This window comes from Quercus lobata, chromosome 6, assembly GCF_001633185.2.
Source record: "Quercus lobata isolate SW786 chromosome 6, ValleyOak3.0 Primary Assembly, whole genome shotgun sequence".
Classification (NCBI taxonomy): domain Eukaryota; kingdom Viridiplantae; phylum Streptophyta; class Magnoliopsida; order Fagales; family Fagaceae; genus Quercus; species Quercus lobata.
The window spans coordinates 12,578,672-12,650,760 of NC_044909.1; the positions used below are offsets into that span (position 1 = coordinate 12,578,672).

The 72,089-nt window shown below is 34.9% G+C and overlaps 4 protein-coding genes and 2 non-coding genes across 7 annotated transcripts; 3 read left to right on the forward strand and 3 right to left on the reverse strand.

Moving 5' to 3' along the window:
* The first annotated feature begins 19,733 nt into the window (after window positions 1-19,733).
* On the forward strand, window positions 19,734-23,612 carry LOC115994843 (probable protein phosphatase 2C 42). 2 transcript variants are annotated; one of them, XM_031119131.1, is made up of 5 exons: window positions 19,778-20,419; window positions 21,223-21,593; window positions 21,930-22,166; window positions 22,447-22,507; window positions 23,034-23,612. In XM_031119131.1, exons 1-4 carry the CDS (start codon window positions 20,104-20,106, stop codon window positions 22,456-22,458), a joined length of 936 nt encoding a protein of 311 aa, XP_030974991.1. In that variant the 5' UTR covers window positions 19,778-20,103; the 3' UTR covers window positions 22,459-22,507; window positions 23,034-23,612. The 2 variants fall into 2 exon arrangements, with proteins under 2 accessions (XP_030974990.1, XP_030974991.1); XM_031119130.1 differs by lacking the exon at window positions 22,447-22,507 and having other exon boundaries at window positions 19,734-20,419.
* Window positions 23,613-27,027: 3,415 nt separating this feature from the next.
* Window positions 27,028-35,550, forward strand: LOC115994921. The gene is made up of 16 exons (XM_031119261.1): window positions 27,028-27,451; window positions 28,414-28,608; window positions 28,701-28,775; window positions 28,882-29,049; window positions 29,126-29,289; window positions 30,088-30,306; window positions 30,497-30,623; window positions 31,128-31,316; window positions 31,444-31,530; window positions 31,689-31,843; window positions 33,144-33,263; window positions 34,160-34,385; window positions 34,570-34,629; window positions 34,747-34,920; window positions 35,004-35,113; window positions 35,258-35,550. The coding sequence occupies exons 1-16, from the start codon at window positions 27,263-27,265 to the stop codon at window positions 35,421-35,423; spliced, it is 2,424 nt and encodes an 807-aa protein (XP_030975121.1). The 5' UTR covers window positions 27,028-27,262; the 3' UTR covers window positions 35,424-35,550.
* Window positions 35,551-37,705: 2,155 nt separating this feature from the next.
* LOC115951067 lies at window positions 37,706-37,792 on the reverse strand. Its single transcript, XR_004083203.1, has one exon. It is a non-coding gene; the product is annotated as a small nucleolar RNA snoR118 (small nucleolar RNA).
* A 107-nt stretch (window positions 37,793-37,899) lies between these two features.
* On the reverse strand, window positions 37,900-37,973 carry LOC115951047. Its single transcript, XR_004083185.1, has one exon. It is a non-coding gene; the product is annotated as a small nucleolar RNA R66 (small nucleolar RNA).
* A 9,070-nt stretch (window positions 37,974-47,043) lies between these two features.
* Window positions 47,044-47,941, forward strand: LOC115994810 (calcium-binding protein CP1). Its single transcript, XM_031119082.1, has one exon. The coding sequence runs from the start codon at window positions 47,161-47,163 to the stop codon at window positions 47,659-47,661; it is 501 nt and encodes a 166-aa protein (XP_030974942.1). The 5' UTR covers window positions 47,044-47,160; the 3' UTR covers window positions 47,662-47,941.
* A 590-nt stretch (window positions 47,942-48,531) lies between these two features.
* Window positions 48,532-53,686, reverse strand: LOC115994809 (DNA replication complex GINS protein SLD5). Its single transcript, XM_031119081.1, has 6 exons — window positions 53,070-53,686; window positions 51,730-51,852; window positions 51,325-51,407; window positions 51,120-51,229; window positions 49,080-49,155; window positions 48,532-48,989 (listed from the first exon to the last, which is right to left on the reverse strand). The coding sequence occupies exons 1-6, from the start codon at window positions 53,244-53,246 to the stop codon at window positions 48,893-48,895; spliced, it is 666 nt and encodes a 221-aa protein (XP_030974941.1). The 5' UTR covers window positions 53,247-53,686; the 3' UTR covers window positions 48,532-48,892.
* Between the last annotated feature and the right edge of the window lie 18,403 nt (window positions 53,687-72,089).

Consider the following 72,089-nt stretch of genomic DNA (forward strand, 5'->3'; position numbering starts at 1 on the left):
GTGGCTAGTTTGCATAGTAGTCCCTAAAATATTGCAGGGGATTTTAACAAAGTTCTAGCAAATAATGATAAATTTGGGGGCAAGGCAGTTAATGCCAAATTGCCAATCGGTCCCTTTTATTTAAGGATTGTTGGATTCCTGCAATATGGTGGATTTGGACTTCTTAGGACATAGGTTCACCTAGTATAATCGCAAGGGAGTTAGAAGCCTCATCCAAGAAAGATTGGACAGATTCTTCGTGAATCCGGATTGGTGAACCTTGTATCCGAATGCTAGAGTGTCTCATTTAAAACCTGTTCACTTAGACCACTGCCCAGTCCTTTTAGACTTTGAACCAGGTGCTAACATCAAACTTAACAGGCCATTTTAGTTCCAAAGTTTCTGGCTCAACGACCTGCCTTTTCCAAGTATAGTAAGGGATGCTTGGGGTCGAACAAATCGGCTTGATGAAGCAATGGAGAAGTTCACTAGGGATGCTACTGAATGGAACAGAAATCACTTCAATAACATCTTTGTAAAAAAAAAAAAAAGACGTGTTATGGCTAGATTAGATGGTGCTCAGAAAGCTCTAACAGAAAGGCTGTCGGAATTCTTGGTGGAGTTAGAAAAAGATCTCCAAAGAGAGCTTAATGAGGTGCTAAATCAAGAGTAGGAGCTGTGGGCCCTTAAATCTAGATTGAATTGGATGGTTCTTAGTGATAGAAACACGTCCTTTTTTCACATATCCACCGTTGTCCGAAGAATGAGAAATCAAATTTCTTGCTTAAAGAATAATGTGGGAGAATGGATTTAAGAGGAGACGTAGATCATGAGTTTTATTTGAGAAGCTTTTGTTAAGTTACACACCACAAGCCATCTTGAAGCAAAGCTCCAACCGGGTCCCATCTCCCCTTGGCAAGCAACCCTTTCTGATTTGGAGAGAGACAGCTTGTTGGAACCTATTACAATGGAAGAAATTAAATCAGCTCTCTAGTCTATGAAGGTTTCAAAGCTCTAAGACCGAACAGCCTTCATGCTGGGTTCTTCTAGCATTTCTGGATGATAGTCAGTAGATCAGTTGTGGGGGAGATAAAGAAATGCTTTGAGACAAAAAAAATTCATGAATTCCTCAATAAAACTAACGTGGCTCTTATCCCCAAAATCCAAGGCTCTAAAACCATTGGCAATTTCCGGCCCATCAGCCTCTACAATACAATGTATAAGATTATTATAGAAATCATAGTTGCAAGAATTAGGTTGATGCTAGACAAGCTAGTATCTCCTGTTCAATCGGCTTTTGTGCTAGGGAGGAAAGGGGTCAACAATGCAATCATAATGCAAGAGATCATCCACACAATTAGTAAAAAGAAAGGAAGAGTGGGGTACATGACAGTTAAAGTGGATCTTGAAAAGGCCTATGACAAGCTCAAATGGAGCTTTATTTGAGAAACGCTTCTCAAAGCAAACCTACCCAAGGACTCAATAGATCTCATAATGAATTGTGTCTTCCACCACCACATACGTGCTTTTCAATGGGAGTAACCTTGAACCATTTCGGCCTTCTCGAGGCATTCGGTAAGGGGACCCATTATCCCCCTATACTTTTATTCTTTGCATGGAAGTCTTGGGCCATTTAATTGAAGAAAAATGCAAAGAGAAAAAATGGACTCCTGTTAAAGTGTCCAAGAGTGGTATTGCCTTTTCCCACCTCTTCTTTGTGGATTACCTTGTGTTATTCGCTAAGGCAAATGGCAGCAACTATTCAGCTATTAGAGATGCGTTGGACGAGTTTTGCATCAGGTCTGGTCAATCAATTAGTAAACCAAATCCAAAGTTTTCTTCTCCCCAAATGTTGATAAAGACACTAAGGAATCCTTGTGTGATATTCTGGGGTTTTCTTCAACACCTAATCTTGGCAAATACTTGGGATTTCCTATTAAGCACCATGGGTCAAGCAACCAGGACTTCAACTTTGTCCATGAGAGAGTTAAGCAAAAACTTGTAGGTTGGAAGGCCAACCTCCTTTCCTTTGCAAGCAAAACAATCCTTATCCAAGCTTCTTCTTCTACCATTCCAGCATATGTTATGCAATGCAATGCCCTCCTGAGTAAGCTCCTAGATAACATTGATAAAGTTAATAGGAATTTCCTGTGGGCTCTTCGGAGTCGGTGAGGAAAATGCATTAGGTGGGTTGGCTAAAAATCACTTGGCTAAAAATCACTTGGCCTAAAAGTGAAGGTGGGCTAGGCCTTCATACAGCAAAGGGCAGAAACCTCTCTCTTCTTGCTAAGCTTAATTGGTGTTTTCATTCCGAAAAGGATGCGCTATGGAGTAAGGTCTTAAGAAGTAAATATTGCACTAGATAAAGACTGAATGCCATAAATCCCACAAAGCTGCCTTGTTCCAAAGTATGGTCTGCAATGAAATAAGGTGAAGATATTTTTCATAAAGGAATAAGATAGGTCGTGGGCAGAGATAGTGACTTGAGCTTCTGGCATGATAATTGGTGTAGTGTTGGGCCTATCGGGAGTTTGGTGCAAGGTCCACTATCTATAGAAGAGGAGAATCTCAGAGTAAAAGAAGTGGTTTTAGCTGATGGGTGCGATTGATCAAAAATCTCCATTCCTATTCCGGACAGTGTCAACAATATGCTAAAAGCCACCCCTGTCTCCCTTGCTGCCAAAGGACAAGACATACTAGCTTGGTGTATGTCCACTCATGGCGGCTTTGAGCTTAAAAGTGCGTATCAAATTGCTATTGGAAGTGAAGAAGGGGCTTCTTCATTCTCAGGCCAATGGGTGTGGAAAGCTAACGTTCTCCCTCGTATACAAACCTTCATGTGGATGTGTTTACACAGTAGTACTGGTGTTAAGGAGTGCCTCACTAAAAGGGGGGTACCGGTGGATCCTACATGCCCGTTATGCCTCTTTGAATCTAAGTCCATAATTCACACGCTAAGGAATTGCAGAATGGTAAGGAACGTTTGGACTCAGCTGGGAGCCGAGGAGATTAACTCTTCTTTCTTTAGTGGTAATTTGCAACACTGGATTACCACTAATGGAAAGACTAATACGAAAAAGCACAGAGATCACCCCACATGGAAAACCTCCTTCCTTTTCGCAATTTGGCACATTTGGAAGCATAGGAATAATGTTGTATTCCACAACAAAACCATCCAACAAAACTTAGGTCATGAGATATTCCAAGAAGCTATGGAGTACGAGAATTGTGTGAAGCTTCCTAGAATAATTCCTAAACAGGCGGTTAAGAGGATTAGGTGGGAAAAGCCAGAAGTGGGTTGGTTTAGACTTAATTCAGACAGATCCTCATCGAGCAACCCACGTCTAGCTGGAAGCGGAGGACTCATTCAAAATGGTGTGGGAGATTGGGTCTGTGGTTATGCTAAGAAGATTGGTATCACAACGAGCTTTGCAGTGGAGCTCTGGGGCCTTAAAGATGGACTTCTTCAATGTTTACATCTCCATTTACCTGCAATTGAGATTGAAATTGACGCTAAATCTATAATTGACCTGCTGAATAATCCCAGGGTTGCTAATAATGTTGTTTCTCCTTTGGTGAATGACTGTAGGTACCTAATCTCTCAACTCCCACAGGTTCGTATTAAGCACTGCTTCAGAAAGGCTAATAGATGTGCAGATGCCTTGGCAAGACTAGGCTCCAACCAAGCAAATGATTTTTGTGTTTTTAGTAGTCCACTTGTGGACATTATTGATTTTCTAAAGACTGATGCTGATGGTTTGTAATTAAACAGACTCTGTTTTGAGCTTATTTTGGTTGTTTAGTTTTAGTAATATATCCCTTGTTTACCCAAAAACAAAAAAGGTAAGGGAGGAAAAAATGTTGGAGAAGTGTAAATGTTAAAAACAATTATAGGAAAACTAGAAAGAAAAAAGATAATGACATAGACGTTGATGTGACTCAATTGTGTGTAGCAATAATAAATGCTGCATTTCAGTTTAAACTTTAGATATTATATATAATATAATATATATATATAAATATATATATATATATATATATATATTTATAGATTACACGAAACTATAAGATTTGAAGCCCAGGCATTACTTTATATAGATTACTCAAAACTATAAACCACCATAAACCACGCCTTGATTTTATTTATATATAGCACTCAGAAACCGACAGTTGCTTTATAAGAGAATTATTATTGGTAGTGCTATACGTAATCTAAGATATATTCGGAAAATTTTACAACTTACTTGCTTTTGATATATTACCTTTCAGGTTAAAATATATACTATATAGGATATAAAAAATAAAAAATAAAAAATAAATTCGGAGAATTCATTTCTACTGAGAAATCTTGCTTGAGCAAGAATGGCCGGTGCCCAGTTGTGCCAATCACTATCATCCTACGTATCAGTTTTGGTCCTCAAGAAATGGGGCCGAGAGTATCACATATGAGCGTATTTTTATAACAATATGATTCTTTGAATAATTCAGTTATGGAATTATACAGCTCAAAATCAGTCCATGCAATTAAAAATGAACGGCTTATTTTTATTACATGATGTTGATTTTTTTTTTTTTTTTTTTTTTGAGTTTCAACCTATGGTGTCTGCTCTTAATGATAACTCTTATCATCAGACCATGACATCAAAAAGCTCCTGATGATAGCTCTTATCATCAAATCAGATTTTTTATTTAACTATTAGAGACTTTACCAGTTGAGTTATCTGAAACCCACATTACATAATATTGATTCATTTATAAAAGAGTAACAAAATTTTAGTTAATCTACTGCAATTCTATTGGGACCAACTTTGAACAAAATATATGACACTAAATACAGACACATGTCATAAAAATTTAAATTAATATATACTAAAATAAAAATAACAAATGTGCTTTTGTGTTATTATTATTATTATTTTTTTCTGTTTTTTTTTTTTTTTTCTTTTGAGAATAAAGACATCAATTTCATTAAATCAGAGATGCCAAATCGGCCTAAACTACATGAATGATACTTGGTGGCACATCATTCATCCAAACAAGTAAATTGGGTGTAGGATTACCCTTCTAGCAAGAGAATGTGCTACAATATTCCCTTGATGGTGAACATGAAAAAAATTCTAATACGCAAGAATTGAGATGTTAGAAGTTTTGCATCTGAAACTAAATGGCCATGCAATGCTAACAATAGTTCAGAGTTTATGAGGTCTTTAATAATAATCTTTGAATCACCCTCAACGATTGCTTTTCTGATACCCACTTCTATAAGGGAACTCAATTGTTCTTCTTGTTGCCATCGCTAGCTTCAACATGTGCTACCATACCTGGAAAATGGATTTGTTGAGTTCGAGAGGCAATTACTAGGCCCTCATAATTGCAAATCACTACCCCTATACCTGCTCTATTCTCCTAGGAAAAAATTGCTCATCGAATTTGACCTTGAAGTAGTTTAGGTCTGGCGGTTTCCAGTGAATGTGTATGTTTATATGTTAATAACGCGAAAAAATTTTAGAACATGATTATCATATTAAGCTCAATTGAAAAGTTAGTGCAAATATAAGGAAAATGGAAAAAATTAACAGACTTTGGAACTCTGTGATCAAAAATGACAATTCACTTATTAAGAATTTTGCATTCACTAATATTAATAGTCTGTTCTTTTTTACAAAAAGAATCTGGGTTCAATTTAATCTATCCATAAACAAAATACAAAAAGTGACCTTCTTAAGAAGAAAAGTTGGTGTGAGTAAGATAGATAAATATATTAAGGTCAAATTAAAGTTTTGTAATTCAACTTTTAATGCCTTATCTTTGATTTTGACACGGAGATATAACTCAATTAAATTTTAGTAAAACAAATTAGATGTAAAAATAGCATTTTTTTTAAAAATTTATATTTAACATTTTACAACAAACAAAAATAATGACATTGATGAAAGATTTTTTGTATTAGCTTTATTTCCAAGTAATTGGTGAACATGACATATGAGCTCATCGTGATAATCTTAATATACAGACACACACCGTAGTGATAATTTTTTTGAAAAACAAGACTAACAATTTCATTAAGAAATAGCATATTTTCTCGTACTCCGGTAAAGTAAAGTGATTATTTTTAAGGGTTTTTGAACAGATTATTTAGTTTATTTTTTAATTGCCTATTTTTTTAAAAAAAATTAATATCGCTTTTACAGAAAATATAAAAAAATTTCAAAAAATTCAATTTTTTTTTTAAAAAAAAATACTGGTTTAGGAGTTGACTTTTTTTCTATTTTTAATTCACTAGTGTAAACTACCATTCTTGTTTTTGAAATGGGCCCAGAACCCCCTGCCGACAAAAGATTCAATGAGAATATTCAGAGCCCAGTTAGAGCTAACCAATAAAGAGTGCGAGACTATCGTGTGGGTCCCAAATCCTCCCAATTGGCTCATATGTTCAAGGTTAGTTAAGTCAGTTTGACGACAAAAAAAACGGTTTTTCTCACGGCGTGGTCGGTTTTAACGGCCGAGTATTTTATGGTACCCTTTAATACAACATTAGGCTCTTTTTCTTTCTTTTTTTTTTCGTTTTTTTTTTTTTAATGTTAATAATTTAAATCAATTATAATTTGAGATTACTATATTTTTCAACCACAAAAAAAATATAGAGGTGTGATGAGCATTATGTTTTTTGGGTGAAATAATTTTTTCATCACACCATTAGTTTTTCTTTTTTTAATTAGAAAATGTAGTAATCTTAAATTATAATTTATGTAAATTATTAACATTTATCAAAAAAATAGAAGAGTTTCTGAGCATGCACTATTTTACTAGTAGCTCAATGAGTTAAAATTTCGTTATCCCCAACTATTAAATAGTATTAATTTTTTTTAATAGGAGAGGCTCTTTGTTGAGGTCCAAAATATCACGAGTAATGTGTCAAGGTTCAAAGTATTACAAATTTAAGAAAAAGAACCCATTTGGGCCTCAAAGAAGGGACAAGGCCCAAATCCATCAATCAAGGCCCACTTAAAATAAGTGAGAGGAGATCCAAACTCATGAATAGGCAAGTTTTGGGCCTTAGAAAATAAAGAAAAAGGGAAAAAATGAAGTTCAACCTAGCCCTTGTGAAGAAAACTTGCTGGGGAGTCCAGAAAGGGACCAGACCAAGATACCTAGGGATTCCCAGAAGCCCGGGATCCTTGAGATGTGTAGAAAGAAGTCAATTGGAATTAAGACAGCTCAAAGGAGCATGCTCATAGACACAAAGAACGAAGGTGGATCTGTCCCATCAGCCACCCATGGTTCAGAAATAGGTTGATGGCTTAGGAATCAGCATTCCAAAAGAAAAGGCCTAGTACCTTGGGGAATGCAAGAAGGTGAACCATGAAAGAAGGTCGTTGAGGATCTTTTAGCCTGACAAAGAAGAATATGTCCATTTAGAGAAAATGACAAAAGGTGAAGTAGTCCAAAAGGTGGATCTAAAAAGTAATATCTAAGAGCTTTGGAAAAAGGGGGATTAAAAGTCAGCCCCTAAGACCTCCCAAAAGGGAAAGGTCAGTTGGGGACTTTTGGGATGGAAGCCTCAAAAGGGGAAATAATGAGAAAAGAAGCAAGGGACCAGCCACCAATGTTGCTAACACAACATTGGTTCTGGTACCCAGAGCAGCAAATGGAGGGAATCAGTGGTACCCCCCAAAACCCTAGGGAAGTACTATAAAAAGGAATGGAGTCAATAGCAAAAATCAGTTAGCAATAGTTAATCAGAGTGAAAAGATCCTTTAAAAATACTCCTTTAGAATTCAAAAAAGGGAAAAATAGGAAAAATTCCGTGAGGGATCCTGAGACAAACACTAGAGGATGCACTTGGATTCAAAGAGATTCAAACCTCACAAGTCTTAGAAGCCAAAAAAAGCAATCTAAATCTGTGACTTTTGAACTTATTTGGAACTTGTAACACATCCCAGTAAAGAGAGTACCCATTGTATTTGAAAACTCAAGAAATAATGAAGAATTATTCATCATTCTGAGGATCCCTAACGTCTTTTAATTACCTTTTACTATTCCTTTACTATTCCTTTACTATTCTTTACTGTACAATACGTATATATTTTGTATGCATGGATGTGTATGTATTATAAAATCCATATTTTGTGCACAACTTGGTTCGTAATCAGTCCAATATAGTTGTGGTGAACCAAGCCCAGTCCACCAAACCATAAGCATAAGGCCCAGGATCCCTATCTCTGTTTGGGCCTGGGTACTGTAAAAAAAAAGAACCCATACTCTCATGTTATGATTTTTTTTTTGGTAATGGAAGTTGTGAAGTTATTTTTAAAATGACGAATTTAACTACAAAATTGGTTATAGTCTTAGGCTATAACCTTATTCAATATCTTTTTATTGAAAGTGAATTTTCACAAATCTACCATTGGATTATATCTTCTTCTTATATCCTCAATACTTGCAAAATTTTAGAAAATTAAAGATCAATAGTTATGCATGGTTTTTAAACTTGGACCAAACCATATGATCCAAGCCGATTAACCATGAACCTCTCATCATTGCAGTTCTTTTAACCTTAAGAACCCCTCTATATGAAAAAAGCACAGAATTGCTCGAACTACGATCGAACCATATGGTTCGGAGAACCATGGTCGGTTTTCACAGTTCGTACGGTTCCTTTTTTTCAACAAAGTTTCGGCCAATATCGGCTGAAATTTCAGTAGTACATTGGGTTTTTTTAGGAACCAAATGAAAGGGGAAAAAAAATAGAGAAGAAGAAGCAAAGGAAGAAGAAGACCAACGAAGAAGAAGAAGAAAGCACAAATGAAGAACTCAACCCTCACAGCAAGCTGCCTTCATCATGTCGTAGGTCACCTAAATGAACCCTTTCTTCTTCTTCTTCGTTTCGTCCTCACCTCCACAGACTAACTTCTCTTTTGGTTTTTTTTTTTTTTTTTTTTTTTGGTACTGATTTTTAGTTTTATGAACCCAAGCATATGTCTAGCATTGAAAATGACAAAGGATAGTGGAAAATTGAAGGTGGGAGTTGAAAGTGTCAAACTATAAATGTCATTTCACTTTTGAATCTCTCCCCACGTGATAAGTGTGTATATTATATTCTCTCTTTTTGTTGTTCTTTTTCTTTTCTTTTCTTTTTCATTATTTTTAGGTTCGTATTATAATTATAATATTCTAAAAAATGTAGTTGTTATTATTATTATTATTGAGTAGAGATTTGGGTTTGATGTTGATATATTAGTTGAAATATTTTTAAAAAATTATATAGATTTTGACTAATAATATATAAATAAATATATGTCTCTATATTTAATTGGATTATTTTAGTTAATTTTTCTATTTTTATTAATTTAATATATTTATTTATATTTTAAATTAATTATGACGTCAATACAGTTCAACTTCAGTTCGACCTCAATCCAACCTCAAAACCTTGAACCCTTCCTTTTTACGGTTCATTGAAAGGTTCGGGTCTGAAAATCATGTAACTATGTCATCAATAAGTTGTTTAAATTGCAAATTTGTTTGGTTTAAAATTATACTTAAAATATAAATTTATAGATCATATAGTAAATAATATTCGATTAACATAAAATTTGACATGTGTATTAAGAGTATAAAGAACATGTAATTCAATAATTAGATTTTCAAAATGTATAGTAATATTTATTTTATTGAGCAAGATTGTAACCTAAGGCTACAACCAATTTTGTAGATAAACTTTTGTCATTTTTAAAATTGTATTAAACTTTTTTAAACACCATGAATACCGTTTGAAAAGTCTACCTATTCTCAAAGTTAATATCAAGTCACATAATTTTTTATTTTTTGTATTTTGGACTTTTTTTTTTTATCCTAGGCCCAAAAAAAAATTTTTTTTAAATCGGCACAATTTTAATACAAAATTTTCAATTGCCTAAAAAAAATTAAAAGTATTAATTTTTAAAACACCAAGAATGCTGTTTGAGAAGGCCACCTATTGTCAAAGTTTAATATCAAGCCACATAAATTTTTTTTTTTTGGGCGCATCTATTTTCTTTGAACCCAAGCCCAAAGTAAGTTTATTAAAAAAAAAATGGCACAATTCTAGTACAAAAGTTTCAAATGCCTAAAAAGAAAAAAAAAAATTAAATCGTATTAATTTTTTTTATATGGGAAAGGCTCACGATTGTGAAGTTTTTTTTTTTTTTTAAATGAGAGTTATCAAGGTTTTTTTAATCCTAAAATGTAGCCACTTAGTACACATCCATAACAAAAGTTTGAAATATCTTAAAAAAATATATATAAAATAAATTATTATTATTATTATTATTATTATTGGGGAAAGTCTCTCACGTTGTCAAGTTTTAGTATACATCCATAATAAAAGTTTCAAATGCACACCAAAAGAAAGTATGGGAAAGGTTCACGATTGTAAATTATTTTTTTTAAAGAGATTTATCAAGTTATTTTTAATCCTAAAAGGTAGCCACTTAGTCCTAAAATGTAGCCATTAAATACACATCCAAAACAAAAGTTTCAAATGCTTAAAAAGCAAAATAAATAAATAAATAGTTTTAATTTTTTTTTATGGAAAAGGCTCGCACATTAGCAATAATATTTTTTAATTTTAAAAATACATTTTCTTGTAAAAAATGAAAAGAAGTTTGTAGTGAAAGGCACAACAATTGTTAGGGATAATTAATTTCATATGGAAGAGATGTGATTGAGAAAAATAAAGTTAAACTGCAGAAGTTTCAATTAATGATGATTACACAAATTAAATCCAATGTAGAATTACACAAATTGATAAATATAGACATAGGTAGGATAAATTTTTTTATACAAAAAAAGGACTTAAACAACCATTTAATAGATGACTACCACTTTATATGAGCCTTGAATCATACAATATTTTTGTAAAGTCTCTCACTCGAACTCATCCAATATGCCCAGTATGTAATCCAACAAAATTGTTTATATGTGACCCTAAAAAAGAGAGACCAAAATAAAAAAAGAGTAAGGATTAAAAATAAGAAAAACAACAAACATTATATAGGAGGCAACATTGGAATTGCACCATTCTTACTTCATAATTAAGTATGATATTCAATCTCATTAATCATTATTTCTCAAAAAAAAAATCTCATTAATCAGTGGGTTTTTGTTTAAGGTTCCAATACCATCTAAGTAACTAACTTCGGCAAACTACCACTCGAAAATTGAGCAAAAATTTTAGTGATTTAAAGTTTGTAAAAGACTATGAGAGTTTTAACTTCAAAGTCCACAAGAATAGGATTATGGTTGTGTTTTCATAAAACTTATGTGATAAGATAATATTTTAATTGTATTAAGTTTAAAGAACTATTAATATATATATATATATATATATATATACATATATATCTTGTCACTGTCTATATGACACATCAAAAATTCCATAAACTAATAGTGTGGTGAATAAGGCTGTGTTTGGTTCCCGTAAAATATTTTCCGGAAATGCTATTTTCCGGAAAGGAAAATTTTTTCAAGTGTTTGGTTGCATTATGAAAATTGTTGTAGAAAATATTTTCATGTGTTTGGTTCTATTTGAAAATGCTATTTTCCTACACGGCAATTCAACCCACGGCATCAAACTCCGGCAATCAAAAGCCACAACCACCAAAACACCACCACCACACCACCACAACAACAACAAAAATCAAAATCACACAGAGAGAGAGATCGGTGGGTCGAAGGCGAGATCGCGCAGAGGCAAGATCGAAGGCGAGATCGAGCGGCGCGATGCTGCGATCGACGAGACCGGTGCGATCTGGTGCTTGCGATCGTCGGACTGGAGCTCGCGAGATTCGAGTGGCGCGGTGCTGCGATCGACGAGACCGTTGCAACTGGTGCGTGCGATCGTCGAACTGGAGCTCAGGGTTTGCCGACGATCGTCGGACTGGACTGGAGCTTGGGGTTCGCCCTCTCTCTCTCTCTCTCTCTCTCTCTCTCTCTCTCTCTCTCCGGAAACCATTTGAAGTGAAAATAGGAACGGAAATGAATTTTCGTGGTCAAAACGTATTTTTTACGGTCAAATGAAATTGATTTCCAGAAAATTCTATTTTCCGGACCAACCAAACACCCGCATTTACGGAAAAGCATTTCCGAAAGTGATTTTAACCCAAAACAAACACAACCTAAGACTCGGGAGTTGGGACCTCTAAACTCATGGCACATCCCTTAATTTATTGAGTCCACCACTCGAATATCTTTGAATGGATAAAATTAAGAAACTGTTAATAACTAATATATATGCCTTTACACTAAGTACCTTTGTAAATTATTCGTTTGTATATAATATTACATACAACTATACAAATAATATTCATAAGCATGATTTTCTTAGGATTCTTCTTCTTCTTTTTTTATTTTTTGTGTGTGCATTGACATTGGCCTTTCTCTTAGTTGACAAGAAACCTCAAAATATCATTACCTAGCTTAGCTAGGATAAACTTGACTAAAGACTATTAGTATCCTTAATTCTTAGGATAATATAAGTTTGGGTCGGTGGCTTTATCTCTCCGTGCAGGGTCACAAAGTCACAACAGAACTCTCCTAAATTAAGTAACCTTACCTGATAAGCGTCTTACCTTCCACCTCAATGAAATAGTCATCACAAATTGTGTGGAGATGTGATTAATTTTTGAGTCTATGGAACTGTTCACATTTGAATAAATTGAAATGAATCGATTTCAAGTTAAGTGTCTTTGGGTGCTCTATATATTAGAACCAAATAATGACTGTATTTTGTGACTGGTAGTTTTTTATGTTGTATTCTAGAGCAATCCATAATCTAATTAACTCAACTTCTCATTTTGACCACCCAGCTACAAATTGGGTTACTTCTATATTATTTATTCGAATTCATCCCTCACATATTAGCATATTTTGATAGCATTAATTACCCTTATTAAAATAATTTTTAATAAGGTTCTCAAAAACAAAATAAATAATAATGAGCTTAATGTTTAGTTGATTATACCTTTCTAATCGATGTGTGATGCAATAGAGTAAATTTTCAGACAATCTATGTGACCAATTCTCCCATTGTGCCTGAAAAACAAGAGGGCAAATTTGTGCATGACCAATATTACTTGTAAGGAGCCCTGCCGCTCCGGTCTAATGAGTGTCAATGTATATTTATTATACATACACGCCCAGCCCATTGAATTCATGCCCAATTTACTGTACTTATTGTGTGCATCTAATACTTGTACACTACTTTCTCATGCCTATTTATCAAGGCCCTCTATTGTATAGACACACAAATATACAGATTATTCCTGTATTCTCAGTTGGAAGCAGCATTAATGTTAAAGATGAAAGTTCGTACACTAACCTTTGTGCAAATAATAGCATTATCTGTTGTAGTTTGTACCATGTACAAGTGCAATTCATGAACATGTCCTGCATAAATAGTTGAACAGAAGTTGGCTGTTGGTACAGCTCGGCCATATGTATGGTGCTATGTGTTTATTAGGGAAGGTGGCTGCCCTACAATGTGTCACACAATGGAACTAATATGCCCAAATGAAAGTAATTATCTCATATTGCACTCACCCCATGAACTGATTTTTCACATCTTGTAAGTCCCACGCACAAGGTAGTATCTAGTGTTTCGGTTGCATGTAACGAAAACATTATATACTTTTTCTTTGACGGACATTTGAGGTGATACCCCTCCTTGGATGGATTTTTTTTTTTTTTTTTGGATGAAAAGATGAGTAACTTTATTCAGAGAAGATCCTACTCAAATGGATATTGTTAACAATAATAGCATCTAGGCTTCCCAATGATATAAAAATCCTAGACCAATTCAAAGAAGAATTATAGCTGCTATCCAATTTCATCAGGCCCTTTCCATTGACCATACCAAGAGATTAACATGGTCTCTATTCAAGCCCAAATTCCCCAAAACAAAGTTTTTTTTTTCTTTTTTGGGTAATAGCTAAGCACACTATCTGTGAATAAGATCAATGGAAATGAAACCTTAATAGTTTTCAGGTTCCTAGATGATTAAAAAACTGATTGACAAGACCACGGGCCCAGTGTCACAATTTTTTTTGTCTATATCAAACATGAAAACTCTATAACATGGCTACCAATTGGAATGAGAACAGCGTCCAAGAAAACCGGCCATGAGAAATAAATCAACCCTGCAAGACATATGGGCTACTCGACCAATGTCCCAAAAGCTTTAGCATCTGATTGACAAATTTGCTACCCAGAATGTGATCAAGGTGGCCCATTGCTTTCAAGGTGGCATTGGCGTTGCATGTGTTGTGGGGGAACCAAGCAGAAAAGTTGATTGTGCCATAACTCCAATCATGCATGGTGGTGATTTATTTCGGTTCCCATGTCCCTTAAAGTGCAACACCTTGACTGCATTGCAAGGAAACTGTTATGGCAATCTCTGTCATTTTGCTCCATCGTCCATGCTATAAGGCTAAGGGTCGGGTTTTTATTTATTTATTATTGTTTTTATGAATGAGGTGTTGAAATTTTTAGGCTATATATTAAGGTTTAGGGCTGAAAGCACGATTAGTGTAGAAACACTATAATTTGTTTAGGCCCCTAATTTTAAATTACGGCTTAAATATTTTTACTCTAATTTATCTAAGGGTCTGTTTGATTGGAGGAGTGGAAAAGTGGGAGGATAGAAAAAATTTTGTCTTCCCTCATGTGTGTTTGATTGAAGGGATGGAAAAATGAGAGGTGGAAAACTTTTTTATTTGATTGGAGAGAAAAAAGTGAGAATGAAAAATGTAGTTTATATAAATTGACTATTATGCATGTCCTTGTTATATAATATATAAGAAATAGATATATTTACACTCATTAAATAATATAAAAATTAACACAAATACATATATATTTATATTACTTTTCTTTATTATTATATATAATTTTAAATTTATGGGCAACAAAAATTGATTATGTAGACTTTATCCACATGACCATACGTAAACTGGGAAGATATTTTCAAAAAAAAACTTTATCTAACCATTGTTATGTGGGAAGATATTTAAAAAAAAAATAAATAAAAAAAAAAAAAAAAGAAGGAGAAGAGAGAGAAGAGAACCTGGAGTAGGTCACGTTGTTGTGTTGTGAAGGTGCTAAGAAATTGATAAGGATGAAGAGGCAAAAGTAATCAGGTCACAGGTGTAATGGGAAAGTGAAAGGGGTAGGTGAGATGAATAAAGTGAGGGTGCTTGTGTAAATTATGTCATTCAGCACTTTTTCCTCCCCATTTTCCTCCCAAATTGGGAAGATAAAAAAATGTGGGTCCAGAGGAATTATTTTCCTCCCTATTTTCTGTCTCTCTTGTTTTCTCTCATGAACCAAACAGTAGAAAATGCTATTTTCCACCCTATTTTCCTCTCCCTATTTTCTATCCTCCATGTTTTCACCCCAACCAAACATACCCTTAATTGCGGAACAAAAGTAAATGAAGCGCAATAAACTAGAACTACTCTAGTGCATGAACATAAGCAATAAACAATGAATGTAAAGCACAAAGAGTAAGGGAAGAGAGATGCAAACACTTTCTACACTCTAAATAGGTGTGGATTGTGTTTGAGTACAAATTTTCTCTCAAACTATAACAATGGGAGAAGGGAAGGAGAAGAGACTTCAAAAGAATTTTCACTTAAGGATGAGTAGCTCTCTCTCTCTAAAAGGTAGGTGTGTTGTCTCTCTAGGGTTTTCTTCTGAATAGCCTCCTTAGCTCCTTACACTTTTGTGGATAATGAGGGTATATATAGTAGGGTGAAGGATATAAAAGTCACACTAAAAATCATTCAAGCAGTGAGTTTCGCGGGTCACTCACAACTTGGCATGAGTCGTGAAGTGACTCACGAAATACAGTCTAACACTTGACTCTTCAGCTTTCAATATGTGCTCCTCATGTGACCTTTCGCGGGTTGCATCACTCACAAGCCGAGTCGCGAGATCAACTTTTTGAGCAATCTTCATCAATTTAGTACTAAACTCAATACAATAAATTCCACAAAATACAAAGAAATAAATTAATGCAATTACAATATTTTTTGTCATGGAATAAAGCCAACACAAATGTTTTCTAGAAAACCATAACTTAACAAGGGCAGTGTGTAAATTGTGTGTAACTTACTATTTCAGTTGTTTTTCATCTATGTGTACGAACATGCCATCTATGTGTACGAACATGCGTGCAATAGGTCTTATGGAAAGGTTTAATATAAAATACTAGGTTATATATATATATATATATATATATTAAAATAAAGCATATATTAATATGAGAGGAAAATCAGAAGTTTCTTCACAATACATATAAAATCCCAACTTATCCCTTTAAAAGAAACCACTCATAGTATCAGTAACACTTTTTTTTTCCTTCAACATTTTTTTTTTTTTTGGGTATTATAATTTATATTCATAAATAAAAGCCACATCAGTATGGGTTCTACGGATGACATATCACAAAATAAATATATGTCAGTATTAAGGGGTAACAAGTGGAATTGTCTTGATGGTAAAATTGGATAGAGATAAATTGTTCAAATGACGCCAAGAACTTGCAAATCATAGAAGTAGATTACAAGAAGAAATGAGAATATATACGCAGATCATTTGAATCAACATCTTAGGTTGTATCTTTAGAAGCAGTCTGCCCTTAGCCTGAAGAGTACTGTAAAAGCTAGTTAACAATTGTAATTGGTTGATCAAGCAAGGATTCTTGTCGAGTATTGTATTATCCAACTTATATTGATGCAAGTAAGTTTTTCACTATGTAAAGTGTGAAAGCGGCAGAAAATATCATAAAATTATGAACCCATTAAAACCAAAACTCATAAAATTTGGTAAACCGGCAGAAAATATCAATTATACTTTAACCATGATGCAAATAGCCATGTACTCCACTTCAGGTTTAGAGGTGGTGCCAGAATCCCAATGGTTCAAGCCATCATATATATAGTTGTTAACTCATTGATAATGTAAAAGACGTTCTAAAATAACCATTTTTAGATATACACCTATGAGTAGAAGTCTCACATAGATGAAAATATTTAAACTAGTAACATGGCATAGTAGGGCATAAATTCATACACTCAATTTTTGAGATAGGTGATGTACTTTTATGTTCTATTAAAGCCTCAATTGAAATATCAATCCCTTAGCTAGGCTTTCTAATTATTTGCTTTGAAATGTAGAGGTCTCTTTTAAGGTGAAAGTTTAATATTGACTAAAATACATTATTAGTCCTTAAAGTTTACACATTGAGTGATTTGAGTCCTTATGTTTCAAATAAGTGATAAGTCACTAAAGTTTTAGAAACGAGCTTCATTGATCCTTTTGTTTAGTTTCATTAACTTTCTTGTGTATGTGGCTAATAGAATAATGTTATGGTTACGACTTATTTTTAATGACGTGCCATCTACTTGACCGGCATCTAATTTTGTCTACCTTTTCTTCTCTCTCTTTGTGTTACTTGGTCAACTTTGATGCCGACAAGATTGTTTCTTTTTTCCCTTTTTTTTATTGTAAATTTGGATATTTTACTTTTTTTACTTCATCCTTATCTATTAGATGTATCATTTTTCAATATTAGAGTTTCTTTAAATTTTTGTTTTACATAGTTTAGAGTTTTTTTTTTTTTTTTTTAAGAAGAGAGTTTTAACCTATGACGTCTATTCCTGATGATAGCTCTTTATCATTAAACCAGACACCAATCACTTTTTGGTGTAGGCGAGAATTGAACTTTAGATATTTTATTTAACAATAAGAGATTTTACCAGTTGAGTTAACTAGAACCCATGATAGTTTGGAGTTTATGCAATGGACTATATTGCAATTTCATAGATGGAGCCATTTTGCATAAGTAATTTTAATTTCAACTCTCTGTTTTAAACCTCTTAAATGCTGTTTGAATTTGTTTAAGACACCATGATGAAAAACCTTTTAGTTATGAATCATCTTGTACTTGTTCTTGATGCTATTTTTTTATTTTTAATTTGATAGTTACAACATTAGAAATGAGAGATTCAAAATGTGGTTCACCTTATAAGGAGAACAAACAATACTATTGAGCTATAAAGGTTCTTGTGTTACTAGTGTCAAAGTTGATCATGGAAGGCAAAGAGAGGGAAGAAAAGACAGAACATTTAAGAAAAGACGGAACATTTAATACCACGTATAATTTTTTTAATAAAAAGGTAGATATCATGTCATTAAAAGTAAACCACATCAATGTTTTGTTAGTCATGTAAACAAAAAAAAGTTTAGACAAAATTACTAATAGAGCATGTTCTTGAAACTTATTATGGATTAAAAACACTCATTTGGAAATTAGGGAACTAAAAGTGTTTAACATGTAAGCTTTAGGAATAAATATTTGATAAATCTAAATATAAATGATGTCACACAATTCAAAAATAATTATCATTCCTGGTATGTTGGAAATAGATTTAAAATAATGTATCACTATGCATGTCTTTGAATTGGTAAAATATTACATTTTCATATCATTATAAAATAAAGCCTCCCCCCATTTCAAAGTAAATGGATGAGATTATTTTCCTTCAAAGGTGGCATGATGATATCATCGTAGAGCATGCTCCTCCCCCTATACGATTACATATAATATAGTTGGAAATTTAAGAATTAGTGATCCACTCGAAACCTTTGAATCACTAAGGTTGACTTTCATCCATATTTTAAGATGAATATTGCAATCAAACCTCCCTCTTTGCCTTTTATACTAATCACCTAATCTCCATTTGGTCTGAAAAAACCTTTAAAACCCATTTGTACTACCTCAGGCAGGCAATAACTTCAAGAGCAATGAACATGCAGCGAAAACGACATTAACCCGAATCAGAAATGTTTCTGGCCTAACTTCCATGAAAGCTAAATCATTCACGTTATAGCTCCAATGAGCTTGCTGCAGCCTTTAGCTAGAGAAAATCAATCCGCCCAATTCCATCTCAAAAATCTTCCATGCCTAACTCCCACCTTTCAGCCTGCCCATCAAAGCTAAATCATGCCTTCTTCTTCTTCCATCAATTTGCCAATTGCCAAGTACTCTACATGGTAATTCAGCAAAGAAGATTACAAATGCAGACAAAGAATAGTGGCATAGTTGCACTAGGAAAATTATCTTATAGAACCGCTTTATACAATGGTCTCTCACAACATGTGGATCTCATGACCCACATCTATGTAAGTGTGGTTACACATCACATATAACCATTACATAAAATAAAAATTCAATGGATAGAGTCTAATCTAATGCCTACCAAATGTGAGAAAATGGTTTACACACCAATTTTATGTGTCTTACATACAATGAGAAAACAAAAGTATATACTTTTTTTTTTAATATAAGAAAATGGTCTCTCGATTTTTGGTCAAAAAATTCTATTAGTTGCCCATTAGATAATTCGAAAAACCCATGTATATATATATATATATATATATAGTGTAATGGATTGAACCTAGAATTTGGGCTTATGTTATGCTCCAAATCAATGAGCTCACCAACTCGAATGAAATTAAGCAAGAGTGTGCATACGCTCAATGAGACCCACCTTGTCCGTAGTTCAAAACAGAAACAACAAAAATAATTCCAAAACAAAGAAACAAAAAAAGAAAAAAAAAAAAAGTGGTTATTAGAAAATGTGAAATCTCAACAAAAGAAAAGAAAAGAAAAATGAAAGAGAGAGAGAGGAAGAGATGGGAAAAAACAAAAAAACAAAAAAAAAACCCAACTTGCATTATTGAAAAAATAACAAGACCCTACACAACAAAAAGGGTTTCTCGCTTTCTTTCTCTTCCCCCACACCATTTTTTCTCTCCCCCACAAAGAGAATGAGCGTTTACCTCCCCTGTTCCTCTACCACCGAACACAAACATCCCCCAATCTCCCTCTGCTAACGTGCGCACCCCCCTCCCACTACTTTATAAAACCTAGGGTTTCCTTTTCCCTCTTCTCTCTCTCTCTCTCTGTGTCAAACTTGGAGGACCACTTCGATTCCGATTCCGATTCTGAATTCAAAGAAAAAGAAGATTGAAGAAGGTTCTGAAGTTCGAGTTGGGGTTAGGGTTTTTGAGAGATGTGGGATGCTTCAGGCATTGATGAATCTGCTCTCTCTGTGCTGGAGGCCATTCGGGCAGCACGACGGTGAGAGACTCGATCAAATCGGTGTGATCGGAGCAACCAATTTCGTCGGAAGAGATGGATTGCTTTGGTACCGCGATATCGGAAAGTACGCCACGGGAGATTTCTCCCTGGCCGTCGTCCAAGCCAACCTCATCCTCGAAGACCATTTCCAGATCGAGTCCGGTCAATTCGGTACCTTCGTCGGCGTCTACGACGGTCACGGTGGCCCCGAGGCCGCTCGCTACGTCTGCGATAACATGTTCAATCATTTCCAAGGTTCGTGATTTCGAAACCCTATATAGAAACTCTCTGTTTTAGGGTTTTGTGGTTTCCAATTCGCCACGTCTTAAACCTATATCCATGTGATTAAGAAAGGGAAAGAGAGAGAGAGAGGAATGTTCAATTTTGTGTGATTTTGTGGTTTTGAACTGTTTGTTATTAGTGAATTCTGTGTGTGTGTGATCAATTTGCTTTTTCGTGAGCTTTTGATAAAGTTGTGTTTTTTTTTTTTTTTTTAATGGGGAACTTTTGAAATTTTAGATTGCGAAATGCGAAGTATCTATCTCATACAGTTGAAAGAGAACTTTTACTGTACAAATGTGTGGTTCTCTTTGATTATTGTGTGTTTAGGAAGTACTTTTCCTTCTTTAAAAGTGAGTGGAAGAATGTTTTAAGAATTTAACCTGTCTAAACTCTACAGCCCCAGAATTTGCTTATTGGGTTTATGCCTTTTTTTAAAAATTAAAAACGAATATTCTGTTTGTTTAGTTTTCGCTTGATATGTTTGGTCATGTTGGGAGTGGTTCATACACAGCTCTAAAAAATGAGCAATTTGATTTAAGTTAAGGAAATGAAAAAAAAAAAAAAATGTAGAGAAGGCCAAAAATAACATTGATAGGAGTAGTAAAATGTTACATGTCAATTAAGGCAGTAATAAAGAGTATGACTTTATTGGGGATCAATAGTCGATCTCAAAAATTTTGGGACAAAGGCTTGGTTGTTGTTTTTGTTTATTCAGTTTTTGATAGAGAGGGAGACTCTTTCTTATGTTGGCTATCTTAGGCTTTGTGTTTATGCAGCAACATTAGCTGAGGCGAGGGGAGTTGTGACAGCTGATACCATCCAGAGAGCTTTCCTCCAAACGGAGGAAGGGTTTACTGCTCGTGTATCGGAGTTATGGAGTACTCAACCCAATATGGCAACTGTTGGGTCATGCTGTCTGGTTGGAGTTATATTTCAGCGGACTCTTTTTGTGGCAAACCTTGGAGATTCCCGTGTTGTGTTGGGCAAGAAAGTTGGCAACACTGGTGGAATTGCTGCCATACAGTTATCAACAGAGCACAATGCAAACTTTGAGGATATCAGGCAGGAGCTTAAGGAGTTACACCCTAATGATCCTCAAATCGTTGTCCTTAAGCATGGAGTTTGGAGAGTAAAAGGCATTATTCAGGTTATGCTGGATTTTATAATATCCATTTAAGAACCTATTGTATTAGAGTGTGCATAAGGGTTGCTTGTAATCTCCGGTGTATCATTTGGTTTATAGAATTTAGTTTTAGTTGTGCAGAAAATCCAGAACAGTTTTTTTACTTATTAAAAAAAAAATCCAGAACGGTTTTATAATTTTTTTTATTCTGCATTAGTATCAATTCTTGGAAACAACTGTGTTTTTTATCGTTATTTTTCGCAAGTTCTAGCAACTATTCTAATTTGTATAATTTGACCATTATCGCTCTTCAAGTTTTAGCAACACTTGTCACTGACTTTACTGTTGTGCTTGATGCAGGTTTCAAGATCTATAGGCGATGTATATATGAAACATGCCCAGTATAACAAGGAACCAATTAATGCAAAATTTAGACTTCCTGAGCCAATGGACATGCCAATCATGTCTGCCACCCCAACTATTATTTCGCATCAACTCCAACCAAATGATTCTTTCCTTATATTTGCATCAGATGGTCTATGGGAACACTTGAGCAATGAAAAAGCTGTGGATATTGTCCACAGTCATCCACGAGCAGTAAGAGTTTGTCCTGTATAATCTAATATTTTTGTTTAATTCTGTATTTGGTGCTAGTTTGATTGTTGACTGATTGGGATATTCTTAATCAAGCTAGATGTCTACTGGAAATAAGTATTGGAATCATCATGATCACATGCTCTCATGATGTATGTGCCAATATTATTTTTGGTTGACAATTTAAATTTTACTTCAGTCTCTCTCTGCTTGATTGCAATTTCATATGCTCATTCATATGTGATCTTGTAGTATTCTGTTAACTATGTTTTCTGATGCCCAGGTTCATAATTAATCTTCCTTTAACTTGATTTCTTGCTACATTCAGCATGCTCTCAACACATGTGAGTGTATGAGCTGTTCTGACCATTATAATATTCTTTTTGGTTTACATGCTTCTTGTGAATCATTTAGTCATTGATGATTGAGCTGACTGATTTCTTCTGTGCATTTTATTAATGCTATGAACCTGCAGTTATTATAAATCCCCCTACTTCTTGAAAGATGAAAATATAGTTGTTGTATTGATAAGCTAGCTTCCAATTTGTATTGCCATTAGAGCCTATTGCGGGGGTTTTGGGTGAATTTTTAGCCATGCTTTAATGCTGTGCTGTTAATATTAACCATGGAAATGCTGCTGCATGAATTTTTTTTTTTTTGCCCCACTTGCAAACGAACGAGTGGGGGATGGAGGATTTGAACTTAGGTTCTCCTTGTGGGAAGATCCAGGCAATTCCACTAAGCTACAATAGAAAAGTTTGATTCAATTTCACTCATTTGCTAATGTTTATTTCCGTATGTCATATGAGATTATTGGGGTAGTTATGCTTGTCTTGAATCCTGTTGTGCTCATTAGCTTCTTGAATGCAGGGAAGTGCTAAAAGGCTTGTCAAGGCTGCCCTACAAGAAGCGGCAAGAAAACGAGAAATGAGATATTCAGATCTTCGCAAAATTGATAAGAAGGTTCGACGCCATTTTCATGACGATATAACTGTTATTGTTTTGTTCCTAAACGATGACCTTATATCCAGAGGGATGGTGCTAGAACCCCCACTCTCGATCCGAAGCGTTCATGATCGCTGATGATTTATGAAAGCAAAACATATTTCTGCTTCCTCTGATTTTGGCTGACATCCATAAAACAGCACTACCATCACAGATATGCTTTGATGCATGGCTTGAGAGCAGCACTGACAAAGCAGTTGCACTTCTGGGATAATTATACTGAGATTACTTATCTGAAGAGGCTTAAAATTTGTATAATGTTGTGAGAAATAACTTTGATTATTACAATTTCATGTAATACACTGATATAGTTTTATTTCATTGCATGTTCCTTGTTTTCAAATTACTAAACCCAATTTTAGGCAGTTTTAGCTTGTCCATTTGTATTATTAACATTTTGTTAACATTATGGTTAATATATCTGCCACTGGACGTGCAGAAACATATGTTGTATTCAAGAAAACGTAGATAGGATTATCATCCATACGCACTGTGACTCGCAGTCCGCTGATTCCAATATAGTGAGCCAGTGAGGTCAGCCCAAGATGGGTTCCAGGACACGATTCAGTGACTTAGGCTGCGTTTGAATCGACTTCAAAGTGATTCCGGAAATGATTTTCCGGAAAATGCATGTGTTTGGCTGTCACGGAAAACGTTATTTTCCGGAAAATGATTTTCGGTTGACCACGAATTTTCCCTTTGACCACGGAAAATGATTTCTGCCTTCATTTTCACTTCAATTGACTTCCGGAAAAAGAGAGAGAGAGAGAGAGAGAGAGAGAGAGAAGAGAGAGCCCAGATCAGAGAGAGAGAGGGACGATCGGGCCGACGAGCGCACCGCGCCGAAGAGAGAGCCCAAATCAGAGAGAGAGAAGGACGATCGCGCCAACGAGCGGCGTGGTGCACGATCACGATCGTCGATCGAGCGGTGCGATCGACGAGCACAGACGAGCGCGCTCGTCTCTCGTCGATCGACGAGCGTGCTCGTCGGACGCTCGTCGGACGAGCGTGCTCGTCGGACGCTCGTCGGACGAGCGTTTTGCCGGATTTGATGTATTTTCTGGTAAAATGATTAAATGAACCAAACACCAAAATTAATTTTCCGTAAAATGAATTTTGTGACAGCCAAACACATGAAAACGTTTTCCTTTCCGGAAATGATTTTACGCGAACCAAACACAGCCTTAAACAAGTTTTGTTGACTTGTGCTATTGTGAGTGCTAGATACTTACTGCTTATATAGTATAGACCCACCATTATTTGTCGAGACAATCATATATCCAAATTCGTAACATTACTTTCTGCCCATGTTGTTGCAAGTTAGAGACACTCGGTTACATGATAGATTTCATAACTGATGCAATTATGAGTGGTGAATGTTTTCTGCTCAATTGGGCCCGCCACTTTTTTTTACCATTCACAATCACATAAGTCAATAAGGTGTGACATTGGCTAATGGTGAAAATATGGTTGTGGATGAGAATTGGAATGACCTAGTTTTGAATTTAATGAACATTCCAAGAATTTGATCGAAGTTGTAACGAGCCCGACATTGGAAATTGGAAACTCGTGTACTACTACAAGTACGAGTTGTAGTATGCTAGACTGCTAGTAGTCCAAGCTCCAACAATTAACATTATCTATTTATCACTATTTGAAGGCAACAAACCTAAGATCAAGACTAAAGAGTTTTGTGGTATTGACTATTGATTGGTCTCTTTATCATAAGTCATAACTTGGGTTTTTCAAGCTACTTCTCCACTAGGAATGGCTGGTTGGAAAAAACTGAGTCTCATTTTATACATGCTGTTCCTAACTGAAGTGATAGCTAATGGAACGAGACAAATATTGCTTGTTCTACACATAATAAATTTATATTTTTTAATAAATATTTAAAATTATATATAATTTAAATTATTTTATACAATTTTTTTAAACCCATATTTCTAATTTAGTTTTATGTATTCTATTATCATTCTAAAATACTCTCTCTTTCTTAGAATTTTTGCAAGAGCTGTATTAGAAAAATAACAATATTACACTTTATTTTTACAAAAAATAATAATATTACCGGTGAGTCTAAGTTTAATATTTTATTATTTTATTTTAACCAATGACACCTAGATGCTGTGAAAATTCTTCTAAAAAAAAATGGTGTGAAAAACGTTCTTAGCGTCTTCTTTTTTACTAACCCTCTTTTCTCTCTCGCTCTATTTGTTTCGCTAGAAAACCTTTTATAAAGATAGTTTTCCACATTTTCCAGTATTTGGTAGCATAAAAAAAACCTGGTCAATGGAAAACTATCTTTGGTCAACAGAAAACTCTAATAAAAATAAGGCTTATTTTCTATAAGCTTCCAAAAAAAATTTTTGGAAAACAATCTCTCTCTCATGCGTTGCATCTCCTATAAATATTATCTTCGTCTATAGCTATGGGAAACATAATTTTTTAGCGCCTTCTCTCTCTCATGGTAAGTTTTCTCACTTTTCTCTCTTCCTTTTGCTTTTTCTCTCCTCATACCCTCACCGTCACTAACTCTGGTCTCTCCTCTTCCCATAGATCTCTCTCTTTAACTGTCTCTCTTCTCTCTTTTCTTCATGTTTCTCTTCCCTTCTGTAACACAATTCTCTGATTAGATTTTTCTTTACTTCACTAATCGATCAATAGCTCCAACTTGCAAAGGAGAACAAATTTGCAGCGGTAATTATTTCATTCCTCTCTACCAAAATCCCAATTCTTTGCTTTGAATTTCAAGCTCAATTTTCTTTTTTCTCTAAAAAATTTTCGGTTTGATGGATTCCAGGTAGAAGTTACTTCTTTTTCGTACATAAAGTGCAAAAAAATTAAATTTAAAAAAAAAAATAGAAGAAGAAGAAGAAGAAAGATTCAAAAAAGCAAAAGATGAAAATTTTAAACATAGTAACTATATTGCTCTAAATTGCTTTTACATGGGACAATCTTTATCGTGGACTAATAATATTGTTATATAATGAATGATAATTGTTTAGAAGAATTGCATTTGTTGGCAAATACATTTTTTGTTAGCAGATACTATGTAGTGATGATATATTATGTAGTACATTATGTAAATACATAATTTAGTAATATTGAAAACTTGTAGTTTACCATAGTAGGCAAATGGTTGATATGTGTATGTGTGTGTGTGTGTGTGTACGTTACTGTCTATATATATGAGCAAGATGAGTGGTAGAGATCATGAAAATTTGACAACTAATTAATTTTGATTGTATCTATTGTCAAAATTTTAGATTAATTAGTATGAAAACCAAATTCATTCTTGGTTTTTTATTTATAATAATTATATTAGTTAGTTTACATAATATACATCTTTTCAATTATACAAGAAATATTTTTAAAAAATTACATACCAAACACCAAAAATATTCTCAAGCGCATTTTCAAGGTCGTTACCAAACACTGAAAAATAAGACAGTTTTCTAAAAAATGCTCTTTGAAAAATGAACAATTTTTCAGAAAACATTAATGCTGAAACAAACATAGCGTTAATATTATCAAAACCATGTCTAGTCAAAAATCACAAAATACTTTTCCCCCAAGTCTATCCTGCAGCAGGAGGTTTTCCCGCCCCAGAACAGGGACATACACCCTTGATTTGATCCATCTCGGCGGTTAGATTTCTATCCCCACTTGTAAGATGAGAAGAGAGACCAAAATTATTATAAAATTTTAAAATTTTAAAAAAAGCCTGACTATATTAGCATCTTAACGGGATCGGCCCAGTGACGAAAAGGGACAGGGTAGCCCAACCCAGCATGTAATAAAATAGTAGAGTAATTGTAATCCTGTAATTATTCAGACAAGCAAGGGTATTTTTGAGAAGAAATTCACATTCACTGACTCTCCAATGGACTGAGAGAGAGAGAGAGGGGCCTGACTCTGACCGTCCCCAATGGGTAACCTAAGCTCAATAACCCCCCCGACTGTGCTCGACTGAACAAGATCAATATCAATCCAACATTTTATTAATTTTCAGCTTTTTTATACATATATGTCAAAGACCAACACTCCAATCGCATAACAAGATTCGAGCTAATTTTCTCTCTTACACAGTCATGGCTCTGAGATGGAGCTCAATTCTAATGGTGGCTCTGAATCTACTTCTAATTATCAATCAATCAGAATCGGCACCGCAAGCTTTTCGGCGAGACCCTGGGCACCCTCAGTGGCACCACGGTGCCTTCCACGACGTCAGAGATACCATCCGATCCCAAGTCCGTCGCCTGCTCCACACTCGCGCTGAGGTATCACTCCGCGCCTTTTATTTTCTCCCTTAGATTTTAGGTTTATACAGAAAATTAAGCCAATTATTCATCATATTGATTTTTCTTTTTCTTTTTCTTTTTCTTTTTCAATCGAATGGTAATGAGAGAAATACAATTATATCTACGGCTTGAAGTTTCGTAAAATTTCTCAGAGATTTAAAATGAGTTATTCAATCACTGTTAATCGGTGTTGTAAACTAAGTGCTTGATCTGACCGAATGAGCTGTCTGGAAATGTAGACGTTTTTATGCTCCATTTTGTTCTTCTCACACACACATATATATGTATGCATGTATGTGTAAATATATGTTTTTGTGTGTGTAAGTTTCTATGGTCCGTTTGGCTCTTCACATACATACATATGTATATGTGTGTATGTATACATGTGTGTGTATAAGAGTATATTGATCCATTTTGCTCTTCCAATAGATACATCATACATGCATACATGTATCCATATAATTATTTATGTGTATATGTGTGTATTTATATATTATTGGATGTTAATTTTGAAAATTTAACCGTTGAATTTCATGCTCTTTATGTTCTTAGCACACATGTCAAATTTTGTTTAAATTGGATGTTATTTACTATTCAATCAATAAACTTACTTTTTATGCATAAATTTATATCACAAAAACTTGAAATTTAAACATTTGTTTGATGATATAGCTATTGAACTTTGATTTTCTTGAAATTTTGCAAGCATAAAGGATATAACAAGAACATACAATCCAACAGCTAGATTTTCAAAATTCACATCAAATAAAAAAGATATCGGCTAGTTTGGAGAGAAACCTTTTCCATATGAATAGTCTTGGTCTATTTATTTGAAATAGCTTTGAGATCATCGTTGTTTTAACTGATGTGCTTGATTTAGAAGTCGAATTGCTTGTGTTTGTGCTTTGAATGTTTTGCTCATGTAAATGAGTGTGGTGCAGGTCCCATTCCATGTTCCGCTCGAAGTAAACGTAGTCCTCATTGGTTTCCACGGCGATGGAGGCTATAGGTACACAGTAGATTCGCAAAAATTGGAAGAGTTTCTCAGGGTCAGCTTCCCAACCCACAGGCCATTGTGCCAGGAGACAGGCGAGCATCTCGATATTGAGCATAACATTGTTTATAACACATTTCATGTAAGCTTCACAAAATTTATCATCTCAAAAGAGTCATATTTTGCACGACTTCTATTGTTCAATTTCATTATCTTTTTTCTTCCTCACCACAGGCTGGACAGGCAGAATTTATAGTGCTTGAGAAATCACTGAAAGAGGCCATGGTTCTAGCTGGAACTGCACGAGAGGTGACCACTGTAGTGTTTATTAATCACCGGTGCTCATAATTGTTGTGGAAAAGATAATATAATTATTTTTCTTTGATTATGTTCTAAAATATATTTAAACTGTTAGGCTGATTATGGAAGGGAGCTTCCATTGTTCGAGGTAGAAGCAACAGTTGTCGAACCCATATTTCATACCCTGTATTCCTTCCTTTTTGACGTGGACAATGTTCGATATTCTGCTGGGGATATGGATAGACCTATGCCTACTGTGATATTTATTGTCAACTTTGATAAGGTATACTGTGCAGTCCTTATTCTTTAGTTGTGTTCCTCGTGGCTGTGTGATTGATGCGAGCTGATATTCTTTGCAGGTAAGAATGGATCCTAGGAATAAGGAAATTGATCATGACAGTTTGATGTATGGAAAAATTACCCAGCTAACAGAGGAGGATATGAAAAAACAAGAGAGTGAATACATATATCGTTATCGATATAATGGAGGAGGAGCATCTCAAGTTTGGCTTGGCTTTGGCAGGTATGATTGACAGAATATAATGAGTGGAAAAACACAGTCTTGAAATTGATCCAGTTAGGCTTCTGTATCTTTTTTCTGCACTATTTTGATTTATTTTCTGAATTCATTCAATGCTGTCAAATACATTTCAGTTAGCACAGACCATAGAGCAATTCCATCATATCTCACAAAGCTTTTGTGAAGCTCAGGCCTAACCCAATGAAGATGAATACCACTTTGTTAATGATGACTTTACATGTTGGGTTTTGAAATGAATACCTATGTCATGAACTGGGTTTTGAAATGAATACCTATGTCATGAACTGTGTTTTGAAATTCATTTAATCTGACATAGATTGAACCCAGGACATAAGATGTATTGTAAGATGGACTTATAATATTTATGTTGTTTGAAATTTTGGTAACAGTGGTGGAGTGCTGCTGCTACAATCACTGACAATTCTGTTGTAATGATAGAGTGAATACTTCATTTAATTAAAAAATTATCTCCTGCATTATTCATCTCCAATACTGTCAAGTCATTCAATAGTGGTTACATTGATAGTTGCTCATCATTGTTGTCACCAACCTTTCTTTCTCCGGGAGTAATATCTTCATTCACAGAACCAGAGGAGTATAGGAAATGATATTTGAAACTGTCCTAGAATTTCATAAAATATTCTATTGAATTAGATAATTTATGTGTTGAATTCTGTGTTTTCACTGTATTTGAGGGCAATACGAACTTGCTCCTTCCCATTTCTCTCACTCTGTATGTGTGTGTGTATCTGGGTCTAACTGTCTGCCTACACTATCCAGATTTGCTGTGATCGACCTTTCAGCAGGCCCATGTACATATGGGAAGATTGAGACTGAGGAGGGGAGTGTCAGTTCTAGAACACTGCCACGGTTACAGCATATGATATTTCCAGGTGGTTATGGTCCAGTTACTGGTCATTCTACCTCTGATATTTTCATTGGACAGCTAGCCTCTTTGATATCAACCACAATTGAGCATGTTATAGCTCCAGATGTTAGGTACTTCATCCATATCTTGATGTTTCCAAGTGCACATATCACTTTTTTTGCTGAATTTTTACTTTCTTTTACTCATGAACTATATTCACACATGTACTGTTGGGTCATTGTTTGAATATCTGAAATGCAGTTGTCTAAGAATCTCAATTCTGGTCTAATCCAATCATATGTTTTTCATTTGTGGACTCAGGTTTGAAATTGTTGATCAGACAACACGGTTGCTTGTACCTATAATCGTCCTGCAAAATCATAATCGATATAATATTTTGGAGAAAGGTCACAATTACAGTATTAATATTGAAGCAATTGAGGCAGAGGTGAGTTTTACCTTATGCTTGCTCATGACTTATGTGTTGAAAATGTTGTTGTTCTTTGGGTAATTATTAGACAATTAACTTTGGTTAGAGCTATAGAAACATGGAGGAAGTATCTCTACATTCCTGTAGCTAGCCTGAAGTGCTTGGATATAGGCTGGTGGTTGAGTTGAGTGATCTAGGGATTCCAAAAATTGTTTCATTTGCACAATGTCTCTGGTCAATGGTCATGCTTCAACAGGCAACAGAAAATTCAGTGTATTTTTTTAGTGACTAAATACAGAATAAAATCCAATTTCTTCCAAAGTGGAGGTTTATGCAGTCTTTTACTACATAGATGTTGTTCTTGAAAAGTGATACAGATTTTATGACTCGTCTGATTTTTGAGGTTGAATGACTCTGACAAAAATTTTCCTGAATAATTTCGCCATTACTCATTTTTCTTTTTGATTAAGTAAACCAATAAACACATTGTAAGTTTGTGTTGTCTGGTATTCTCTGTCTCAGCTTAAGAAGATGGTTCATGATGGACATGAAGTAGTTATGGTTGGGGGCTCACATTCATTACACCGACATGAGAAGTTGTCTATTGCTGTTTCAAAGGCAATGCGAGGCCATTCCCTGCAAGAAACAAAGAATGATGGGCGTTTCCATGTTCATACCAGGACATTTCTGGATGGCGCCATTCTTAAAGAAGTGGGTATTTTCTTTTAGTAGCCATTATCTTTTTGACATCATGACAATGCTTGCAGTTCCTTTGCTTAATGAAAACTATTATTTATACATTCTTCCTCACATTTTTACTTGAAAATACTTATTGCAGGAGATGGAAAGATCTGCTGATGTGCTTGCTGCTGGTTTGCTTGAGGTGGCTGATCCATCTCTCTCAAGTAAATATTTCCTCCGCCAGGTTAGTGGGAAGTTTCTAGATTTTGGTTAATGTGTGGAATGTCAGGAGTGATTTACATTTGGCCTTTCTTATGGACTTTCTTTGCATAAAGACCATATTATATTCCGTGCCTTTGTTCCCTCCTCTTATTGACCTGAAATGTGTTCTGTTTCCCACAGCACTGGATGGATGACTCCGAGGGTTCAAGTGACTCCATACTAAAGCATAAACCCCTCTGGGCTAGTTATGATTCAAAACGAGGCAAGAAGAAAAAGAAAATAGAAAAGAAACAGGGGGATCTGACCCGTACTTACGGAACAAGAGTAATTCCTGTGTAAGCATGCCTCCTTGTCTTGCACTGTGTTATACCATTTTTTGCATTGGTGCTTTACACATGCACCCAATGGGTCATGAACCAAAGACCTCACACTCCGTCTAGGACTTATAAGGAGAGGAAGTGCCAGTTGAGCTAAAGCTCATTGGCACAATTTTTATACCATTTTCACACTAAGTATATCTTCATTATAGTTATATCATCTTAATTCTATTGAGTATGCCTTGCTCATTTTTCTTGCTGCATTTTGAGATGACTGTACAAAATTAGCATAACAGTAATCCATTTATTTGTGATATACTATTCCATCTTATGTAATTACTTTAGAAAGACATTATTTTGGGATCCATAGCCAACCCCAAAATTTTGGGACGAAGGCTTTATTTGTTGTTTGTTTGTTAGTAGAAAGCAATGATACCTAATAGCTGTCAGGGAACTGATTTCCTTGTGGTTCCTATGGTTTTCACTGTAGACTAGATTCATCATAATTAATTTGCATATTTGAAATGACATTTTCAGGCTCTTTGTAACTGCCACACCCAACAATAGTGTTTGCCTTTATCTTGTAGTTGACACTATGGTGGTGGTTAATGATGTAGAATTGTTTCTGTTCCCCTTAATCATTCTTTTTTTTGATAGGTAATATAAGAATTATTATTGATGAAAATGGAAAAAGAAACATTCAATGTGTTCATGAGAATGAACACAGCAGAGCACAAAACAGAACACCACAGAAAAACAATCAAGAGACTAAACTAAGAGAAGAAAAAAACTGAACAATAGAAGAACATTCTGTAAAACCCCAACACCGAGACCAATCAAAAAGACTTCTCTGGCATAGGCCTATTAACTCAACCAAAGACTTCTCAGAATCTTCAAAGGACCGACGATTATGCTCCATCCATACAGTCCACATCAAACATCCTAGAATTAAATTCCAATATTTGAATCATGTTTCCCAAGCCAATAATTCCAACAAAATAATAATTCCCCTTAATCATTCTTTGACTTTCTATAAAGTCTAAGGTTTAAAAGCTCTAGAATTGGTTAGCCATGTTGCTGCAGAACTTCGTAAGGCTCAACTCATAATGTGTTATGAAATTTAGCTTCAATAAATTGTAGGTCAAATTTGTAGGCAAGGGCTTGGTATTAATCACATCAGACTAATTAGACTTTTATTTGCACTGATGACCATATTTTTGTATAACTCTGTATTGATGATTGTAGATGCTCTAAATTTTTTATTTCATGTAAGAGCAATTGCTCATATTTTTAAATGTGATGAGCTCGTTTCCGGCAGCTTTGTGTTATCATTGGCTGATGTGGATGCTCAGCTTATGATGGAAGATGGAAGTCTTGTATGGACGAGCAATGATGTTGTCATTGTACTTGAGCATCAAAGTGAAAAGATACCTCTTAGGTGAGTGGCTACTGCTTGTTTCTGGCTATCAGCTTCACAGCTTTGTTGAATATATCCTGTACAGTCCTTTTTTTTATAGATATATTCTGCATAAACATTTATCAAAAATATTTTTTTAAATTCCATAAACTCATCCCACCTCGGGCCACGTGGATAGTTAAATAGTTATAGTCTTTTTATGGTGAGCTACTCTGTATGTTACCCTTATTCTGTTTGGGGATGTGTATAATCCATTGATTTATAACGAGGTGAATGCTTTTTCGGTAACTCAACAGAGCCCTTTTTTTCTCTTTCTTTGTAGGACCTATAACTTTTATGCAGTTCCAGTCCCTACGAAATCCCAACCCCCTAATTACCTGAAGCTGCTTGTGCAAAACCTTTTCAGTCTAGAATTTTTTCTTGCTAGTAACTCATTCAAAGATCCACAGTTGAGCTACACTCTTAATGGATGTATTGCACATTTGCCACTGGAACTTTGGACTAGAAAACACGCTTGACCTTCTAGCCTGTAAATATACTTTTTCCATCAGTTCGATAGATATACATTGATCAAGCTGTATCATATAATTTAAGCTCTATTGCTATTCATCTTTCCTTAGTTCTTTGAGTTTTAACTTTTAACTTTTCTGCATCACTATCACTGTGGGTCAACTAAGATTTTAATAATGGCCACATTCAGGTATTTATTTGTCATCCATGTGGCTATTCTGCTAATGACGTTGTAGGTCTATCTTGTGCACATCCTTGAGAATGTAAACGTGCAGCCTTTCATTCATTGCACAATGCAAAAATGTTACTTTGTCAGCATTGCATTATGATCTCAGATTGATTAAGCTAATATGTATGGCTTTACTTAGAGTGGGTTTTTCTAAATATTTGATTGTCTTGTTTGACAGTTATGTTTCAGAAACAGAAAGAAGGCATGTTGTTCCATCACAGGCACAGCGCCACATATTGGCAGGGCTTGCTTCTGTTGTGGGTGGATTGAGTGCACCATATGAGAAGGCTTCTCATGTACATGAGAGGCCAGTTGTGAATTGGCTTTGGGCTACTGGTTGTCATCCATTTGGACCATTTTCCAATACTTCTCAAATCAGTCAAATACTTCAAGATGTGGCATTGGTAAGGCCAACTTATCACACCGAAGTATTCATAAATATCACCTGACTTAGTTTATTGATGCTTTATTATTATAGTGAATAGAAAGTTTTGGTCTTTTTCTTTTGACGTTACTGGAAAGGAAAATAGATATCTTTTGTAGGACTATGGCGCTATGGGTACCTGAACTTTATATTCTTGTTTGCAGAGGAACACAATATATGCACGTGTAGATTCTGCGCTTCACAGAATTCGTGAAACATCAGAGGTGAGTTAATCTCAATTCAATCATATTTAACTTGTATACTTACTTATTTAGATATTCAGCAACGACAAAAAAAAGTTTATTTAGATGCTTAAATAGAGTCCTGTCCATTCTGTACAGGCTGTCGAAGCTTTTGCTGCAGAACATCTCAAAACCCCACTTGGTGAACCAGTAAAGGGCAAGAAAAACAAAACAACCACTGAGCTCTGGTTGGAGAAGTTCTACAAAAAAACAACCAACCTGCCTGAACCTTTTCCCCATGAATTAGTTGAACGTTTAGAGAAATACTTGGATGTAAGTCGGTTATAAGCCAAACTCAAGTTCTGTTTAAACTGTTTCACTTTTAATATGTTTCTTTTTTGTGACTAAATACACAGAGCCTTGAGGAGCAGCTTGTAGACTTGTCTTCCTTGTTATATGATCACCGGTTACGAGATGCAAATTATAACAGTTCAGCAATTCTACAGAGCTCCATATTTACCCAGCAGTAAGTTATCCTGCAATATAGTTTCTGTAATCAATCTGATTCCATGTTTTCATCTGTTTCTTCTGTATGAATTTTCTAGAGTAACCACTTGAGTTTGATCTTTCTGAATTTTAATGATATTACTCTGGGAATTTTGTTCTGCAGGTATGTAGATCATGTCTTGTCTAATGAGAGGGAAAAGATGAGATGCTGCGAAATTGTTTACAAATATCCTGTGCAATCTTCCCAAACTTACATCTATGGAGGCATTCTTCTTGCTGGATTCTTTGTATACTTTCTTGTCATATTTTTTTCAAATCCCGTGCACTGACCTTAAACAGTAATCCCTGGACTAATACATCAATTTTCCAAAGCTTTTAGATGCTCTTAATGTAGAAGAAATGCATATTTCAACTCATACCAAATCCAAAAAGATAAAAAGATTTTGATTATACCATCGTTATATGGTTCCTTTATAGTACAGACAGTTAGTAGCAAATGGGGCAGTCAACCTATCAAAAACTATTGTCTGGGAACTGTTATCAGTAGATTAGATTGACTGTGACCTTCCTTAATGAATGTCAGCTAGTCCATGACTGTGGCTACACCTGCACTTACACTACAGTGTGCTCTCTTCAGGTGTATCCTTTTATGCTTTATAAGCAGTTGTCATTGTTTCATGGATGGAAGTGAAATTAAGGTTGTAATTTCTAGTTTCTACCAATCTAACATGGCAACAAAATTGAAATCTTCTAAGGAAGCTTTTTTACCCTAATAGTATACATGGTAACTTAAGGCAAAACAGATAATATTATTCTAATACTATTTGTTATTTAAATTAGCATGGTTTTAAAGTTATTTGGAACTATAGTCTTTTTTTTTTTACGTGTTTCCAAAATATGATTTCAACATTCTATTTGAAATGTTAAAGTCGTGTCTTCACTTATAAAATCAAGGCATTTTAAGTTAAATCACTAAATAACTTTAAAACATTGTCAATTCAAATAGTAATTATTAAAATAATAGTATTTTTCAAAATAAACCACTTCTTTCAATAACTCAATATTAGATATTTCAAGATTAGATTTGTAATATCTAACCTTGAAATCAGCATTTCCAATCTCTTTAAAAAAACCAGTATGTATAAATGAAACTTTCATTACTATAGGATTTATCAAATAGAACAATTTTCTGGTGGCATTTTTATTTATTTAAATAAGGTATGTAATTATCCATGAAATATCCATCGCTATAAGATTTACAATTAATCAAGTTATTGAAGGGCCTATGCTGTAGAACAGTATCACGAAATGATGCCAAGGATAGAGACTATTTGGTATGAGTTTCCACCATCTTCTTCTATGACGTAACTCAAGAAGCTGTGGCTTGAGGTACATACTGATTGTAAACCCAAAATTCTTAACACCTACAATCTAAAAAACATCGTCAATAGACAATAGCTAAGAACTTTGTATCATAGAATGTTCTTATTTATGAGGAGAATCCTCCCTTACCAACAAAAAGGACAAAGGCAACAAGCTAATTTGCCATAAAAACCGGTGGGGCCAACTGGTAATTAGCAAATACATTGTTAATTTCTGCGACTAGTTTAAGATAATTAACTTTCTCAATCACTTTACTTTTCATAAACTAAAATAAATCTGGTCACAAATCAGCAATGTTGGTCTTTAATATCTACTTCTGGATGCTGATAGCCTGATTCCTCCAGCATTTTCGCAAGAGATGTACATTAACCCTCCCCATATGAAAATTTAGTGCCCTAATTATTGCATTTTATGCTACTTAACTAACTGGTTTAGGGTGATTTTTCTCCAAATACCTCTTCCCATAATCGATGTCTACACAAGAATGCTGTCAATATACCATTCCGTATCAAATAAAATTACGGCGTGTAATAACTTAAATCAGGAGGTTTTTGAGTGTTTGGACCGATTAAATATTTAGGACGGGAATAAATCGAAAATCAAAAGATTCCCACTTAATTTAGAACGCATTAATCCTCAATCTTTTTTATGTTAGGTTAATGTGTTCTAAATTATTGATGCAATAGCTAATTAAGGATTCCCACTTCAAAAAGATTATGCAGCTGCCACACACACCCCTGATTGGCATGCTACTCCACACAAGCATCCATTACAACAATTTCAACATTTCATTTATTCAATTTCAACAAATTGAACTAATCCTATTTTCATGTAGGACTAAGAAAACAAAACTTATAGCCTTGGTCCAAATGGTAGATAAAAATAACCATTTTTAACTGAAGCCAGCACATCTTATTCTTTTTTAGCAAAGCCATCTGAAATGCAGATTTCTAGAGTCAACAGTTAAATTTCCAACTTCTTTCAGATTCCAAAACTCTGTTAATCGCCATTGACATGCAAGCTTCCGACCCCAACACAAACTTTTAAATCATATTGCTTTATATCTAGAAATTTTTAAGTTTTTTCGAATTAGGACTATCTCATTGACACTTTAAAAGTTTGAATTAAGATTTAAGATTTAAGATTTTAAGTTCATACATAAAAACACCATTAAAGAGCAATCACAGAGCAGAACTTCCATCTACAAAATATGATTAAACAAAGGAAAAGATCAGATATAGCTTTCTAGGCTGCATTGTCCATCAAAAACAGCTGATATCAACTGCTCAGAGCCCAGTGCATATTCATCATCTCTAAACATAAAAATAAAGTTATCATTTCAAAACCAAAACCCACCTCAAAAACTTAAAAAACAACAACAAAAACAACTTTAAAAGAAGTAATAGTCATTCACACGAAGGCATCCTCAGAAAGATTGCTTATAGTTGTCATCAAATTAGACAATCAGGTCTCAAAGATATCATGCCATCATTGGAGGCCACCCCATATTCTAAATTTTCAATACATCAAATTGTAGACCCAAAAAAATTAAAATAAAATACAGCTACAAACAAATCGTATTGTAATACATAATTGGAAAACAGAGAAAAGAGGTATGGACTTGTAAAAATATTAGAAATTTGGCAAGGCGTTATTCACTGCACCTGGTAAAATTACTAAGGCGAAGTGACTCAACTTCCTCGCACAAAAACTATGCCTCCTATTCCACAATAAGATTTATTGGAAACACCCTTTAATCCATATTGATTTTTTAGATCAAAGGAAGCTTATAAGAGGTATTTTTTAAAATCAGAATTAACAAAATTTAAAAACAGGTAAACAAACAAATAGAGAGAGACCCATCAGCCAAAAAAATTTAATTCAAAATAAAATTGAGATTTGAGAGAGAGATGTGAAGCTTTGCTATGACCAAAGGGAATGGTGTGGTTTCGTTTATATATATGCTGGGAATATTAGAATTAGGGTTTTGAGTAATGGGTTTGATGAATTGTTAAAAAGCCCTTCATTATCTGTAAAATTACGAAACTACTACCACTACGGCGAAAAGCCCAATAAGGTTTCTGGGCCTGAGAAAAATGAATATTTAGCTCAATTGGTTTGGGCTCAAAGACTCGCCAGTGACCCAATTTGGCGAGCTTCACAATGCCGATTAATTGATCATAAAACAACAAACCGTTTTCGTATTTAAAGTCAACGACAGACGGTGTGGCAATCGTTCTCAAAAAAATGAAATGAAATGCTTTTCTGTGTCCGTGTGATGAAGGTGTATGCATCTATCTTTATCAGCACTATTTTCTAGTTCTTAATTTCAAAGAACAATCCTGTTAATGGTTATGATTCCAAGAATATTACATATAGATTATTAATTGCAATGAATTTTTTATTTTTTAGAAAAGAGAAAGTACAAAAAAAATCTTATTATTGTTTTATCATTAGAAATTTAGAGCTCTTTAAACCCCAAACTTTTAAATGAAATACCTTAAAGCATTTGCAGCAGTATAGTTATATTGCTATAATACTAAATTTTAGCTCCACAAACATTAAAATGAAGTTCCAGTAGTGGAGCTAAATCTTTTTTTTTTTTAGCTCCACTGCTACAGTGTACATCTATAAATAGATGTGCACTGTTCATGAGAGCTAAAAATATATATATATATATATATTATTTTATTCGGCCGGTAATTAAAATAATAAAAAGCCTCTCTCTCTCTCAGTCACTCTCGCCTCTCTCTCAGTCACTCTCTCTCCCAGTCACTCCGTCACCGGCCCAATGTCATCGGCCCAAGCCCCAAGCCTCCGACCCACGCCTCTGCCGACCTCAACGTCACCGACCCAAGCCTCCACTGACACACAATCCAAGTCTCCAATCCACCGACCCACGCCTTCTAAGCCTCCGATCCACCGCTACCGCCCATCTCTCTACCCTCTTTGTTGTGGTTGAGTTTTTTTTTTTTATTATTTATGTATTTTCATATGGGTTTGGTGGTTGTGATGGTGGTGGTTGATTTTGGCTATGGTAGTGGTGGTGGATGATTTTGACAATGGGTTTGTGGATTTTGATTGTGGTGGTGGTGGTGGATGATTTTGGCTTTGGCAGTAGGTTTTGTGGATTTTGGCTATGAGTTTTGTGGTTTATGATTGTAGTTGTGGTTGTGGTTGTGGCAGTGGCAGTGGGTTGTGATTGTGGTTGTCATGGTTGGTGGTTGTGGTGACTGGTGGTGATGGGATTGTGATTGTGGTTTTTTTTTTTTTTTTTTTTTTTTTTTTTTTTTTTTCTATGTTGTGTTGTGGTTGCCAAAATAGAGTGGTGGTGGTGGTTGGGTTGTGGGTGTGGCTGATGGTAGAGGTTGGTGCGGTTGGTGCTATGGGTGTTTTTTGGATAGTGGGATATATTATTTTATTGTAAAGGATATATTATTATATTGTGATGTTTATATTATTTTATTGTATTGAAAGTTAAAATAGATTCACTGCTACAGCATGTGTATAGGTAAAATAGATAAATTAACTTTTGGTGAAGCTAAAAAACTAAATTTTTAGCTCCACTGCTGTGGATGCTCTTAAACCTCATACTTTCGTGAATCTATATTTTATATGCAAGGGTGTGGTTTGGGGTTTTTAGAATACATTTATAAAAGTCTACAGTGTAAGGTATCTCATTTAAAAATTAAAATATAACGTATAATGTGTCACAATGTTATAGTCATAAAATTATGGAGGGTTGGGGGTTCATAATTCCCCACCCCCCCCCCCCCAAAAAAAAAGTTGATGATCCATTGGAGAGCTTGCTCTCAAATTTGTGTATATTTGGAATTTAAAAATGCATTAATCTTAATTTATGCTCTCAAGGAAATTCATTGTCAAAATCCTTTTAAAAATATTCTCTAGAGTGCTCTCGAAAATAACTTGTGCATAACTTGGTTTAACTCTAACAATCGAGATTCGAGAATAGGATGCCCTTGTTCAGCGTTTGTAACTTTGTTATTACATGATTGAGAATAGGATGCCTTTGGCATCTGTAGTTGCATTCCATTGGAGCATAGTGGCGAATTTGATACAGCTCAAAATAGGGTCGTTTTGCTCTTGTGTCAGTGTCTCTACCTAGTTCTGTTGTGAAAATTGATTTTGTCTAGTCAATTGAATAAGAGAAGCAAATTACTACATGATTGGCTTGAATCCTACATCACATGTTGTTACGTCTCATAGAAAAAAATATTAAATTAAAAAAAAATTGTACATAAATCAATCATTTTAGATAGAAGTAAATGTGCATTTGGATATAGTTTTTATTGAAAAATTATTTGTTTATTTGCTGAAATTTGGTTAAAGTATAGTTGTTCTAAAAAAAATTATATATACATAAATAAGTTTAAAAATTTTAAAAAAAATACGAAAATGCGAACTACACTCCTAAAGTTTGAGGTGATTAAATTTTACCTTTTGAAGTTCAAGAATTTAAATTTTATCCACTGAAATTATTTTATGTTTGCATCAACACCACTCATCCATATTTTCTATTAAGTATCATATATGTTTGATGTGTGTTTAGTTCGATCAATAAAATAATGTCACATCATTTTTAATTATTTAAATTTGTTTAGGCTACAAAAATGACCTGATATCGATCATTTTGTTAGACAATGACGGACTCAGGTGGGGGTCCCTGGCCCAAAATTTTGTTTTTTTATTACTTATTATATATTTCATTTTTATAGTTGAGCCCCCTTCTAAAACTTTAGGCCCCTTTCCGCCGTAATCAGTCTAACTAGCCTAACCCAACTATAAACTATCAAAATAAAAAATTTAACAAAAACAATAAAAACATTCACAATAGTGATTGTATTTTAGCAAAAAACTATTTTACCACCAAAGAACCAAAAAACCATGTGTTATTGGAGAGGTTAAAACTAAATTTTTTGCAACTACAGTAAACTAGTATAAATATTGGTTAACAGTAACAAGTTGTTAAAAATGAAATACTATATTTTATTAAGACTATGTTTCTTCTTTTAATTAAAAAATTCAAATCTTCTCCAGTCGTTTATTATTTTAATAAGTTGTTTATATTATTTCAAATGAAGTGATAAAAAAAAAAATAGAACATTTGATATTGGGTTTATTGTAAAGTGGGGTAGTAAAATAGATAAATTAACTTTAAGGTGCTAAAAACTAAATTTTTTAGCACCATTATTGTGAATGCTCTAACTTCAACCCAAAAAAAAAAAAAAAATCCTAGTTGGCCTAGTATTAAAAAAAAACATTATTTTATTTTTGTCTTTGTCTTTGCTGGTAGATGATTGCATCTTAAGGAACAATAATTTTATATATTTATAATTTGTTAATACTATATGAATAACTATTTAGAGTTTTTTTTTTTCCTTACACTCTGTCCTCTCTAGCTTAAAGTCTTGAGTTCATCCTTGTTATTAGATTAACTAAACACATATAACAAATTTATGTGATACTTAATGAAAAATATGGATAAAAGAGATGTTAATACAAACATGATACAACAATTTTATATATTTATAATTTGTTAATACTATTGAATGACTATTTAGAGTTTTTTTTTTTTTTTTTTTCCTTATACTCTGCCCTTTCTAGCTTAAAATCTTGAATTTGTCCTTGTTATTAGATTAACTAAACACATATAACAAATTTATGTGATACTTAATAAAAAATATGGATAAAAGAGATGTTAATACAAACATGATATAATTTTATGAGATAAAATTTAAATTCCCAAACTTTATGTTCTAAAATTCAAACACCTCATTATTTAGAGGGGTAGTTTACACTTTAACCAAAGAAATAAGTATGGTGAAAAAGTTGACAGTTGACAGTGTGATTAAGACAGGATCTTGCATGAGTCAATATTACAAAGCTTTTCCTTTTTAACAGACGATATTTACAATGATTCAATCATTCAAGGAAGAATATTCATAAGAGACGGCCATATTTAGAGTTTGGAACCCCATATTTTTCAATACTTAGATATTAGAAAAGAAAATTATTATAATGTTTGACCTAATAAAGTAATAATATGCTATAATCACTGCGAAAATGATGCGAAATGAGAATGGAATGTCTGGTCCATGAGGCTTCATAGAAAATTTTATACTGATTGTAAGGTGTACAGTGTACCTTCAATTGAACTCAAGGACCATATAATTCTTCTTCTTTTTTTCTTTTTTTTTTTTTAATTTGATATAGCAACAAAATCGAAGGTTTAAATTCCGAATGTTTTGGAAAGATCAAAAAATGCCAATTAATTGAATTACAAGACTCTTAATTAAATTTTTTTTTTTTTTACCAATATAACACAATCATATTTTTTATTAACCAATATAATAAATTGATATATGTCACTTATTGACCAATATATGTATATTTTTTAATAATGACAGATTTTCAAAAAGGTATGGTTTGATTAAGAATCTAAATTATAGTAATGAAGGAATTAAATCTAAGTTTAAGGTATAATTACAATTTACAAGCTTCAAGAACATATGATTGATTAGGATTCAACTAATAGTACAACAATAATGATATCTATTCAAATGGCCCATATTTTTTATGTTTCAGTAATTATAATAACTAGTTGATATCTCGCATGATGCACGGTGCAATTTGATAAATTTTGTAAGAAATTATTTTTGATCCATTGATTTCATGAATACCATTATTGTTAGTCATACTTAATCTATGAGGTTTTCTACTAAAACTAAATTCAAACTAAATATATTGGGGGGGGGGGGGGGGGGGAATTCTTTTAATTCAAGCAACCAAGAAATGTCACTAGATCATAGTGAAATTGTCACCTGCAAACCTGTTGGTTCCTAGGTGTCTTTCTTATATTATTTATGTTTTATATATCAATTGGCTATAAAAACTTCTAGAATTTCATGATACAACAATAGAAAATATTAATGCCATAGTGATGCAATAATATCACAATTTAACCTCCAAATTTTAATTGAACTAAAAGTAGCCAAAAATAGATCCTTACCAAGTATACGCATCATATAGAAAACCAAAAATATAAATTGGCACATAATATGAAAAAATAAGCCTAAATAAATTACAATGCTACATAAGTAAAACCATATACATAAAATCTAAACAATATATTTAAGACGAACGTAATATTTTGAAAATTAACATACCACTCATAAAGAAAAAAAAAATATTGTGAGGAAATTATGGAAGTTTAGTTTTTAAATCCAATGGAAATGGGGATTTATATTGGACAAATGTGGAGACAAATAATATTTTCTCAATTCATTGAATTTGTCTTTTGTAATTCTGCATTGAAGTTAGTCTTATGTAGAAAATTGAAAAGTTTTTTTGATTCCTACATTTTATATAACTTTTTAGATCCATCTGTATCAATTCAAAGCATGTTAAGTTATAAATGTATACAAATTCTTTGAATTTTATTCCTACATTTTCCATGAATTTTTAAATCCATCCGTATCAATTCAAAGTATGTAAAATTATAAATTTATACAAATTCTTTGAATTTTATTAATACATTGAAATAAATGTATTTGTCATTATTTAATAGTTTGACATAAATGCCAAATTTAGATGAGGTGGAAGTCTAAATGAGAAGGATATCATATAATGTGCCACTTGGCAGAACCTCATACTTTCCCACATGAGGTCTCTCATCAATATATATATATATATATATACACCAATAATATTTTTCCAATTCATTGAATTCGACTCTTGCAATTATGCATTGGAGTTAGTCTTATTTAGAAAATTGAAAATTATTTTTGATTCCTACCTTTCTCATGACTTTTTAGATCCATCCATATCAATTCAAAACATGTAAAATTTTAAATGTATACAAATTCTTTGAATTCTATTCCTACATTTCCCATAACTTTTTAAATCCATCCGTATCAATTCAAAGCATGTAAGGTCATAAATGTATACAAATTCTTTGAATTTTATTAATACATTGAAATAAATGCATTTGCCATTACATAATAGTTTGACATAAATACTAAATTTAGATGAGATGGAAGCCTAAATGAGAAGAATGTCATACAATGTGCCACTTGACAAAACCTCATGCTTTCCCACATGAGGTTTCTACTTATATATATATATATATATATATATATTGATTGATGTGGAACAAATAATATTTGTCCAATTCATTGAATTCGACTCCTGCAATTATGCATTGAAGTTAGTCTTATGTAGAAAATTGAAAAGTGTTTTTTGATTTCTACCTTTCCCATGACTTTTTAGATCCATCCGTATCAATTCAAAGCATGTAAAGTTATAAATGTATACAAATTCTTTGAATTTTATTCCTACATTTCCCATGACTTTTTAAATCTATCTGTATCAATTCAAAGCATGTGAAGTTATAAATTTATACAAATGTTTTGAATTTTATTAATACATTGAAATAAATGCATTTGCCATTACTTAATAGTTTGACATAAATGCTAAATTTAGATGATGTGAAAGCCTAAATGAGAAGGATGTCATACAATGTGTCACTTTGCAGAATCTCATACTTTCCTACCTAAGGTCTCTACCTTATATATATAAATATATATATATATATATATATATATATATATATATTGATGTGGAACAAATAATATTTGTCCAATTCATTAAATTCGACTCTTGCAATTCTACGTTGAAGTTAGTCTTATGCAGAAAATTGAAAAGTTTTTTTGATTCCTACCTTTCCCATGACTTTTTAGATCCATCCGTTTCAATTCAAAGCATGTAAAGTTATAAATGTACACAAATTCTTTGAATTTTATTCCTACATTTCTCATGACTTTTTGAATCCATCCTTATCAATTCAAAGTATGTAAAGTTAAAAATATATACAGATTCTTTGAATTTCATTAATACATTTGAATAAATGCATTTTTCATTACATAATAGTTTGACATAAATGCTAAATTTAGATAAGGTGGAAGCCTAAATGAGAAGGACGTCATACAATATGCTACTTGGCAGAACCTCATGTTTTCCCACATGAGGTCTCTACTTATATATATATATATATATATATTAATATTGATTGATGTGGAACAAATAATATTTGTCAAATTCATTAAATTTGACTCTTGCAATTCTGCATTGAAGTTAATTAGTCTTATGCAGAAAATTGAAAAGTTTTTTTGATTCCTACCTTTTCCATAACTTTTTAGATCCATCCATTTTAATTCAAAGCATGTAAAGTTATAAATTTATATATATTGACGGGATAGAGAGGGATTTAAATATTGAATATCTATGTTAAAAACATATGTAGAAGCTAGTTGAGCTACAAATAACTTAATGTAATGGCCCATATATTTTGTGTGATGACCCATGTTAGTTGTTCACTTCAAATCCCACATCCTCCTCTCTTTTTTTTTTTTTTCTTTTTTTTTTTTTCCTCTTTAGAGAACAATCATCCTCATCTCCTAATACTACACATTAGAAGTAATTATGCATAAGTATTACTGTCCTACATTTCTATTCTACTTATCTTAATTTTGTTTCTTAGCAGGGTAATTATAGATTTATCTTGTGCTGACTCCGAAACAAACAAAAAGGTTAGGAGAAGGGGAAAATAAAAACACCAGACAAAGTTACTCTCTCGCTCAATCACAAATTATAAAAAGCATCTCTATAGGGATAGGAATATCCAACGTGATCACAATAAGAAAGAAAACAAACCTACCATTCCACAACCACCACACACAATTGACACTTGTGTTTTTTAACCTGACAGCCCACACGCCACAAACGCTCAAAAAATCTTCACAACACAAACAAACGAAGACCAACCGCTAGCCTTATTTTTTATTTTATTTTTCTAAATTAAAAAAAAAAAAAAAAAAAGTTTCTGATGTAGAGTCATTGGAACCTCGATGGGGTTATCCTTATTCACACAATACGAGTCTAGATAAGGTATTGCAAAACGGTGTTGTTGTTTTAAGTTTAAAATCAGTGTTTGCAAAAAATATAATGAAAATTTGCTACTACGAAACGGAATTTTGGGTTTTAGCCTAATCAAATGGACCCAATATCACATATATAGAAGGTATTTATTAAAAAAAAAATTATTTTATATCAAATGATACCACGTCATTCAAATTAAAAACTAATAAATTAAAAATATGTATATAAAAATAATTATTCACCCATACACATATTTCATTTGTTAACGAAATAATTATTTTTTATTAACATGTCTCATATTTATTATTATTATTATTTTTTATAAGAACACTTTTTGAATTTAAATACCACTAATATCATTTCATACCAAATTCCTTTTAATATCACTGACATAATAAGTTGGTGTATCGTTGATGCCATTTGAACCACTCAACGAGGACTCCAAGTCGCCTTGGTAACCGCCAGTCTTATTAAAGACTCACGGAGTCAAAAGTCATAAGTCGTCACCACCTACGTATCAACAGCCCCATTTCTTAGAACTTGTCCCCCAAGCCTAACACGTGGGCACATAACCTTGGAGCCCAACTATATATACACATGCATATAACACAACTCATAACAACCCTTCATTTCTAAACCTCTATATTACTTTCGTAGCATAAACCACTAGTTACGTTTCTAGCTTTTCTTTCACAAAAACAAACAAACAAACAGACAGCAATAATAATGTGTCCTTCTGGTACGACTTTACGAGCTGCAACCACCGCCGTGGGTTCAGATTTGAGGCCAGCGTTTAACGTGCTTGATGTTGATCACGATGGCAAGATTAGCCGTGAAGATCTCCGCAAGTTTTATTCTGGCTTTTCAAGCGGTGGTGCTGACGAAGAGGCTATAAAGACGATGATGTCTGTGGCGGATTTGAACAAAGATGGGTTCGTTGAGTACTACGAGTTTGAACGTGTTTTGGGGTCTCAGAAAAGGTCTTCTTCAAGAAACGGTGGGGTTATGGAAGACGTGTTTAGGGTTATGGACAAGGATGGAGATGGGAAATTGAGCCACGAAGATTTGAAGAGTTACATGGAATGGGCTGGGTTCTCTGCTAACGATGAAGATATTAGAGCTATGATTAGATTGGGCGCTGGTGATGAAAAAGATGGTGTGTCCTATGATGGTTTGCTTAAGATTTTGGCTATTGATTTTGTCGGCGAATCTTCTCGATCGTGTTAAATTTTTGAGTTTTTTTTTTTCTTTTTTTTGGGGGGGGGGGGGGGGGGGGGTGTTCATTTCCATTATATTAGTGAATGGATCAAAAGGCTACTTTTCAAACCTTTTTTTGGGCAAAAGTGACCATTTTTGAGAATGTGAGCTTGACTAGAATGTTATGAACCATGCCAGGTTAGGCCAGGTCGATTTGGGCTTTGACTGTCCGCTGTGTGTACCTTAATCCTTAATAATTTGCACTCTATTCGGTATCTTATTTTGTTAAGAATATTTGTTTCCTTTTTTATTTCTTTTATTTTCCAGATTCTTCGGAGATTGTTGTGTGGGTTATAGAGTTTTACTTTTTTTTTAGTGTACCGTTAGTTTTGAAGGTGTGAAACATTGTTTTGGGTTTAAAATAACATTCATTAAAAAGCTACAAGGAATTACATTTGCAAAATGAAATTTTGAGCTTTAAAAACGCCATTTTAGTTAGACTTTCAGATCGCCTAACCAAACGGACTGTACATCTACTTAATCTAATTAAAGATGGCAATAAGATAGGATTAAATCACGGGTGCTTTGTATTATTTTGAGTCACCGTGTGGAACGAAAGCAAGATAGGTTATGAATGGGGTGGGCTTAAAATATTATGTCATCCCAGCAATTGAGATACTTGTGACTCGAGTCTTGAGATCGTCAAGAGATAGAAGTGTTATTACAGCTAGTTGTTAGTTGTTACTATTAAAATTTCAGATACTCCTCCCTCATATACTACGTAGAATTTATCGGGCAATCTTGTAAAATCTAAACCGAGTTGTACAACCATACAACAACAGCAAATATTTGACAATCTGTACGAGTCTGGCTATAGTGATTAACAATTTCTTAAGGAAATCAACATAGAAGATGAATGATTTGATTAATGAATTTATTTAAAGTGCAGCCATAGAATACATACAGAGAGGATGGCAAGCCAAGCACACATTAAACTTGCCAGAGTTTTTGCAATTTTGTTTTGGAGTGCTTAACCACGAAAATCCAGAATTAGGCCTCTACATTCTCCAGCTTTTGGAACTAAGTTAACCTCATAATGAATGTCATAAAGCTAAATGATGTTTGCCCACACCATCAAACCGCCATGACATTCATATGGTTGAATGATGAACAAGTTCAGATTACAATTGCATTAATGTTACTTTTCTTCCTTAGCAGCTTATTATTCTGAACTTAAAACAAACAAGTGAGTAGCTGATTCTCAGACCAAATCAATATCCCCTTCTTGTACACGCTCCCTGATTGACTTGTAATGTATTATACATAGTTCATCAGGCTTCATCTCCAGGAGTTCATCACTGCCAAAAGGGGAGAACTAGTTTGGTTAGCAAACAGATGAAACATTTCTAGCAGCACAAACTAGTAAAATGCAAGAAATAGTAGATTGCCTGCCATCAAGCTGAAAAGGTCCCAGAAATCTTCTGCTTTTACAGACAACGAATGAGTCCAATTGCGGCTCTGGGACTGAAAATGGCAGAGGTATAACATAATCGTCAATTTTCAAGGTGCATATTCTTGGTGCCTGTCTCTCAAGAATTTAGAACACAAGCAAGCCAAATCTAGATGCAAGTCAACCTGAGTCAAATGCTCAAAAACTTGGCTCAAGCATATTACAAAGCATAAGTAGTGTCTCCAGATTTATTTAATTTTAATCATAAAATATCTCATCAGTACAACCTGAAAATTAGATGTGGATCACTTCTAATCATATACATAGTTTCCAAGAGTCATGACAAATTCTGTCAATTTTGTAGAAGAATATACAGTAATGATTGAAACAAAAAAGTGAATTGGAAAATTGCGCATTGCGCCAAGTGACTAGGGAAGCAATAAACTTTAGCCAAGGGAGAAAAGCGATGCATGGAGTCATCTTTGCATAGAAATATAGCATTAGCCAAATTGCCATGACTGTGACTAATGACAATAATAAAAAGCTTATAACACAAACCAAAGACCACAGTGCAGATTAACAGAACAAATAGCTAACACCCAGCACACATGAGATAACATGCAGCAAGTAAATATCAAGTACAAAATGAGACATGGAACTTTTGGAGATGGGATGAGGAGGGATGCGTGCATTCCTAGTCATCCCTAATACTAGCAATATGCCTTATAATGGATAAGGCTATACATGCCCACACCTGCACACTGCTTAAATGAATGACCAAACAAAGGACATAGAGACTGGTGGTGGTTGATCTGGCCCATCATAGTATCACACAGAGCAGGGAGAAGACACTAGTAGATTTATAAGTAAGCATTTCAACCACTATCTGCAAAATCAGCATCTTTAGTCATTGACTAAAACCATGAGAATCCTGCAGGGCACCCAATGAAAAGGTGCAAAATTCTTGGTCCTTCCTGTCACCAAAAATTCTCACACCAACCAGGTAAAAGAAAAAAGCAGAAAGAGTAGCCAATGTCATTAAAAGTGGGGAGGAAAAAAAAAAGGCTGTAAGAAATGAGTTTGTTGGGCATAGTTATTACGACCATGAAGAGATAGTGGCAAGAGTATAAGCTAAACTTTACTTCCTGGCTTGTCAGGAAATGATTTAGTAAAATTGATGAATGCGTTGAGCAGCCAAAACCAGTGAAACCCAAATAATGTTCAGATTGTCATGCCTTTTCAAAAACTTAAAATTAAGGCTCAGTCCAACAACTTTTTACAGCTCATAATGTTAACAAACATCAGTGAAGTGCATAAAAATATAATTGTTCTACACTGCAATATATATCTTCTCATAAACAATCAATAATTCAGACCACAAAGAAGACTCAATCAACAGTTTGAGCATCCAAGATAATACTTTACAAGATGCCCAATTTAGAAGTTCATAATATAAGTGCCAAAGGCCTTGTAGCTGAATTAACACCTCCCCATGCACAAATATAATTGTTCTACACTGCAATATATATCTTCTCATAAACAATCAATAATTCAGACCACAAAGAAGACTCAATCAACAGTTTGAGCATCCAAGATAATACTTTACAAGATGCCCAATTTAGAAGTTCATAATATAGGTGTCAAAGGCCTTGTAGCTGAATTGATACCCCCCCATGCACAAAGTGCTTGGAGATTTAGGGGGAAAAGGGTTCGAGCTGTGAGGTTAACAGCACATTGTAATTATCTCTCAAAAAAAAAAAAAAAAATTCATAATATAGGCATACAAAATTGATTCTAAAACTACAAAAGCTGGTGTATAAGTTATTCCAAGCATATTTCACAGTATCACAGAAGGTCAATGTTCCAATTTCATACTACAGCAACACTTAAGTCATCAGAATAAGGGATTTGAGGCATCCAGAGATTTCCATGGGCACACACGAAAGTTGAGGAGGGAGGGGGGTGAGGGGGGGGTGGGTGGTGGTTTGTTGAAAGGAAAATAAAAGAAAACCAAGTGACTTGTAAGAATGATGCATACTCATGTCGCTCTCTTCACTTATTATAGACTGCTTTACTATGTCCTGATAATTATCAGGCAATTTCGACAATACACTCTCTTCAAGATGTCTCTCCATATCATCAGCACACCTGCAACCAATATGTCAACTTCAACAACAGTGCAAAGAAAAACTTCAATCTTCCATGACAGAAATGAGACCAACATGAAAACTTAATGCCTTTACCTTCTGGCAAACCCTTTCTCTTGTTCAGAAAGCCGGCTCTGAACTTCAGGGTTCTTTGAGATATGGAACATGTATTTTTCAATCTGCAATAGAAACTTACTTAGGAGATAACAATGTAATATAATCCTGATACCATGACACCCGAGGCATGAGAATTTAATTCAAAACACATTATTCTTTTATCTTTTATTTTTTTTTATTTTTTTGGGGGGGGTGGGGGGGCATATCAACAGCTTTTAGAATGACTTATCTTTTCTTCACCAATTAGTAAGGGTCCTTATTCTATTACTGCTACACTTTATATATCAATCCTTTCGAATGATATAAAATACAAAGATTGACTTAATTGCACTAAACATACATGGATACACTAACAAAGGTTTAACAAAAGAGCCAGATAGCCACCTTTTGGAGGCGAATCCGAAGATACGATCTAAATAAATACTGAGTCCTATCCAAGTCCATCTGGTAGAGTGATACTGTGAGCGGATCGATGCCACTACCAGCAAATTCCTCAATGTTTTCTTCCTGTAAACATGCATCAAACCACCTTTGGTGTCAACAAGAAGATGTACACAAATGACATAGCACCGGATCAACCTAAAATAAACATTTTAAAGTATTCAAAATGACAGCACCATGAAATATTGCCACAATGACACTAGAATATAGGTCCACAAGGATCCCATTCTCTATTCAGAGATATTAGTGAGGGATCTGTTTTTTTGTGGAATATGAGTCACAAAAGCAAGGACATTTCTAGTGGTTCTATATCAACTCCACTACTCGTAAATTCCTCAATAGTTTCTTCCTGTAAACATGCACCAAAATTCTGGCATCAACAAGAATATGCGCACAAATGACGTAGCACCAGGTCCACCTAGTACAAACATTTTGAATTATTTGAAACGATACCAAAAAACAAGCTCATAATGCCGGATTTACTTTTTTTGTGGTAGATGACTCAATAATATAAACAATTCCAATTCAATTATTTAATGTCCAATCTTTCATGAATCTCATATGTAAGTAGGGTAAAATACTATTTTGGTACCTAAACTTTACCAAAAGCTTATTTTTTGTCCCTAGACTTTATAAAGTTCTTTTTTTCATCCTTAAACTTTATAAAGAGTTTTTTAATAGTTTGGAGACAAAAATAGAAATGAAAAAAGAACTTTTTTCAATAGTTTAGGAACAAACATATGCACAAACATCATCTTTACATAAAAAGGCCTGGAGTTTATAACTTATTTCAAATTAGGTCCCAAAATTTTAAGATTGTCAATTAAAGTTCCAAATCTATGCAATCCTTTCAATTTTAAGCCTTTGTTCATCTCTGTTATTAATTTATTTTCACAGTCACCTACGTGAAACATAAAGTTTTATCAACAATTTTCCATTTTTTTTCTGCTCCATTATTGCCTAGAATAACGGAAATAAATAACAGAGATAGGTAAGGACTTCAAAAATTGAAACGATTTCATAAGTTTGGGATTTTAATTGACAAAATCAAAGACCAATGACTACGTGTATATGCCAGCGTAGAAGTTAAAGTTGCTCCTCATTAGCTAAACGTAAAACTCTACCCAAAAATAAGAAACTATGACGAGACAGTGATATAAAAATTGAAACTTGATTAGCTTCTGAGAAATGTGTAACACTAAATAATTAAAAAAATTAGTTTTAGTTGAATTAAATTTTCTCGGGAAGCAAACAAGGTGCATAGGGTTGCGAAAAGGAAATACCATTAACTGGATCTGGCCTCTGATTCTTTGAATCAAAGAGGTCTCGAATCGAAGAATCTCCGGTGCGGCTTTCTCGTTACGCCAAGCCTTCTTGAGAAGCTCCACGTCGGTCGTTGAGATCAGCGTCTCGTAATCGTCCATCCCAGCCGTTGATCCCTCTCCTGCCTCCGAAGCCATCCGATCTGATTACTAAACAAGAAACACAAAAATTTATATATTACTTTCTATATATATATATATATATTTTTTTTTCCCTTATCCCAAACAATATGAAACGTTCTTGTCTTGTATTTGAATAGGAGGGGGAAAAAGGAAAAATTAGTGAAATAAAAATTGGAATTGGCGCCAAAAGCAAAATCAGCGTTTTTTTTTTTTTTTTTTTTTTTTTTTTTTTTTTTTTAATATGTTTAATAGAAAATGAAGTGAGGTGTTGCAGAGGAGACAAATCAAGAGTTTGTGCGTGAATCTAACACCATCGGATGGTATGGTATGGGATTGATTAGAAATGAACGGCTGTGATGGGGTCTGATTCACGCACAAACTTGAGATAGGTCCCATCTCTCTTATGAATAAATAAAAACATAAAAGAGGAGAAAGAGAGAGAGTACGGGGGAGAAAAAGAAAAGGCAAGGAATTGATGGGCTTGGGCGTTGCCTTTTATAGAGGATAGAGGATGGTTGAGTAAATCCGCGACTGACGTTACAACTTACAATTCTCATCTGTCTTCGTCAAATTGCCTTACGGGATGAGTGTTTTTTAAGCTAGATCATTGTGTTGTAATTAAATAATAGTAATTTTTGTTTTTGGAGATTGTGAAGGCGGAGCTCTCAGATTTTTTTTTTTTTTTTTTTTAAATTCCTATTAACAGTATTAATAAATTCCTAAATTATCTGTCATTGACAATAAAATTATACTTACCGATCTCCTGAGATTTCGAGAAAGTAAAATATATTTTTGGTTTAGTTAATTCTCTCTTAAAAAAATAATACAGAATAATATTTAACAAATTCTCAAATCATCACTGCACACCTTTAACGCGATAGTTACTCAAGTATAAATATTTGTAAGGTGTGGGGGGCAAAGGTTGTAATTCAAGTCATTAAAAATAAACTTCACACGTATATACATTTAGATTAAATTAGAGTATAATTTTTATCTTGTATAAAAAATAAAACAAAAAACAAAAAAATCTCAAATCAACAATATCCTAAAAAGGAAAAAAGTAATTGTCAATCAAGAATCATCTTCCAATTAGAAGTACTCCTCCAATCCTCCTAATGAAAAGAATAAAAACGCTAACTATATTCAAGTTGCTTCCAGCCTCCACAACTCCACTAGACAACTGGAGCTGGCTCCATCCAGGTCGATCAGCACTAGTCTTTCTCTTTGACTCTCTTTCTTTCTTGCTCTATATATGATGATGTACAAAATCGTTAGCGAGTTGATCGTCCACATGCGCCAATGAAGGTACCTGAAAAATAAGAGAACGAAAAACCAACCAAGAGCACCGATGGGGTGCCGGCCAAAGACTCTCCGAAAGTTAAGTCAATGATAGTAAAATCTCCAAGAATTCAATATTGTGAGAGTTAAGAATTTTCACATACCTTAAGGAAGAGGAGGTTTGGTGCTTATATAGTGGTATAGAGCTGACCAAAATCTCTTGAATGCAAGAGCTTTCCTTGTAAAGGAGATTTGGAGTTAAGGCTCCGATATCTTAGGGTTTCTCTTCCCATATGGGGAAGAGACGAACGTGTAGTAGGGTCTTTGGGTGTTTTGTGCAAGTTATTTCCATGTAGGGACACATGTGGAGAATACATAAAGGCTTGTAGGACCCAATGTACTCAACCGTTAGTATGATCATCCATTTGTCGGTATGATTATCCATCTGTTAGTATGCAAATAACAAGGTGTGAATCATTCGTCAAACATACATGCAAGATACCTGATGAGTCTTCAAGGAGAGTGGAATGATGATCCATCGGGACTTTAAGGGATCGAATGAGGCATTTATCCCAATAGGCCCTTGGTTGGTAGGTCCTGTTGGAGGAGGCATTTATCCTAACGAGCCAAAGACAATGTATTTCGCCCTGATGGGTCACAGTGCCAAAAAGACTTTCTTAGACAAAAATATCCCTACCGATGTATATATATCTCTCTCTCTCTCTTTTACTCTCTTTCTTTGTTGTTATCTGGATTGGATATTTTGTTGATGGATAATATTAAATTTTCTAATTGTTTATATTTGAAAAGCTTTTTGTTTTTTTCCACCCTTTTCTTCTTTTTGCTGGCCTTGTAGAGTGTTTAACATGTTTTGCAACCGTTTGTGATTTACAACTAAATTTAAATATTTTGTTAATTTATTTTAGGACAAAGTTTAATTACAAAATTAGTTGTAGCATTAGACTACAACCTTACTCAATAAAATAAATATTACTACATATTTTGAAAAGCTAATAATTGAATTGCATGTTCTTTACGCTCTTAATACACATATCAAATTTTGTGTCAATCGGATATTATTTACTATGTGATCTATAAGTTTATATTCTATGCATAATTTTAAACTATAAAAATTAGCAATTTAAACAGTTTATTGATGACAAAGCTATTGATTTTCAATTTTCTAGAAATTTCGCAAGTATGAAGAATATAAGAAGAATATGTCATCCAATAATGAATTTGTCAAAATTCACCTTCAATAAAAAAATATTGAATAAAGTTGTAACTTTAGGTTACAACAAATTTTGTAGCTAAACTTTGTCCTTTATTTTATATTTAGTTTTTTAAGTGAATTTTATACCTAATTTTGATAATAGTTGTTTGACATTTAATCATAATGGTTTGAGTAATTAAATCAAGTTAATGTTATATGTCTGTTTATCAATTAAATTTATATTTGATATTGTAGTATGGGTAATTGTTATTATATTATATTGAGATGTTGAGATAAAGATAAATTCACTTTCATTGTTTGGTTGCAGACTAGTGTATAACATTTGATATTCATATTTCAAAATATGAGTAATTTAAGGGGAAAATTAAACTAGTCACAATTGATGTATAATGTAAGATAAAAAGTGTTCAAAAGTCACAGTTTACTACTCAATATATCCAATGTTAAAATTTTAGATGTTGAACATCCTAAAAAGGTTCAAAGATGAGAATTTGAAGAAATAAATAATACTTCTTTATTATGTTATTATAGATTAAGACCATTGATATGAGAATATTTTATCAATTAAGAATTATGTCATTAATATTTTTTTTAACTTAAGAATTTTATTATATTTAGTCCCAAAAAAGTTTTTGGCTCTACCACTAGTTAAAGGTATCAAGCCCAATCTTTAATGTGCAAGTCAATAATATAATTTGCATTACAAGTTACTTAACCATGTCTTATTGAATGGTTAGTTTAGGGTTTAGTCTCCTCTAAATGCTCCATATTCGGTTCATCATAACACATGAACTAGGATTATAGTAAAGATATAGTTGTTAAGGGTGGTTTCTTCCATAAATGTAGGTTGTTAGGCCAAACTAGGTAATCCATCCATTGAAAACATCATGAGGTAACTTGTTAAGAGCATTAGCATTAGAAGATGCCAATGCCAAATCTAAGAGCATTTTAGCATAAATGCACCAAATAACCACTGCATCAGAAAATGTCAAAAGGTAGTATTGCAAAAATATTTAGAATTGTGCTACAGTACAATTCTAAAACTTATAATATTTGTTTATTCCCCATTTTCTGACTCTCTCTCTCACTTTGTTTCTCTTCTCATTCCTCTCTCCACAACGGTGTCTCTCTCTCATCACATCTCTCTCTCACGGTGGGCTTTTCTGGCGTGGGTCATAGGTCCGACGTGGAGGTGAGACTGGGAAGTCAGATCGGCGTGGTATGGTGGCGATTTTTGGGTATTTTTGGGTACGTTTTCTGGGTTCATGGGTATGCAACAGCGTGGTATGGTGGTTTGCAGTGGCATGTTCATGGGTTTTCGGTGTGGTTTGCAGCGGCGAGATCGGTTTGTAGCTGGGTTTGTGTAAATTTTGACTTGATTTTTTTTTTTGGGGTCATCTTTTGGATTTGGAATTTGCTATTGGTTTCATTTGATTTTGGGATGGTTTTTTTTTGTGGGTTCATGGTGGTGGAGTTAGGGGTTGCCGTGGTGGTGGTGGAAGGGGGTGGGTTTTTATTATGGGTCATATGTGGGTTCATGGTGGTGAAGGTAGGGGGTTGCCGTGTTGATGGTGGTGGCCATGGGTTTTGGGGCTGAGGTTTCTGGGGTTGCTGTGGGGTGGTGGTGGTGGAAGGGGGTGGGGTTTTTATTATGGGTCATGTGGGTTCATGGTGGTGAAGGTGGGAGGTTGCCATGGTGATGGTGGTGGCCATGGGTTTCGGGGCTAAGGATTCTGGGGTTGCCGTGAAGTTTCTGGGGTTTATTTGGGTTTTGGATATATTATTTTATTACATAAAAAATATTATTTTAATGTGTTGTATTGTAAAATAAAATTTTGAGATGTAGGAGGTATTGTAAAATGGTATGGTATAAGTAATAAAGTGATTTTTTGAGATGGTAAAATAGAATAGGATATAATTCTCTGATGATGATGCTCTAATGGACATGGACCAGCAACTGGGATTATCTGGCATTGTTGGTAACTTGTTATGGTCAATTTAATTCCAGCTATGCTTCTTCTTCTTTTTTGACCTTTTTTAGAATCAATTCCAGCTACGACATGGGGACACAATTTATGACTCTACAGTGCTGATTGGTTCCACTAATCACGAACAATATTATATAGTAAATGTGTTGTGACTTGTGACTTGTTACCTCCAAGGCAGCCGAGTTTAGCTTCCTCCCTCCATAAAAACCACAGATGGGCCAGCCCCATCTCTTCCAAATAGTGGGATGGAAGAGATGGGGATAAGCCCATATATTTTACAAGAAAAGGCCCAACTGGCCACATTGTGTGCAAAGGCAGTTTGCAAGTCTAGAAACAAGAGTGAAGTCCTAAGTCACAACATTAGATTAAAGAGATTTGAATATTTAATATATATATTTTTTAATTATTATTTGTAATTCAATAGTTGAGGGAGAGGCGGTTTAAATTCTAAAATGTTTTAATTAGAAACATCAAAAAGTGTCAACTAAACTACAAAGTTCTTGAAAAATTTTTACATCAATAATTAAACTAGATAATTTCCTAAGAAAATAAATCGAATATAATCCTCAGAAACTTTTAAAACATTCAAGGAATTTCCTTCACCACAATTGAAAAATCTCCATACAAAATCATGAATTGGAATGTTGAAGATAGTGCCACTGAGATAGAAAAAAATCACTAGCTAGTTTTGTCTTTGAATTGATGTATGTATATATGATCTCTTATATTATTTCCTTTACATCACATTTATGTTCACAAATTGTTAGTCTACATCGCCATCTTACCAATAATTTAATTAAAATTAGAATTTATCCTAAATAATATATAAATAAAGTAAGTTTTATTAGAAAATGACAATTACATTTCAAATTTGTGACACTCTCTTTACTCACTTGCCAATTAGTCAAGTACTAAACCAACATTTTTTTTGTTAAGTAAAAAAATAGTAAGTAATTAATTAAGAAACATTTTATTTAGTTTAGATAAAAATAATTTTGGTCTGTGATGGAACACATAAGAATGGTATCTTATTTTTGTTACAATGGATGCACTCAATAAATTGAAATCAGCGAGTTATATGAATAGATTTTTTAAAGAAAGAGAAGTGGTATTCATAAAAGCCCAGTAAATATAATAAATCCAAAGGTATATTGTCTTTTCTAAAAAAAAAAACCCGGAGGTATTGTCAATGTTGCAAAGATGACAATGTAACACTTGCAATTTCACCTAAAAATTTATTAAAATGCATCGATGGTTGTTATCAGTGCTTAATTATGTTGGTAAATAGATCCATGTTCTATATATATAGATAGGTTTGAAAACAAAACCTGCCGTATTACTAGTACTCTAGGGGAGATATTTTATGCACCGAATGCCTACGCACTACTTTCACCAAATGTCAAGCATAAAGTTGGCCTGGATTTGAATTTGATTCCTTTACTAAATAAATTAATATAAACAATTTTTTTAAAAAATGTTAAAGAATTAATACCTTAATGACATTGGTTTAAAAATTATTTTTAGAAATATTTTTATAGAAAAATGATAAAACAATTAATTTTGTTGACATTTTTTTTATATTTCTCGTAAAAATGATATTAAAATTTTTATAATATGATTTATTAATAATTATCCTAAGAGTACCTATTACCATTACTATTTTTTTTTTCCCTTTATGTCAAGGCCATATTGTTCATAAATAGTTCAAGTGACTTACTGCTCTAACGAAACCTTAATTTGCACTTGATTTGCAATACAATATTTATTTACTGTCCTTTACATTGTAGTCAAACATTTGCAAGTCATGGAATTGAGCACATTAAGGGATGATTTGTTGCTTGATTTTGGGTGGTCGATTATTTTAAGTAAAGGCATTTCTTAGGGCACAGGGTACCATTGGTTATGATTAGTTAAGATCATAGTCCTATTCACTTGTCTTTAAAGTGAAAGATATACTGAATAGTGAGGATTTAAATTCTCTGTATCTAAAATTATAAATGCCTAAACGGTGTCATGTCAATTAAGATCTCACTAGCTTGTAACCTCAGATATATGCATGAATATACTTAAAATATACATATTAAGATGCATAATGTAATAATCTTATATATATAAAATTTAAATATTATTTGTGGGCTCGAGAGGTCTGCAACCCAGCCCAAACTCTACCTGGGCCCAGAACCCGTGCTGAGGGGGTATCTTGCCGAAGACAAATGGTCAGTGGCCGACATGGCGAAGGGAACGGCCAAGGACTTACCCTGTCCTCGGCATTCCGAAGCTGTAATAGAAAGGCCCACACTGCGGTGTAGGCAATCCCCAAACAGCCCCCTCCAGGGGATGTGAACGAAATGGGGCCCATAGGGAAGCAGGGTGTGAAAGTCGGGCTAAAGAAAACGCGTCCTTTCTTCAGTAAATGCACCTGCCAATACCCAGAGACGGTTGAAAAGAACAGACGTTTGGACAGTGTGAACCTTGATCCATGCAACTAATAGAAAGTTAGATGGGACGGCTGACGGGACGGGTACAGGGATAAGCTCCCGCCTGGCCTACAAGTGGAGGGTCAGGATCAACCGGGCCGGACTATATAATAAAAAGGAAGGTGCGCCAAAAAGGGCTGGGGGAAAAATGGCCAAGAAACGAGAGCCTCCCAGCCCACCTCCATGAGAAGTACTCTAGGGGTGACGATCATTTAACCTTGTATGAACCCCCTGAAAAACCCACCGCCTATCGATCAAGGCCTAGCCTTTCAAACCCACGCTCTACAAATGATATTGTTAGGGCCGTTTTACGTGCGAACCCGACACTGTTACGGTCCGCCACGAATCGTGACCCTACAATTGGCGCCGTCTGTGGGAAAGGCTTGCGTGTTGGCGCAGGCGGTAGGTTGAAACACTTCCTCTGTTATTTCTAACCGTTGGTTATAGAGTTCAAGTATAAAATCTCACTAGGGGCTACGTTTCTTGACGAGGGGCTTAGCTGAAGAGTTGACTCCCCTAAAAGCTAAAGCTCCTCGTACAGAACAAGCTAGGCGCTTGGTAACGTTAACCGTATAGATAAACTCAAGGGGCTTGGCTGAAGAGCTAGCTCCCCTAGAGCTAAAGGCGAGCCAGGGCCCCATACAAAGAGAAAACTAGGTTTTGGACAGAACCAAGGCATTGCATGGTCCTCGGACTCAAGCCTCTGGGGAAACCAACTACCTGGATGTAATGAAAACTAGGTTTTGGACAGAACCAAGGCATTGCATGGTCCTCGGACTCAAGCCTCTAGGGAAACCAACTACCTGGATGTAATGAAAACTAGGTTTTGGACAGAACCAAGGCATTGCATGGTCCTCGGACCCAAGCCTCTGGGAAACTACTGGATGGAAACTAGTTTTGGACAGAACCAAGGCATTGCATGGTCCTCGGACCCAAGCTCTGGGGAAACCAACTACCTGGATGTAATGAAACTAGGTTTTGGACAGAACCAAGGCATTGCATGGTCCTCGGACCCAAGCCTCTGGGGAAACCAACTACCTGGATGTAATGAAAACTAGGTTTTGGACAGAACCAAGGCATTGCATGTCCTCGGCCAAGCCTCTGGGGACTGGATGTAATGAACTAGGTTTTGGACAGAACCAAGGCATTGCATGGTCCTCGGACTCAGCCTCTGGGAAACCAACTACCTGGATGTAATGAAAACTAGGTTTTGGACAGAACCAAGGCATTGCATGGTCCTCGGACTCAAGCCTCTGGGGAACCAACTACCTGGAGTAATGGAAACTAGGTTTTGGACAGAATAAGGGCATTGCATGGTCCTCGGACCCAAGCCTCTGGGGAAACCAACTACCTGGAGTAATGAAAACTAGGTTTTGGACAGAACCAAGGCATTGCATGGTCCTCGGACTCAAGCCTCTGGGGAAACCAACTACCTGGATGTAATGAAAACTAGGTTTTGGACAGAACCAAGGCATTGCATGGTCCTCGGACTCAAGCCTATGGGGAAACCAACTACCTGGATGTGGGAAACTGAGTTTTGGATTAGGAAAACTAAACACTAAACGAGATTTAGCTACTCTGCGTGATGGCGAAAATGGTGCTTATATCTTCGCAAAAACAAAGGTTAGAAATGAATCTAAGGCCTCTGTGGGCACAAGTAAATGAGAATTTGGGGAACATAGTGTTAAATGTCTTGCATGCATAGTTATTTGTACATATTAAAATGAGTCAGCGCAGAGTTTATAAGCAAATAATGCGCATTAACAAGGGCATATAACAAATATATACATGTTCAAATACTTGAAAACTATTGATAAATTAGGAAGTTTGCGAAAGGAAAAGAGACAAATTAATTGTTCGAATAGAAACAAATACAAAAGCCCAACCAAGGCTTCTACTTTTCTGCTTGTTTGTCGGTTGCATTTTTGGAGGTGGGATTAGGGTCAGCTTCAATGCCTGGAATGACGGTTTCTTCTAAGGAAGACTGAATAGGGCCAACACTGGTACCCTGAGTGACCACAGCAAGGGGAATGGCCTGTGGCAACTGTGCAGGAGCGGCTAGTTCTTCTGTACTCGACACCTGAACGCCCACCTTGGGTTCAGTCATTTCTGTAGGTATCTCAGGATCCGCATGCTGCGATATTACCACCACATCTTGAAGTATTCCCTCTTTGGGCGCCTTGCTAGTAGAACCACTGGCTTGTAAGTTTCCCGATGGGGTGACCTCTTCCTCGGGTTGAGCATCCGTGGTCACAGAGCTAGTGGAAGTGGTGTCACGGATGGCCGCCGGGTAGAAAACGCTCTCTGCCTTCCACAAATCTGATGAAGCGTCCACTCCAGCTCGCTTCAATGCCTCTTCCCAGACTTGGGAGCAATAAAACCTGCATACTCCAGGAATCTGCGCCTTGAGGGTGGCTTGGGTTTCGGCTACTCCCATGTTATAACCATCATCCTCGGCCGTATTCTTGGCGGCCTCTGCCTCATTCCTGGCAAATTCGGCCTCCTGCTTTGCCCGCACGGCTTCATCCCGGGCATAGTCTGCCACTCCTTTTTCATGCAAGGCCACGGTCAGCTGCTTATTCAAATCCTCGATTAGGTCTCTGGCTATTCGCAGCTGGTCCTCGGCTTCAATTGCGCGCTTGGTTTGGTCCTTGGCCTGTTTCTGGGCACTATCAAGGCCCGCCGAGACGTTATCCCTCTCGCGAGTAGTCATTATTAAATCATCCTTGACTTTAGCGAGTTCCTTTTCAGAAGCTTCGAGTGTTTTAGAGGTTGTTATGCGTTTCTTACGTTCGTTCTCGGCTGCCTTACTCCTGTCATGCACCTCTTCCTCCATCCTATAGGTTGCCTGGAGAGCCTGTCAAGGAAGATGAACACATAGTGAGCGGTAAGCCGGTAACAAGGGATGATAAGGTGTTAGGTGGCCAGAAATCTTACCATGCACAAGTATCTCTTGGTGCTGAGAAAAACCTCCTGCATCCTCATTCTCTTCAGCTCGTCCATATCATTAGGGAGCAATATGGTTCTCCCTAATGCGTCCGCCACGTATTCACCCTCGCCGTCTCCGAGGGCCCTCAGGGAGGCCGTTTCCAGTAATGGACCCCCGTGAAGCATTGGGGCAGGGAGCCAGGCGCTCGGTAGGGATTGGGAATCAATTCCTTTCCCCTTGCCTTGAGGGGTTTGAACTGCGGGTCCTTTGCCCTTGCTTTGGGGCCCGAGCTTCAGTTGTTTTGTGCGCGGAGCCTCATCCTTCTCCTTTGAAGGTTGGGATTTTCCCTTATCCGCGGTATCCTTGCCCTTGGGGCTCCTCTTTCTCTTAGAATCAGCACCTTCAGGTCTGGGGGACTGAGCTGGTTGGGAGGGGGTGGGAGGTTCGGGGCGATTGGTTGGGCGGGTGGAGGAAGAGCATCGGGTTGTGGTGACTCCTGGGTATCCTTCCCTGGTTGGGCCTCGAGGAGTTGGAGAAGGGGGGTTAAAGGTATTCTCTTGACTCCCATCTCGGCTTGCGAAGAGGTGCCTATTAACGACAATTCAGCCTCGGACAAGGCTGGGTCACCTAGGTCACCAGGAGGGTCCTCTGATTGATAGACTAAATCAAAAACCCCGAACCCCTCCTCCGTCAGATCGGGTTCACCTTCGTCCTCGGCTGCTTGATGAGATGAAGATGGACCCACCAGGGGGATGTTCTTGGGGACAGCTGGCTCCTGAGAGATTAAAAATCCGTTCTCTACTACGGTAATTTTTGGGAGCCAAGGACGGCGGGCACTGATCACGTGCTTTGCGTCCCCAAACGACTTCTGAACTGGAGGGTACCCTAGTATTTTGTGAGCTGCACGGACTTGGCCATCACTGCCATTCACAAAAACTGCCGATTGTAAAACGGTCTCCAAATCCGCCCGATTGACTAAATGAAAATGCCGTGTATAGGCACGTACATCTACAAAAACAACAAACATATGTATGCATGGTTAGTTATCGAAAGACATTAGATTAGAATGGATTAAAGGGGTATCCCTCTTCCATTCCTGAAACCCCACCTGGTTCTCCTTCTACTACGGGGCATGGGTCGCCATCATGCCACTCCTCAGAGACAATAAGGAAATCCTTGTTCAGTCCCTTGTTGGAATCAGGAAGGCACTGGATCAACCGAACCCTATCGTCCCTTGACCTCATGTAATAGGTTTTTCCTTTCAATTTCTGGAGGTTATAGCACCAATTTACATCATGGTGGGTCAGTCTTAAACCCATCTTCTCATTTAAAGCGTCCACGCAACCCAAAATCCTAAGAACGTTGTCGGCACACTGGGTAGGGGCTAAACGGAAATGCCTGAGGTAACCCCTTGTCACTGGCCCCATAGGGATTCTCATACCTCCCTCTACAAAGGCGAGGACGGGAATTACAACCGCGCCCGTTCCCCTCTTAATGTGCCATTCCCCCATCTTACAGTGCTCCAGACTTACATTGGGGGGAATCTTATAATCGACGATGAACTTACTCATCGCCTCATCAGTGTCGACCAACTTCCTCAACCTCAATTTAGTCGCCTTTGTCATCTACTAGCACAAACCTAACCCGCGACAGAAAAGAAAGGGAGCCAGAGAGAAATAAACCCAGAAAAAGAAAAAATGCGAGTTAATGAAGACAGGAAACTTACATAAAGGGAGAGTTACGCTTCGGATGGGCTATATGTGCTTGAGATAAACTTGAATTTGGGCGGAAGTTCAGAAGAACCCTGGATACACGCGCTAAAACTCTTAGGTGTACAACTGGAGAGACGATTCCATCTCCAGAATATCTTTTATACTTTCTAGGGTAAACTGCACGCCCATTTTCCCGCCTAAAGAGGCCAGGAAATCATCACCGTTCGATTTTCATCACACCGTTGAACGTGGGAAGCACCAAGCCGCCCGCATTTAATGAGGCCACGTTTCGCCTTCCAAACGGCTCTGGGGACGTGTCTAGGGCAGGTGAAAAACCTCGGGAATCGATAGATGACGAGGATTGATAGACATTAGCAGATCCCTGGTGTCATCAAAACCCACCTATCCGTCCGAGGGAACGGATAGCAGGATTTTGAGGGGCTATTGTGGGCCCGAGAGGTCTGCAACCCAGCCCAAACTCTACCTGGGCCCAGAACCCGTGCTGAGGGGGTATCTTGCCGAAGACGAATGGTCAGTGGCCGACATGGCGAAGGGAACGGCCAAGGACTTACCCTGTCCTCGGCATTCCGGAGCTGTAATAGAAAGGCCCACACTGCGGTGTAGGCAATCCCCAAACAGCCCCCTCCAGGGGATGTGAACGAAATGGGGCCCATAGGGAAGCAGGGTGTGAAAGTCGGGCTAAAGAAAACGCGTCCTTTCTTCAGTAAATGCACCTGCCAATACCCAGAGACGGTTGAAAAGAACAGACGTTTGGACAGTGTGAACCTTGATCCATGCAACTAATAGAAAGTTAGATGGGACGGCTGACGGGACGGGTACAGGGATAAGCTCCCGCCTGGCCTACAAGTGGAGGGTCAGGATCAACCGGGCCGGACTATATAATAAAAAGGAAGGTGCGCCAAAAAGGGCTGGGGGAAAAATGGCCAAGAAACGAGAGCCTCCCAGCCCACCTCCATGAGAAGTACTCTAGGGGTGACGATCATTTAACCTTGTATGAACCCCCTGAAAAACCCACCGCCTATCGATCAAGGCCTAGCCTTTCAAACCCACGCTCTACAAATGATATTGTTAGGGCCGTTTTACGTGCGAACCCGACACTGTTACGGTCCGCCACGAATCGTGACCCTACATTATTGATAGTCATTCTTTTATATATATATATATATATATATATATATATATTTAACTCTTTAAAAAGTATTATAAGAATGTTATTAGGTAGAAAATGTAAATTGTTCATTTTAAAAATATTTTTATGTTCATTAATTATAGACTCTTTGATTTTTGTATGCAATAACTCACTTGAATGAATATTTACGATATTGTTCCATATTTGATTCCAAAATTAAGAAATAAAACTTATTCTAAAAATAAATAATTTAGGACATATGACGCAAAATTGGACTTCAATTGTAGAATTTAATTGAATTTTCTCTATGTTTTACCTATTAATATATATATAATTTTTGTGTCAAATGAATTGTTTTTAGTTATAAAAAAAAGGCTCATAAATATAAAATCATTCAAACTCTCTCTTCCTCTAATTTTATATATAGTGTTAGATATATGATTATGTTTGTTATGATTTATTTATATTGGACTCCTCGTTTTTTACTCTAAATTAACTCATTTGGCACAAAAATTGAAAATTTTCGATTAGATGGAATACGTGTCATACAATTAAACTCTAATTGAAATTCAATTTTTACACTGAATTAACTAACTTGGTTCAAAATTTTAAAATTTTTGATTAGTTGTGACACGTGACACAAAATTAGACTTTAATTGAATTCTAATTTAAAACCAAATTAATTTGTAACCCTGTGCATATGCACAAGTACATTTAAAAATAATCACAATTGCATATATATATATTTAATTCAACAAAATTGAACTACAATTAAATTCAATTTAGAATTTAATTGAATTTAGACGCTTTGATTTTTGCACCTAATAATTCACTTGAGACACAAATTTAAAAATTAAATGAGACACATGGCGCAAAATTAAACTCTAATTTAGAATTTAATTAGATTTTTTCTTAGTTTTGGCTATTAATATATTCTAGTGTATAACCCATACATATGCACGGTACAATGAAAAAAATTACAATTACATACATATATGGATTCAAATTATACTCTCTCTTTCTCTCTTTATTTTTATTTTAATTTCTTTTGGATATACACATGAGTTTACTCTTTTTTTTATTGAGTTTTTGATGATTTATTTATATTAAAAATTTCATCTTTTGTACCTCATTAACTCACCTAGAAAAAAAAATTAAAAACTTTAATAGGACACATGGTGCAAAATTAGATAACAATTGAAATCTAATTTAAAACTTAATTGGATTTTCTCTCAGTTTAACCTATTAATATATATATATATATGACTTATAAAATTGAATTGTTTTTAGTTCTACAAAAAAAAAAAAAAACTCATAAATATTAAATCATTCAAAAATTATGTTTTTTATAGTTTACTATATTGGACTCCTCATTTTTTTACACTAAATTAACTCATTTGGTATAGAAATTAAAAAATTTATATTAGATGGGACACGTGGCGCAAAATTAGACTCTAATTGAATTTTAATTTGATATCTAATTAGATTTTCTCTCAACTTTACCTATTATTATTATTATAATATATATATATATATATATATATATAAATACTACAAGTAATTCGTGCTAACTGATTTTAGATTGTGAAATACTGTTCTTTTTTTTTTTTTCCCTTTTTTTTAAAGAAAAATAATACCGTTCATTTTCAGTTCTGTAAAATACTAATTTTTTATCATGAATTGAACCCTCTTCATTTAAGAACAAACAGAGATGATTCTTTTCCGATTAATCACCTCATCATTTGCTTTTTGAAGTTGGAATTTACTTTCTCTTAAGTCTAAACTAAAAGCTGCAAAGGAAAAACGTGGCACCTTAACAGGTGTCAATATAATTTTTTGCAGTCTCTCTCTTCCTCCCCTCCCGGGGGGAAAAAAAAATGTACGTAACTTTTCATGGTTTGCATGATGGAAATTATCAATTGATGAGTTTTATTTGCTCAATATAGTATGGTACCTTAATCAATGTAATTGGACATTGTGGTGGGCCTTTTTGTGGTTAAAGTGGGCTGAGCTGCCTCCTGCGGTATTGGGCCCGAGTATTCTGAGTAAGGGAGTTGAGACTGATCCAACTGCAACTCAATTTGGTCCGGCTTGTGCGCAAATTATGTCTCGTCTATCAGAAGTACATTTACGGCGAGCAGAACGTGGTGCTTATCCTCTATTTTTGCTGCAGAAGTAACTTTTCTCCAGTTTTTGTTGCAAAAGGAACTTTTCTCTAGTTTCTGTTGCAAGATTGACTTTTCTGTTATGCAGCAAAACTTTCTGTTGTGCAATAAAACTTCCTGCTATGCAATAAAACTTCCTACTGTGCAGTAAAGCTTTTTGCTATGCATTGAAGTTGTTTGCTATGCAGTAAAAGCTTTCTGTTGTGCATTGAAGTTGTCTACTGTGCATTAAAGCTTTCTGCCGTAAAGCTTTCTGCTGTGCAATAAAGCTGTATGCTGTGCTTTAAAGCCTTCTGCCATGCTTTAAAGCAATCTGCCGTGCAGTAAAGCCTTTTGTAATGTGAATGGCTACTCTTCGTTTTTATCGCAGAAATACTTGTATACTTCATGCACATAAACAAATCTAAAACCCCAAGAAAATACTCATCAAACAAATATTAGTTTAAATGGGTTAGCATATTCTCAAGTATATACATACATATATGAGTGAATATACTTATACGTATTCACATATACATATATAAAATATATTTTGCAGAACATGAGAAATAAGATATATGTATATATATACTAATGGCAGGATCATGATTAGTTTGTGTTAACAGTGAAACACGTAATAACAAATAAAGAAGAAAGTTTCCGTGGAAAAGGTTTAGCTAGTATAATAGCTAACACGGTACAAATAATGAAAAGGTGCTATAGCAAAATAACTAGTACAAAAAAGTAAAGATACCACAGCAGGACAATTGATGCAACAGACGTAATAAAAACGTGCTACGACAGGATGACTAAATACAGCAGATATAATTTATAATGAGAGAAATCAAATATATTTGCAATCAAAATCAAGTATTGAATATTCCCATAGGATAAGTAAATCAAGAAAGAACCCAAACCCCAACTTGAACAACCTTGTTATAGGCTTTTACCATTAAAATTGCGCATTTTGGAGAATAGGCCTAAATGGATACTAGTTATTACTTTTGGGGACATCAAAGAGTAGGTTTGCTAAGAGGGAGGGAAAAGATGGTTTATTGATGCATGCCCCTATTCCTACCGTATTTTCTCTCTCTGTTTTACCACTTTCTTTCTTTCTCTACGTTCTTTCTTTACTCTTAGTTTCTTACTACTCTCCTGCCGTGTGTTGTTCCCCATTTTTTGTCTTTCCTTTTCCTGGGTATCTCTCTCTGGGTGCTTACTATCCTCTTACCATGGGTTTTCCTCCCTTAAGTGCTTCCTTCCATTAGGTCTCTCTCTTTCGGTGTTTTTCTCTCTTTCCCTGTTTTTTCCTTTTCTTCATCTGTTTTTCCTCCTCCATTCCCCTGTTTTTCCTCTTCCATTCGATCCCTTTTTTCTGCTTGGTTACCTTCCTTTTATAGCCAACCGATTCAATGAGATTTCTCCCTTTTACCCCTAAGGCTTCACCAACTGTTTTTGGTTTGTTGTGGGCATCCTTTCAAGATTACCCACTCACCCATTGGTTGCCCAGACCACTGCCACTGTTCAGTTCATGTTTACTGCACCACTACCCATCTCACGACAAAATTCCCTTTTGTTTGTTCGTGCTGTATACCTCTACCTCACTACTTAGTTCTATGACATGCATCAGATGATCCCAACCATTTATTACTTCTTTTGGGTAAGATACCATCCCAGCAAGATATATTCCCCAAAAGAAGTCATGACAGGAAACCAAATATAGATCCCCTTTTCCCCCCACCACCAAACCACGCCCTCTGAATCCCCTTGACCGTGGACCCACCTCCCTTGTATTGGCTGGGTACAGGTTGGTGGTGCCCCGACCCTTCTGTGCTTGCTCCACTGTCTTCTGTGTTTGTCTCCCACGCTGTTTCTACCGTAGCAAATTAGCTTTGTTTTGGTCTGCTGAGTGTTTTGTCTTATTTCTTCACGCGTTTCCTGCTACGTTTGTCATTTTCCTTTGGTTTGGCTTTTCTTTCCTTCACGTGATTCCTACTACTGACACTTCCTACCGTTCTTTGTTTCTTTTCATCATGCTTCTTCATATCAGTTTTCACGCCTATCCTTTTATACAAAAGAATTTGGGCCTTTGTGGGCCAGATAATGTTGACTAGATCAAAAGGGTCTTGGGCCCAATTTGTCTTTGTTTGCCGAAGCCATTCTGCCAGGGAATTGTATTATGCAGCAGATCTGTATTTTGCTGTAGATTTGTATTCTGCGGCAGATTTGTATTTTGTTGTAGATTGCTTTCACTTGCACTTATTTCTTTTGACCTTTCTTGCTCTTCAGTCTTCTTGGTGGGTCTTTGGGCCTTACTTTTTCATTGGGTTTTCTTCCTCATGGGCCTTTGGGTATAGTTTTGCAAAAATGGGCATCAACAGACATCATCTTTAAAATATACATCATTATCAATTTTTTTTAAACCTTCTATCCTCTCTTCATATGTGTTAAAAATATTTAATATTCTAAAAAAAAAAGGTCTATATATTTATTAAGAATATGTGAATTTGTTATGTTAATTTAACGGCTAATAATATAGCCTAATTAGCTAACTCTAAATGCCACATAAAATAAACATCAAAGTCTATAAAATAATATAATTAATTAATTACTTAGTAAAATATTTAAAGTTATAAAATTTAATTAACTTGATAAAAAGGATATAACTTTCAAATGTATTTACTTAAAGTCAGATATTTATCTAACTTTAAAGAGTATGTCAGACAGTTTATATAGTTTTTGAAGTACATTATTTTTCGTGGGGAGAGATGGTTCAATAAGGTTAGGGATACATCAATCTCACAAAATTCACAAATTAGCCTGCCACCTCACACATGGGTCTATCATAATCTACAATTTAATTTTTATAATGACTCATATGTGAGGTGGTAGGCTAATTTGGGAATGTTGTAAAGTACTTATTGTGAATTTTTGTTGTGTACTTGGAAGGACTCCATAGATATAGGGGAAGACAAAAATCACCCATAGAGGTTTTGTTTGTTTGTTGGTAGGGTAAATTTCTTTTTAAACCTTAAAGTTTGGGTGTGTTTCATTTAAACCTTAAAGTTTTAAAATGTTTTATTTAAACCTTAAAGTTTCTAAAAACATTTCATTTAGTCCTTCTTTCACATTTTTTTTAATCTTAATTTTTTTTTTGAAAGAGAGTTTCAACTTATGTCGTCCGCTCTTGAAAATAGCTTTTTATCATCAGATCAAAACACCAATAAGATTTTTGTGTAGGTGAGGATTGAACCCCATATCTCTTATTCAAACATTAGAGACTTTACCTATTGAACATCATGTGATGCTGATTTAAATGAAATTTATTTCAACTTTGAGATTAAAAGGAAACTTACCCAAAACTCTAAGATTTAAATGAAACACACGTGTAACTTTAAGGTTTAAAAAGTAATTTAACCTTGTTTAATAATTTCTATATGTTTATAGTATTGAGTTTACCATGACTATATTTGACACACTAAGAAAAATAGTGTTGACATTGTATTGGAAAGTATATATTTTAAGACTATAACAATTTTTTTTACCACTTTTTATCACAATTATTCTATGTAGTAAACTGTAAATAGATGTTTGTCACTTTCATATGAACTCACTGGAGTCACCACTCATAATTAGCTATAATAAGAGTTGTGGTAAAGTGTGTGGAATAGATTATGATCCTATCAAAAAGGTTATGATCCTAGAATTTTTGTATATATTATAATTTTCTGACACTTTGCTTCAATAAAAACCAAATTTAACACTATAAGTTCAGAACTTCAGATTATATGGTATTTAAATATTTATTTATTAAAAAAATAGCAATTCCAACTCATTAAATAACAATGTGTAATGCCCCAATTTTGCAACACTATTATTGGATGGTATTGCATTTTCAGTTTCAAGACCGCATAATTCCACCCCCCCCCCCCCCCACCCCCCCTCC

Excerpts from the sequence above, each read along its gene's own strand:
- LOC115994843 (XM_031119130.1), top strand. The coding sequence starts at position 20,104 with ATGCTTCAGGCATTGATGAATCTGCTCTCTCTGTGCTGGAGGCCATTC. Across the intron at positions 20,420-21,222 it reads CATGTTCAATCATTTCCAAG|CAACATTAGCTGAGGCGAGG; the intron begins GTTCGTGATTTC and ends GTGTTTATGCAG. Across the intron at positions 22,167-23,033 it reads TCCACAGTCATCCACGAGCA|GGAAGTGCTAAAAGGCTTGT; the intron begins GTAAGAGTTTGT and ends TCTTGAATGCAG.
- LOC115994921 (XM_031119261.1), top strand. The coding sequence starts at position 27,263 with ATGGCTCTGAGATGGAGCTCAATTCTAATGGTGGCTCTGAATCTACTT. Across the intron at positions 28,609-28,700 it reads TTGTTTATAACACATTTCAT|GCTGGACAGGCAGAATTTAT; the intron begins GTAAGCTTCACA and ends TCCTCACCACAG. Across the intron at positions 31,844-33,143 it reads GGAACAAGAGTAATTCCTGT|CTTTGTGTTATCATTGGCTG; the intron begins GTAAGCATGCCT and ends CGTTTCCGGCAG.
- LOC115994810 (XM_031119082.1), top strand. The coding sequence starts at position 47,161 with ATGTGTCCTTCTGGTACGACTTTACGAGCTGCAACCACCGCCGTGGGT.
- LOC115994809 (XM_031119081.1), bottom strand. The coding sequence starts at position 53,246 with ATGGCTTCGGAGGCAGGAGAGGGATCAACGGCTGGGATGGACGATTAC. Across the intron at positions 51,408-51,729 it reads TTCGGATTCGCCTCCAAAAG|ATTGAAAAATACATGTTCCA; the intron begins GTGGCTATCTGG and ends TTTCTATTGCAG. Across the intron at positions 49,156-51,119 it reads AAGTGAAGAGAGCGACATGA|TCCCAGAGCCGCAATTGGAC; the intron begins GTATGCATCATT and ends TGCCATTTTCAG.